Source organism: Tinamus guttatus, unplaced genomic scaffold (assembly GCF_059628265.1).
Source record: "Tinamus guttatus ecotype Peru unplaced genomic scaffold, ASM5962826v1 Tinamus_guttatus_pri_ptg000522l, whole genome shotgun sequence".
Taxonomy (NCBI): domain Eukaryota; kingdom Metazoa; phylum Chordata; class Aves; order Tinamiformes; family Tinamidae; genus Tinamus; species Tinamus guttatus.
The window spans coordinates 2147149-2218046 of NW_028289056.1; the positions used below are offsets into that span (position 1 = coordinate 2147149).

Genomic DNA, 70898 nt, shown 5'->3' on the forward strand with positions numbered 1-70898 from the left:
GATCATCCTCGACGCACATCCTCAACCACCATCCTCGACGCACATCCTCGCTGCGCATCCTCGCCACACGTTCAAGCACTCCTTGATCCACCAGCCACTCTCCTGCCCTGGGGATTGTGCATCCTTGGAAGGGGGAGCGAGGTGCTGCTATACCTAGAAGAAACCATAAATGGACATAAGAAAAGATTTTGTGCATTCAGTTTAAGAGAGACTAAGCTACTTATAAAAGGATCAAACGAATCCTCTGAAGTGTGCAAATATCATTTGATGCACTTGGTGTCTTCAAAACCAGGAGAGAGGTTTAGTTTGAGGTTAGGTCTTTAGTTTGAGGTAAAGATGCTCCAGTTAAACCACAGATGATTGCAGACTGTTGTGTCCTCTTATGTAAGCAGCAAGAATATTATTCTGGCTGCAGGATTTGCTGGCCTTGTATCGCATGTGGGAGCAACCCAAACGAACAAGCGACTCATGAGTCTTAGGATAGCTAATCCTGGAACACCTCTCAGCCTCCAAACTGGGCCAACAGACTGATTTTGGCAGGTTCGGGATTCCCCGCCTTGCTCCCCATCGGCAAGGCCGGGCAGTGCAGCATCCTCATGCTCCGCCACCGGAGAAGAGCAGGAGAACGCGGGGAGTCCAGCCCGGGAGCCGGAGCTGCCCTCTGAGGAGCAGGGCCTGGGCTTCCTAAAGCCAGCACTGTTCAGACCCCTAGCATCGGGATTCAGCACTTCCAAGGAAGAAAAGCGTGCAAAAAGCCCCTGAAAACAGCCAGATGATGCCAGCTAGCCCGAGCGAGCTGCACATACAGAACATCACTCTGTGTACACAGAAGTAAGCACACTAACTTACCTAGAGGCAATTTTTAATTGATACTATCTGTTCTGGACATGGACAGTGGAAAACATAGGAAAAATCATTAGGATTGACCCCCTCACCTACATGCATGGATGAACTGGGTAGCTCCAGGGAATGGAGGAATGGAGCAATTTCAGTTTTGCAGCTGAAGAAGCTGCACTGTGCGTTGCTGAATGAGCCAGCAAAGTACAGGGGAAAGAGAGCAGGAAGAAAGAACCAAGTGGATAAAAAAAGAACAGAAAATGTCTGTCCTGCCGTGGCACAGGGCAGGGCCAGGCCAGGCAGCAGCCTGGGCCACCACGGGCACTTTGGGGACGCCGGGGCCCTGTGCCGGTGAGGCCGCGTGTCCCGGTCTGGCTGGAGCACTCACGGGGCAGCCACGCTCCGTGCGTCCCGGTGCTGCTGCTGGGACGGAGCTCCGTCCACGTTCAGACCTGAAGGTCCCCACTGCGCGGGATGCTGCTGTGCTTCTGCATGGCCCTGCTTTTCTGCAGGCATGTGCAATGCAGCACTCTCTAACTCATGGCTGCACTGGAATGCATGCTTACACGGCAATTCTTTTATTCTGGGGACTCACCAGTTAGAAAGTGATAGTACTTAATGACAAAAAATCCATATTTATAGATATGCACACACGTATGTAATTGCTTAATGGACTTGAGTGCTAAATAATTAAGAAGAAAAAATAATGTAAGTGTTTTAATCAAAATATTCTAAGTCTCTTTGTTTAGCAAATCATTTGTTCCCAGCACAATATTTAACTAGGTAACATCAGCTCAAAGCAAAGCTATTCATTAGGCTCTTGATAGTGCCACATTACCTTGCTTTGTCTCCTGCACTGGCTATTGAACAGCAGCAAAGTGCCACTTGTCTCACGTGAAATGTCTGATTTTGTTTCCACCCCTTCCTTAGAAAGGTCAGGCAGGGGGATATCGTTCCTCCTGCCCTGTTCCAGGTGGGCACTGGTGTCCATCAGGACACATCGTAAGGCAATGGGACGATAATCTGGTGGGAGGCACCAGTGCTTCCCGCTGAAACCAGGGAGCTGGGCCCAGGGGTATTTGTTGCCTGGGGGTGCAATAGCCAAAGGGTAGTTTCACTCACACCATCCTCACGTTCAATTTGCAGCTCAGCCCGCAGCACGAGGCGCCGTGCGGGAGCCAGCAACACCAGGCATCTCTGCAGCGCTGCGAGGGCCATCGAAACAGACCCGGTCCAGGGTCTGGGTCCCCCCGCTGTGGAGCCCGGGCCTGGCCTGCGCTCACCCCGTGGGGAGGTTCGAGGCGGCCGGATCGGGCCGGGCCGACCCGGGTCGGTACCGTCGGGTCGGAGCGGTGGCCGCGGTGCAAAGCTCCCCGCCGGCTGCTGCGCGTCCCTTCGCTCTGGGAGAGGCTGTTTGGGGGCCGGCGCAGCCCCACCGACACGCTGCGTGCAGGAGCCGTGCCCGACATAGGGATGTTTGAGGAATTGCTCTGGCAGCGGGAGAGCTGCGGGACTTGGCCCATGGGCACGGACGTGGAGGCGGCCGTGGCTGTGCCGCTGCGCCATGCGCGTGCCCGGCTGTCCCTGGGGATGCCCATTGGGACGAGGGGACGAGCCCTGCCCTGGGATGGGGACAGGGACCAGCCCTGACGAGGAGCCACCTGCCTGAGCGGCTGCCATGGAGCTTTCCAGCAGGAATTTCAGACCTCTCCCGAGATTCTCCCGGGAAAATTGCTGCGCTGCACCGATATTCCTGTGCCTTCAGTGTGCTGACCGGCACCCTGTCCTGGGTGGAGGGACCCAGCTGTTCCCGTCGCATCCAGACAGATCCTGCCATCCTGCTCCAGAGGTCTCATGCCTACATTAGCAGTGCCTGATGCCAAAGTCCCAACACTCATTTTGATAATAGTTTCATCTGGGCACTTTACCAAGAAAGAAAACCAGACTTTTCTGTATACACAATGTAGTGCAAACGAAAACCTCAGAGCAGGGCTTTTGGGAATCCTCTCCTGAAATGCTTCCATAAAAAGCCAACCCAACGCATTTCCCTGGAAATGCATTCAGGAGGAGACCACGTCCTAAATACAGAGAAACCGAGCTAGAGAGGTTGTGGAGTCTCCTTCTCTGGAGATCTTCAAACCCGCTTGGGCGCAGTCCTGTGCCACGTGGTCTAGGTGACCCTGTGTATGCAGGGGGTTGGACTAGGTGACCTCGAGAGGTCCCTGCCAACCTTAACGATTCTGTGATTCTGTGATTCTTCATGACCACTATGTTGCACATGGGTTATTTTCTTTTCTTTTTTCTTTGTTTAATGGATGATTTGGCATGCTCTCTCTTCCTACCAGTTGGGAGAACACAGAGGTGGAGCCAGCAGGAATGTTAACTCCCCATTTCCTCAATATTATTCTGATATGTACCTAGCAAATGGCCTTAGCACTGAGACACATTGACAGCCTTGCCAAAAGTAGACACTTACCTTTTAAATCACTGTGGCTCATTTTTCTTTATTTCAGATTTTTTTTTAAACTATCCCACTGCTGAAATTAACAAAGTTTTCTCTGAATTATAAATTGATACTCAATTATTTTGCTTGGTCTCGTTTCCCTAATGCCAAGGGATCCTGCAGAGCAATGTCTGCTTCGTGTATCTACATTTTGTTGTAAATGGCTGTGGCCCCCTGCTCCCTACCTGAGTCCGGCTCCAGCACGCGGCGCCCAGAGCAGAAGCCCCGATGTCCCCCCACGAGGGACACTGAGGTTTTCCCAGGGCTCTGCAGCTGCCGCCGCAGTCCCTGTGCAGCCGGCCCATGCACACTGCAGCAGGGCTGCATGCGCACAGGGACGCGGCAGGGCCGCGTTCGATATCTATTGCTATCATTATTACCAGATCCGCTTAGACTGCATCATTTCTAGACGTCCACAGCCAGTCTCGGCTGCTGCCTCTCCGATTTTGGTGCAATTGGCCGCTCTCCAGGCCCCTGCTGGGCCTCGCCTCCCACCAGGCACCTCTGGGGCTGCGACGCCGCTCACTTATTTCACGATGAAAAGGGAAAACAGGATAGGAGAGGTGGAAAGAGTAAAAGCTGTAAAATAGGAGACTTCAGTTGGAGTGAAAACATTTCTTTCAAGAAATTAAACAAGTGTAAAATCTCTGATTATGGGATCTCCTGCAACGCAGCATCCTCTGGGTGAGCTCTAGTTTCTTAAGTAATTAGTTAATTACCCTGTTGCTGAGCAATCTCCCTCCCTAATGCTGACCTGCGGCTGCTCCTCGCAGCCCGCGGATGGTGCAGAATGGGACGAGGATGGTGCAGGACGCGTGCGCGGGGATGGGGATGTGCAGACGCACCAGTACGAGAGACAGGAGCTTCTGCACCTTCTTCCATAACATGAAGATTTTAGACTTTTTGTCATTTTTAAAAACAAACAAACACAGACATTTAAATCAGCAGCAGTTCAGGAAGCCGCTGTTCAGAGAGCGAAGCCATCCTATCTTCCCAGGATTTTACGCCTGAAGCCAGACCTCTTGCATGGCCTGTAGGGAGCAAAATGCACTCGTGTTGGCTCCAGTTGTGTTTGTTAACTCACTTTTCCTAGCACAGATTATGTTTTTCTCCATCTTCCCCTCACATGACGCACGGTGTCGCGGCCTCTTCTCCCAGCAGACTCCAGCTGCATGGATCCATATGCTGAACAGCTCGGTGCAGCTTGGGCACAAGCTCTGCATCGACACGAGTGGAACATTTTAAGGGATTTGCAAAGCTCCAGTCCTGTGACAGTGTCTGCTCCTTGCTTGTTTTCCGCTTTGCATGTTTCCCTAGCAAAAAGCCTCCAACAATGCAAATTGAGTAAAAGCAAAGCTCAAATTTCCTATAAACTTAGTCTTTGCAGAAGTTACCATAAATTAGGTGGTAAGAATGATTATTCAAATCCTTAAAATATTCTGTATTTTAACTTTCTCCACGTAGCTTTCTCTCTCTTTAGCTTTCTCCACTGGAATGCTAACAAGGAAGCCAGAAGGGATTGAGTGAGCCCCATCCTCCAGCGGAAACACGGCTGTCCCGCACTCCATCCACACGCTGTGTTGTGCCACCGCTCTCCATGTGTGTGTATAATCATGTAAACCCAATTGCTTTCATACGTCTGCAGAATAATTGTACTGAATGGGTTGCAAATTACGAGCCAGAGCCGCGACGGATTCCACATAATTGCCGGCAGAAGCGATGCGGCTCCCGCCTTGGCAGAGAGCGGCGGCAGGGCTGGCTCCGCAGCTGGCGCTTTGTGTCCCGGCACTGCTTAACTCCACAGCCCCAAAACATTAATCCAGCAATTAGGAAACAAGGAGTTGCTTTTCCAGCGGGAGCGGCTCAGAGGATGAGCCCCATCCCAGGCAGCAGTAACTGCTGTCTTGGGCTAGCAGAGGAGAAGCAGAGACATGAGGATCGAGCGCGTGGTGCCAGGAAGACGCTCTGGGAGCAATCTTCATCAAAAACAGCCGCTTTCTGGATCTACAAAACAGCCCATTTCAGATGGCAGCAGACAGTTTTCCATGCAGTGAATTCAAGGACAACTAGTTGGAATCGTCCATCAAAACTTTAGATATCTCAGAGGAAATTTTGTGGCTTGCCATAAAATATTTCCGTGTCATTTGTTGCCCACAGAAAGTTGTTATGGGCAGAAGAGAGCACATGCAAGGTGCAGAGCTGGAGATTTGTCCTTGCACTGGTTGTCATTGTACCAGGCTAATCTATATATATATGTATAAGTATGTATGTATGTGTATCTTTAGTCCAGTTGCAATAGCACTAAGATTTATTTTCCAAATTATCTAGTTGCTACAGAAGTGTCCAGTAAATACCACGGCCACTGTGCCGAAGCGGCCCCGCGTGAGGTGGCCTCTCTTCGCAGGTGCAAGCGGGGCAAACACACGGGTGCCCTGCAACACCAGCTCATGGTGGTCCAGTGGGATGGCTCATCCTCCACAGCGCCCAAAGGGAGCTGTGCACATTGTCCTGCTCGGCAGGGTCGTTCCCAGCGGGTTCGGAGCACCTGCCTCTCCCAGCAGTATCAGGGAACACGGAGCATTCCCTGGCAATCTGGGAAGGCAGGGATGACGTTTGCAGAGTATGACCGTGAAAGCTGGATTGCATCAAAAGCAGCACATGGTTATTCTGTAAAATAGAAAGTCCCCCCACAAACACCTGCAACGTTTTTAGAAGGTAACTCACTCCAACACACTCTCTTTGTGTCCTCGCTGGTTAAACAGCAGCTCTGCCTCCCTGCTAGCAATCAGAGAACATCTCGAGGAGCAGAGCAAGGTCCCTCAGCAAGGTCAGGCCTGCAGGCTGGCATGCCCTCAAGAGCAGTGACAGATAACGTGGCTCTATTCCCAAGCACAAGGCATTCAATCACACTTCCAGCTCCCCTGTATCACAGGGATTCCTAAGTTCCTTTTATTGCACCCTGTCAAAAACGCTGTTTGCAATTTGTACCCTCTACATCACTTTGAAGTATCTGCTGCATCTTAAATAACTAGTCTATCTTGTGTGTTGTTTATTCCCTCAGCGTTGTGCAGTGATAGTGAAAGAGGAGCCACTTGTGCATGACATTTATCCATCACATCAGCAAAACACATAAGAATATGTAAGTGCAGCACAGCTCACCGCAGATTGACCATACGCACTTGGTGCCAACAGCAGCTCTTGTTGCTCTTCGTCCTCAAAAGACCTGCTGCTCTAATGCACAACACACCAATAGCCACAAGTGTGCCTGAAAGCCCCAGGGCCAAGCTCCATGCCCCCTTCCTGAGCCACCTCCAGCGCGGGGTTTGCAGCACCCGAAAGTGCCCTCAAAGACGCGGAGCCGCGAGCGGGAACCCGGCTGCAGCGTCTTCCTCCACCCGCATGGCACCGCGAGGAGACGCTTAGGTGCCCCACATGCAAGATGGGACTGAAGCAAGGCATGGTAGGCAAGGGTTGATACACTCAAAAATCCACCATTTTGCAATGGAGGAGAAAGGAAGTGTCTTGTGGGGAAAAAAACGTGCGTTTTTCTCCACAAAAAGATTTGCACCCTGCATTCATCAGTCCCTGTATTTGCCTCCCTTCCACTGCATCCAGACCCTGCTGGCACGGCCGCCCAACACCAGGCCGACCGTGTACCAGGGCACTGCAGCCCAGCCTGAGGGCCACCAGCAACTCTGCTTCCCGGGAGGGTTTTTGCTGTAACCAGTAAGAGCAATTTTCCACCAGCCACAAGAGCAAGTTTCAATGTGGTTGATGTAGACACTGATAAGTCTAGTCTGTTAGGGTGCTGCACCATTCCCATCTCTCCTAAGGAGCATCCATGCTTTAGCAAACTTGCCTTGCTCATCGCTCTCGTGCGGGGACAGACCTATGTCCATCTTCTCTGTTCTCAGAATCTTTTGGCAAAACCTGGGAGGAATCCTCTCCTTCCTTCCTGTCCTGACACAGTGTCCTCCTGCGACGACGCTAGTGTAACCTGTCATCCCACTGGTCTGTGCCAGCCTACAAGGGATATCCCACCTCAGTGAGAGCATTGCTGTTTCCTGGGAACTCAGCGTGGAAAGAAAATGGACAAAAACAGCCTGCTGTTGCCTCTGGTCAATACTCTCGAGATCAGGTGGGCCGGGAGGTCTCTGCTCAGTGGGGAGGATCCGGGCTCAGGACAGGCTGCTGGGGGCTTTATTCCATCGCCTCTCCAAGCCTCCAAGGATGGAGCTGCTGCAGCTCCCACGGCCGCTGCTGGGCTGCCCTCGACGGGAGAACCCCCCATCGCATCCAGCCCGTCCCCTGCTCAGCTCCGCTCCTGCCTGCTGAGGCTGCCTGGTACCAGCCAAGACAGAGGAGACCCATCCAGACACAGATTAGACTCAATGTATTTTAAAATGCAATTGGATTTTGGGGCTTTAAAGGTCAGACAGTTTTTAGGGATGAATATTCCTAAATAATGAAGACAAATATTAGACCACTTAGGAGAGGATGAATATTTAAAAGCTGTGTAATTACATCCATTTAGAAGCTTGAGGACAGATATGGCTGTGTATATTGTAACCTGTAGCAATTCGGAAGGACTGCATTAGTGCTAATACAGCTGGTGAAGAGGTCCCCAGGTCACCCATCTACAGCAAAATGTCCACATCAAGGCAGGCGGCAGGAGAATCTTGATTCCTCTATTTCACACATTTTTGACTGTCTTACCAAGACCCAAGAGGAATCTGCACAGATAACGAGACCACAGCCAGCAAGGCACTTGTATAGGAGTCTGTTCAACCTCCGTCACCCATCAATTTGTGTCACAGATGAAACAATCCACCTGAAAATTGATGCATATGAGATAGTTTATGGAAGATATTATCTTTTTTGTGGAAAGCATGTGGCAATTTATGAAAGTGGACTTCAGAGGTTGATCTTTTTCCCCGTGGTCTGCAGACTTCTGGGACCTCTCAATGTGGTAGCCGGGGGTCCCTGTGTGGTTCATCCGCACACCGGGGCACACCAAGAGCACCTGCTCGGGATCGTGCAGCCCCCGGCAGTGCCGGTGCAGTCGCCACCTCGTACTGTCCTCCTTCGAGCAAAGCACCTTCTCAGGTGTCTACGACTCCCACATGCTCTTCGGAGAGGCTGATGCCACCAAATGTGCCAGCATGGCTGGGCAGGAAGACCCCAGCTGGGGCTGCTCGGTCTCCTGGATCTGCAGCTCTTTTCCTCTGAGAGGAGCTTTGCAGGAGTTTCTGGCACAGTGTTTCCTACATAGCAGGCACTGGTCAAAGGGCTGAAGAGGTGCAGGGTTGAGTTCTCCAAGACCACCTGCTCTGGTAGGATAAAAGCAACAGGAAACCTCTCACATGCTCCTTTATCTCTTTGGCCAGCACTGAGTAACACTATCACCACCACCACTGTCACCGAGTGATGTGATCACCACCACCACCAAGAAACGCTACCACCACCATCACCAGGCCTGGGGAGAGGTGGGAGCGAGGCGTCCACCTGAGGCACACTGAGCTGTGGCAGGGGAGGGCCAGGACCCTCCTACCAGAGGAGACACGTGCTGAGCAACAGGGACACAAAGAGGAAAAAGATAATGTTTCCTCTGGAGATGACCCTTACTAACTTACCTGGCTGCATTTGTCTTACATGAGAAGTGGCAAGACTTGCCTGGGAAAAGTGTTCTGCAGAGAGAGGATGTGGCTGGTATTTGTGACCAGAAGGACAAAGGAAGGACACATGTCTGTGACAGAGTTCTGGTTGATGCCAGCAATGCATCGGAGTGATGCACAGGCATGGAAAACCTGATCCAGACTCTTTAAAACGAACATTCGCTCTCGACCGATCATTAATATTTCATAATTAACACTTGCCTCTGGCGCCGAAACACTGCATGGGGAGACATCATTAATTCATGGCAGGGGCTGCAATGTGAAGCTGTTTTTGCTGCGAGCGCTGTGCCCTGCTGCAGCTGATGCCCGGGATGGCCAAGGGAAGCCAACCGCTCGTGTCCCTGCCTGGCCGGACGCTTTGCTGGACAAGCTGGCAGCGGGACAGCCGCAGCTCCCGGCGCTTGTGCTGAGGAGCGCAGATAGCTGTCCCCGGGGTGTGCGCTGGAGAGCAATGCTGCATGGTATCACCTTTCTAGCTAGCTGCGCATCCCTCCCCTGAGCTATTTTTTTAAACCCTATGCCCTCTCGCCCTCTCTTCTTTTCCTTTTCCTTTTTTTTTTTTTTTTTTTTTTTTTCTTTTCTGAGCATGTAATCCTGAAGTGTGAAGCAGGGGAGAAAACCTTGGCAAACATGCACTGCTGATGGCCATGAGCGATTCCAGTTTACTAAATCAGACAGTTGCAGACCAGGGCTCCACTTTTAGCCAAATTCAATTTTGCAGACCCAGGTGTGAGAATCACCTCTTGGAAAGCTCCTTTTGGAGGGGCTGCAGAGAGGAGAGATCTAACCAGGCCGTGGGCAGAGCCTGGTTCATTCACAAGCAAGAAACACCATGTTTTTCCCTGCAACTGGAAACAGCTGGACTTGAAGTCTCCAGATGCCAACATTGTCTGTGATTCCCAGCGTTGACTTGTTTACGTATTTAAGATCCTGGTTTTAAGCCGGTGGAAGGGAAGCACCTTTGTCCCAAGGCTGTACCTTCAGGTCTGCTGCAGAAGCCCTTGTGTCACTGGCTGCTGTCCAGGCAGTGACTGCCATTCCTGGGGAGGCCACTGCCACATCTCAGGCCACGGGAGGCTCCCTCTGATGTGGTCACCAAATCAAACACATCAATTGACTGGTGTGCCACCAGATACAAAGAAGCGGAATCCTGCTATTGACTGCAGCAGGTAGGCACATGTAGATCCCATCCAGAGAGTGGAAAATGTACTGGCACCTGGCACCCCAGCATTTCCATGTGTTGTCCTTCATGTGGTCCAAGATGATGTGTTTTCTCCTGAGGTCTTCTCAAGGGGATCTCCATGGGCAGGAAGCACCAGGAGTGGCCGTCCCGAGGAACAAAGTGTTCTGCCGACACGTTGTCTTTTCCACTGGCTTTGGTTCATGAGATTTCAAAGTTGACATAGGAGCAGGAAAATGTCACTCATCCTTCACCAAGAAACTCTTACAGGAGGCTCCTGAACCAGTGAGGGACTCTGCAGTAGGATGGGAAGGAAATTGGAGAGATGGAGCTGAGGAATGGACCCAGGAGAATGTTTTCTCATTTAGGCAGAATTCACCCCCAGCCCATGAGCAGAAGTTCCACCTCATGCCGAGAACAAACCCACCTGGAGATGCCTGTCATGCACTTGCTGATGCTGAGTCTCATGGCTCAGGCAGCAGCAGGGCTCCCCTTTCATCAGGCACTGACAGTGCTTCTCATTCCAGTGATCACAGCCGCCTTTGAAGAAAATGTCTTTCAGAATCACTTCGGAGCCAGGAGCACTCCAGCAGCATCAGAGGGGACCTCCCCACTGACACGAAGGCAGACTGCAAGGCAGGCTCAGAAAGCCCCATCAGCATTTTCAGCTGGTTTTGCCAGCTACTCAACTGCCTATGAAATATAGTTTTAGGTCATACTAGAAGAAACAACCACTAGCTGCAAAGGGAGACAACCAGAAATGAACATAAGAAAACACTTTTTCATTGTGAGAGTGTTTGAACACTGGAGCAGGCTCCGGAGAGGTGGTGGAGTCTCCATCGTTGGAGATGTTCAAATTCCAGCCAGACTCAGAGCAGCCCGCTCTAGATGAATCTGATGGAGCAGGGGGCTGGAGAGGAGGGTCTCCAAGGGTCTCTGCCAACCATAACCGCTCTGTGATTCTGTGAGTCTGTAGACTCCTGTTTGAGAAACAGGTCAATGATGATGACCCAGAAAACCCAGTGGTGATAAAACCTCACTGTGCGCAAGCAGCCGGGGCAGACGTGCCCCACAAGCCAGCCTGGCACAAGGGCTTCCCAGTGACATGCTGCATCACACCGTATCTTCATGACGCCTCATGCTGGAGGGATCTCAGGAGGTCACCTATTCCCACCGGGAAGCAGGAGGTGAATGTGGGTATGGTCTTGCAGCCTGATGAACTGTAGATGCAGGTGATTTGCCAAGGTGTGTGCAGAGAATGGTACAAAGAGCTTAGAAAATGAACTTTCTGCTTCAGCAAGGAAAAACAGATATTTGCCAGCATCACAGTAATGATAACCCATTTTCTGGACAGTTTGGAGCCAAGCATCACTGCTACTTGCATTAGACATGGAGAATAAAGGTTCAAATCCCTGCTTGGCCAAAATCAAGTTTCCCACCTCCCACGACCAATCATTTCCCTGTTCTTGTGCAGGTTCTGGTTTGCTCTGGTCTAGTTTGCTTTTTCTTGAATCCAATTCTTCCTCCCACTTTAAAAAAAAGCAAACAGCCAAAACAAAAGAAAACCATGAAAACAGTGTTTAATCAGGAAATTCCTGACTAGCTCTCTCCAGTGCTTCTAGGAGTGCCGGAATGACAGCACAGGTAACAGGCCCTGGCGGGTGCAAGGTCTGGTCCTTCCCGCTGCCAGTGCCCAGAGCAAATCACATCACTGAGACGCGAGTCCTCTGGTCTCCTGCAGTCCTCCCGCCAGCACGCTGGGCTGCTCCACTCTGCAGTTCCCATGGACATTGCTTGGAAAAGGGCTGCTGCTCTGTGTTTCCTGGAGCATCTGTCCCCCACTGGCTCCCATGCATCTTCAGGCATCTTCTCCCAACCTTTCTTCACCCATTAAGACGAGCACTTTCCCATACTAATTTATTCATTTCATAAGCACCAGTGGCAATGTTGACATGTTAGCCACTAACCAGTATCATGCCCATGAAGCCACGAGCACAGAAAGCCATTAAAGCATGACATAGCTTTCTGCTTAGGTAGGCACCCAACCCCACATCACACACGCTGTGGAAAAGGCCATCAGATGTGAGATCAAAAGCCAATGCACGAGTGGAGCCGGCTGCCGCAGGCTGCTTCATGGAAGACCTGTTTCTGCTGGTGGTGCAGCACTCACTGAAGAGCCACGGAAATGTCATTAGCACCTTTAGTTTAAGAACCGACGTGATTTTCAGAGTACCTCAGCAAGTATCCACATTCTTGTTTCCTAACAGGCCACGTTCCTGACTGGCATGATGACATGCCTCTGCACTGTAACCTCTCCACACGCGGTGGAGGACAAGGACTCTCCAGGCTAGGATTCTCCCAAGCAAAGCTTTCCTCCATGGCCAGCTCTTCACGGGATGATTGCCGTGCCCAGTCAGTATGTTTTGCTGCACAGACCTCCCTTTTCCCTCTGCAAAATCTGATCCACAACTTCAGCAAATCTTGTCCCAGTGGAAGCTGGATTTCACGTAACACCAGGCTGACAGGTGAAACTCACACTGACAATTAATTAAAAGGACATAGAAAAGAGTCAGCAAGGGGAAAGCAGCTCTGTTCTGCGCAGGAGAGCTTGAAATTGGAGCCATTGAATGGGGGTAACGACATGATATTAATGCAAAACGAAGTCCGGCGCGCCGATCCGGGCTGTGCAGCCCGGAACCGTGTCGGGCTGATGAGGCTCCTCATCATCGGGCAGCTGCCGAGCCTGGTGCACATCTTCCACTCCTCGCGCTGCCGGTTGCTTTGCAGAGCCAGCTGTCACCTGGGTCCATGGGAGGGTCCATAGGAGGGTCCTGTCACTTCAGCAGGGTCACCGGCTGGGCAGCAAGAGATGGGCCGATTTGGCAAAGTCAATTTCCAATACATATTGCTCTGAAAACTGTTCAATTTAGCCACCTTGTTTTTTCAGATTTCAAGACACAGTCATGCCAGGCTGAAGGAAAGAGCTGGGTGATACAGGTGACCATTATAATCCATGTGAAAACCAGGCTGTGTACAGATCCCAGGTCAAACTTGGTGAGAACAAGGGTGTCGAGTGAAATTCCTGATCAAAACTCAGCATGGCTTTCTTGTGCACTGGCCCAAACATCCATCATCTTGCCCATTTCCAGCAGCTGATTCTGCACATTTTCTGATCCCTTTGGCGACTAACCAGGGCCATGATGTCCCAGCACTGGCTGCAGGCTCGGTACCCACTGGCACATCCTTCTATAATCCAGGGAGACGGCGCTGGGGGAGACCACGGAGCCCAGCAGCTCCGTCCCCTGCCCTTTCCATGGTCAACGCCAACCAGTCCCACTGATGACAAATCTCGTGCTACTTCGAAGAACTTACAACCAAGCTGTCTGATTCAGCACAACTCTTGCTACAGTTATAGCTGTAAGCATATGGCTTTCTTGGCAGGTAAGGGAGAAAGAAAAGAAAAAAACATGTGAAATCCTGTCATCTGAGAAGCAAGCAAAGAGCCGGGGCTGAAGGGATGGCCATGGCCAGCAGAAGTACCAGAATTGCGTCGCAGCTCCCCCCTGCTCTGGTTGTCCCTGGCCAGAGCTGACATTATATGAAGGCCACCAAGGTCCCCAGTGTGCTGCAGAGGTTGCAGTATTCTGCTGTGCCAGGCAGGACTGCAGCAAGACACACAGGGTCATCACTGCTCCCTATCCCAGGAACCACTGCCCGGAGCAGATGGGAACCGGCAACTTGGCTGAGGAAGAAAGGGACATTTGGGAGGCCAAGAGCCCCATTCGGCTCAAGAGAAGGAGCAGGAACCCCACTTGGCCCAAGGGAAGGACCAGAAGCCCCATTGGCCCATGGAAAAGCACTGGGAGCTACATTTGGCCCACGGGAAGGCCTCACCTGCCCTTCCTTAAGCAAACCTTCCTCAAATGAAGGCCAGCAGCGCTGTCCTGGGTGCTGCACAGATCCGTCACCACCAGCACACCATTGGGGACCCAATCGCCAACCAGCCTGGGACCCTCCAGGGTCACAGCATCATTGAACCAAACACACTGCTGCTGCTTGTCAAAACTCTCCAAATCAGCCAACATGTCAACTCCATTGTAGTAAAACATTTATTTGTTATGGTGATACCAGCTACCATGTTTACAGTTTGTGAACTCACCACCGGCAACATCTAACATGACTTATACTGGGGCCGTTGCCACCAAGCTTTTCATCATCGTTGCTTTCAATTTTATAAAACCCCCTAACACCAGGAAAAAAGGGTATGTAGCATGAACGTGGCAGATGGGAGACGATAAATCTGTGACCAGGGAGAGAAAGTCTGTCCGATGCAGCTGGCCTTGGTGGGGTCCTGGCTCGGGCTGCAGCTCCGGGTGAGGGGCGAGCCCGGCCCAGCAGATCACTCCTCCGTGAGCAGGAATCGGATTGACTTTTGCCGTGTCAAACCGTCTGTGCCAGCGTCTCCAGGGAGCGGGAGAGGGCCAGCGTTCCTGGGATCGGCCCCAGCGTCTGCGCAAAGAAACAAGACAGAGACATGAGGGCACGGGGGGGATCCATGCGCGACGCCGGCAGCGCCCAGCCTGGGTTCAGCAGCCTCAGCTCCTCGCGCTGGCCCACACGGCCGCGCTCGGCACAGAGGGCAAGGCGCGAGGACGCGGCCCCTCGCCAGGAGCATCCCCTGCCGCGATGCCGAGCGACCGGCGGCTGCTGCTGCCCTCCCACAGCTGCGGGTGCTGCCACGGCGGCCAAGACCAGCACAACCCAAAACTCACCGCGGGGAAACTCCCCGGTCCTGGACCGGCGGATTTTACAGACTCTGGATTTGCTGTTGACCTCTCCGAGGTCAGGCACTCGCAGCCCTTCCTCTGTGGTGGGGATATCAAGTCTCTATATAGTTTTAGAAGTTTGCATGGAACTGCAAACACCAAAAAACAGCAGCAAAAGTGCACGCGTCTGGCACGTGCCTTCACGAGGCTCACAAATAAGCAGAAAAGTCACATCAGGGAGAACATGCAGGCTCTAAATTGTCTTGACAGACCCCCAGAGGGTTTGCATCGGTGGGCTGGGTGCCTCGTGCACAGCACAGGTGACACAGACACCTCTCGTTAAGAAGCCGAGTCGCAGCCCGTGCAAGGTGGCCCCAGGACAGCTACTTACCTGTGGGAGCGCGTGGCAGCCGCAGCATTAGCGCACACTAGACACCCGTTTAAAGGCCATTCGTGGTCTCGCTCGGAAGGTGACAGGTCTCCCGGCTGCCTACAGACCCGCTGCCGTTCCAGGTGCCCCCGCGGCCGCAGGGCAGCGCTGGCCTCGCACTCCGCTCCCCGTCCCCCATGGGGCAGCAAGCGGGGGCAGAGGGGGCTGCCCACAAGGTGCCCTTGGCTTCCTCCTAACCTCCTGATCCACACAAACATCTCTCCTGCAGACACTGCAAGGCTTGTGCAAAGCCCCCGAGACACCAGGCTGGTCGGCAGGCCACAGCTCCTGCTGAGGTGGCTCATCTCGATGGAGCCCTCCCAGCCCTTGTCTCCTCGTCCAGAGCCTGTCCATGCCTCTCCAGCACCGGAGCGGCCATCCCCAAGGAGGGATCAACACAGCCACCAACCGGGGCCCTGAGGAGGGCAGGGGAATGGCCGGGCGAGGACCAACCTGCGGCCAAGCCTCCGCGAGCAGCGGCCCTGCGCCTCCAAGGAAGCATCTTCCAAGCAAGGCCAGCGGGATGCACCTTCCTGATGCCTCTGAGTGGGTCCTGAGCGGATCAGCACCGGCCGGGACAGCGCGTCCATGCAAACAGCTGCACACCTGCGTTTGTGCGGGGCGCGGGCAGCTCTGCAGGGAGCGGCATGGCGGGCACACGCTGCAGCACGCGGGGGCTGCACCTTGAGCGACCGGGGCGCTCTGCACCGCGCAGCCACAGATCCAGGGAAAACGCCAGATAAACCAGAGCCCCTGTTCCCAGCGCAGACAGCAGGTCGCACGGCACAGCCACTGCTGCCACTCCGCACGGCGCAGCGCGGGCGCCAGCGCAGGGAGCTGCATCCAGGGCACGGCTGAAGCCTCCGGAGAAACCGGCTGCCACCTGCACACGCGGCAGCAGCCCACGAGGAAAACAGCCCCGCGGCAAGCGAGACGCAGCGCCTCGGTCCCCAGTGCCACATTTGCTGGGAAGCAGCACATCCTAAAATGCAGAGGGAGGGCTTGGAAAAGACCTGTGTGACATGGTTTGCTCCAGCCCAACACCAATAGCACAGCTCTTTCTGTTTGATTTCCTGTGAGCAAAACGGGAAATTTGGGGTCTCTCTGCAGCCAGGTATTTGCCACGTTTGGGATTATTTTCCCTTCTCCATTTCCCTCTTTGCAAGCTAAGCTTCCTCCCTTCAGCAGCAGCAGCCTTCACACCTGGCTCTTGGGAGCAAATCGATCGTATTCAAAGCACACCGTTAGCGCAATGCTAGGATTTGCCGTTTGTTGCTCTTGTATTATTAATGCTAAAGCGCATGTTCTTTAACCTGCCCCAATTGATCCCGGTAACTTGCACATCTTAGTTTCCTGGAGGTCTGAACCGTTACGAAAGCAGGATCATGGCCACAGGGAAACAGCACAAGTCAGCAGGTTTATCGGACATTGTCTATCTCAACTTCACCAAGGCTTTTGACACTGTCCCTCACAACATCCTCCTGGGCAAGCTCCGGCAGTGTGGGATAGATGAGTGCACAGTGAGGTGGATTAGGAACTGGCTGGACGGCAGAAGTCAGAGGGTGGTGATCAGCTGACAGGGGACCTGAGCAGTGTCTATAAGCACCTCAAGGGAGGCAGTGAGGAGGATGGGGCCGGCGTCTTTTCACTGGTGGCCACTGACAGAACTAGAGGAAACGGCCCCAAACTGAAGCATCAAAAGTTCCACAGGAACTAAAGGAAAAATTTCTTCCCAGTGAGGGTGCCAGAGCCCTGGAACAAGCTGCCCAGAGAGGTTGTGGAGTCTCCTTCTCTGGAGATCTTCAAACCCGCTTGGACGCAGCCCTGTGCCACGTGCTCTAGGTGACCCTGTGTGTGCAGGGGTTGGACTAGGTGACCTCAAGAGGTCCCTGCCAACCTTGAGCATTCTGTGATTCTGTGATTCTATGATCGTTATCAGCAGAGCTGATTCAACCTGGCACTCCGCAAAGGCCCGGATTCGGCAAGGCGTGCGGCACCGGGCGGGACAGCACCAGGACCCATCCGAGGCCCCGTCCTGAGCGCCCCACGGGACTGTGCACGTGGTGAACCCGCAGTATCGCGCTGAGCGGACACGTCACGCGTCCCACGCAGCACCGGCCCGCGAGGCGCACGCAAAGGGCAACCCGGCTACACGCCGCCGCCAACAGCCGCCCCTACGTACTGTGAATTTGCATGTTGTGTTGGGCTTTTCTAACTTAGGAACTTGATCTGCCTCAAAACCGCTCACTAAGTTCCCCCGTGAAAGAAGCTGTGCCATTCTGCTGTAGCAGTTGCTTCACAGGGCAGTAGAGTATCCGGTGTCATAGGCAGCAGGGCAAAAGGACAGCAACCTCGAGGCAGCGCAGGCTGAAAGCTGCTGCCACTATCCCAGATCCCACAATTTCTCTTAATTAATCAAAAAGGAGCAATAGTAAGTGCTAGTGACCTTAACCTTCTTCCTGCTTGGCGCGTTACTGACTGGGGAAAGCACCCGCTGCCCTCCCCGTGCGGCGCCGCTGACGCTCTCGTCACCCATTCGCCAGGGCACAGCCTTCCTGCAAGGCAAAGCTGCACGAAGAGCCCCCCGTGTCCCCGCACTGAGCACACCGTGTCGGGACAGCACGGGGACGAGCGCAGAAACGCCACCGCGACAGGCCTTGCCCAGGCAAACCCTGCTCCTCCACCCAAACATCGTCAGGACCAACACGCTCGGGCAGAACATCGCGTCCCAGAGAGGGGGTCAGCACCACGCGGCAGGGAGGCGCAGGGCCGCGCACGCTCGGCACGTTCACGGAGCAAGCACGCGTCACGGCAGGAACCCCCTCGGCAGCCCAGCTCCTGGCGGATCTGCTTGCAGGGAGCGCGGCCGGCGCGGGCCGAGCACGGCCCCACAGCGCACGGGCTCTCGCGGATGCATTAAACACCCCTTCTCATTTCTGGAGGATTAGAGCATTTTCCAGTGTTTGAACAAATACGTATAAAGGTCCTGCTCTAGATCAAGGAACATCTCAGCATTTTTTGCGGCTCAGACTGTTGGCAGGCCCTGGTTTTGCAGAAGAGCAAGGACAGAGGAGCTGGCGCATCGCGGGGGTTGCGCGGCGCGGCACGGCGCGGCACGGCACAGCCCCCTGCCCCTCGCCCTCCTCCCGGCTGGAGCCGCGGGACAAGGGCCGCTCTGCCACCCGCGTCCCGCTCCCTCCACAGATCACCACACAACTCAAACCCAGCCACGTACAGTCCTTCCAGGCTGCTTATGTAAGCGAGCTGTGCATGGCAGATGAGCGCTTATGAACCTCATTCTTTTGAATAAAATTTAAAAATAAAGCCCCCTGAACCCAAGAAACTATTAATACTTTATCACTTTCACAAGCCATTAGACACAACAGCCTCCCGATATGAGACACCACACGAAGCACCATCACCTGATGCTTTTCAAACACACATAATTAAAACGACCTCAACAGAAAACCTTCAAAGCTGCTTCCTCAGCTATTGCGTGTTCCCCTCTGTGCCCGTTGGCCTTGCTGGCTCCGGGTGAGGGTGTCTAAGCTTGGGATATATTTATACCAAGCACAAACAGACAGGTGAAAAACTGCAACTCTTCTCTTGCTCTAACAGTTGCAAAGACCACACTAAATTAGCACGTGGCATCTAAGGAGACATCCCAGCTGCTCGGCTGTGCTCTCTGATTTAAACACCACGACCACACGAGTTTCGATTAACCGTAACTTTTTTCAGGAAAGCACAGCAGCAGAGCACTCCTGTCACCCTCGCACAGGGGTCCCTCAGTGGCTGCCACCCTCTGCCTCACGCCAACGCGTTTCGCGGCAGCCGGCAGTCGCGCTATGCCGAGGCTCAGACCCGCACACTTGAGAGCACCAGGCTGGCTCCCCGGCTCTTCCCGACACAGAGGGGTTGGGAGAGGTAGGACAGCTATTGAATCTACGGGAAAGATGCCCAAAAAATGCACCCGAGGTAAAAATCTCGTTGCCATTATGGTCCCTAAAGCTGTGATTCCTGGCTGGACTACACATGTGCCAATGAGACTCCCGCCCTGCACCCGCTCTCCCTTTGGAGACGGGCAAGTCCGTGCTCCGCACGTCCCCTTCGGCACAGCGTGGGATCAATGGGACATGCCGCGATGCCAGGAGCCTGCCAGCCTGTGGGACGGGGACACCGCCGACACCGTGCGCGCCAGGAGCACCCGCAGCACCGCGGCACCCGCCAACACTGTGCATGCCAGGAGCACCCACAGCACCGCAGTGCCCGCAGCACCGCAGCGCCCGCAGCACCGTGCATGCCAGGAGCACTCGCAGCGCCCGCAGCACCGCAGCCCCACGCATGCCAGGAGTGCCCACAGCACCGCAGCACCCGCAGCACCGTGCATGCCAGGAGCGCTGCAGCACCGCAGCACCGCAGCGCCTGGCAGTCACGGCGACACGGGCTCGGTACGGAGTGAATATTTTATTTTACACAACATAACAACACGGCGTTGTTGTTTCTGTACAGCATTTGCCTAAAAACAAAGGCAACACCATTGTCACTGGAAAGAAACGGACAGTCCGGTCGGTTTAAAAACACCGCTCTACTGCTCGATCCAGAAGTGGTTATTTGTTAGCGTGGAGGAAATCTCCCTTCCTTTATAAAAGGCTTTTTTTCTGTGAAAACTCTCTTTTGTTTTCTGCTACTGCAGAGCCAGGAAGCCAGTCCTAGGGCAGGGAAGGCACTGGTGCTCGTTCATGCTTTTTTCACCCCTTAATTTTTTTTTTTTAATCTGTGAACGTCGCCTCCAGTTTTGTTACTAAACCAAACAGAGTGGGAATTAGCTGAATGCCCGCGTGCCCGGGGGGGCTCCGACAGACCCCGTGGGGACAAGCCACTCGTGGTGAGACCGCAGCGGCATCCCGGGTCCCCGTTCCCGGGAAGGGGCATTTGGCACGACGCCGAGTGCTCGGTTTCGCATTAAGACAGAAAATAAATAAAAATAATAACAATTAAAAAAAAATAACGAAACAAAACCAGGCCGGTCACACAGTGCTTTCCAATATCCACTCGGAGCCGGAGGAGGAGGCTGCTGCGCTGCCCAGGCCGGAGCTGTCGGAGCCGGTGAGCATGCCGTTCATGGAGAGGCTCCTCTTGGACCGCAGCGCGCCGGCGCAGCGGCGGCGGCGGCGCTCGGGCAGCTCGGCGCTCAGGGAGAGCCGGCGCTTCGCTCGGCAGCCGGCGGCCGGCACCGTGAGGAACTTACTTGGCCTGGGCGCCGCTGTCCCGCGCGCGGCGGCGGCCGGCGGCGCCGCCGAGTTGTTCCTGTTGGCGTTGTGGGCCTCCACGCTGGCGACGGCTTCGCCCGGCGGCTTCCGCGGCGGCGGCGGGATGGCGGCGGGGCAGGAGTCCGGGCTGCGGCGCGCGTCCGCGGCGGGCGCCGGCGCCTCGGCGGGGGCCCTGCGGCTCGCGGCGCTCTCGTCCAGCCCCAGCGCCAGCTTGGAGGCCGACGGGGGCGGCCCCGCGCCGCAGCCCTGCGCCTGCGCCCCGTTGGTCTGCGAGTAGACGTTGCTCACCTTGGCCGCCTTCTGCTGCCCGTTGCTGCTGCACACCTTGTAGCGGATCATGAGGATGATGATGAACACGAGCACGGAGGCCACGATGATCCCCCCGATGATGATGATCATGGTGCCGCCCAGGAACTGGGACTGCATGAAGTGGCAGCGCACGTAGTCCTGCTCGGTGGTGAACTGCGTGCAGCCCACCACCCGCGTGGCCGTCAGCGAGGTGATCCCGTCGTCGTAGATGGCCAGGACGCACAGGTCGTACGCCGTCCCCGCCGCCAGGTTGTTCACCAGGAAGGTTTTGCTCGTGGGAGGTATCATTCTGGGGGACAAGGACACCAGGGTGAATGACGGCACCTGCCCCAGTGCGATTGCCACACTCAGAGAGAACCACCAAGGCAAAAACTCAAGCAAAACCATTAAAAAGGGCTTTGCACAGTGCAACTGGTAACGAGGCAGAACCATTAAAACACAATGAAACCACTAAAAAGCACTTTGCAAAGTGGCACCACATGCGCAAGGGCCACAGCCGAGGAGTCCGGCGCACGCGCTGCCTCCGCGCTCCCATCACAGCACGGCGGCACCAGCGGACATCCTTCTGCGGCTGCAGAAAACTGCAAGTGTTAGATCCATTTAACCCATCTAACTTGACAATCCTTCTGCTAATCAGATTACTTCGGAGGATTAGAGACCCGCTTGGATTATCTAAAAATAACACTTTTCAAAGTGATTTCCCTATTAAAAAAATTAAAGTTAAAAATGGCATTAGTCTTTCACGAGTCTCGCACCGCCTGCTTCTTGGGACAGGGTTCAACACACGTAGGTGCTACCCAGGGCTCTGCGGCGATGCCCTGAAGGGAACAGCACATTAATAGTGCGAAGCGGCTCAATGGAGCACGAGCACAGGCTTGGTGGGTCCATCTTACCTGTAAACAAGCGAGTCATCGTAAGTACCGTTGTACTGGATTTGGAACATGCGTATTCCAGGTATATTTCTCTGAAAATTAAATTTCAGCAGCACAGTGGACGATGTTGCCTCCGCCACTACTACCTTCTTATCTTGGCTGATTTTAGTATCCCCGTTACTACTGCTCGCGTTGGAGCCTGACTTGGTGGAAGTCGAGATATCTGAGGAGCCAGGGTCAGGCTCGTGGATGTGATTGGTACTATTCAGCAAATGGGGAAGTTTGATTATATGCAGGTCCACTGTTTGTGTGGCCTCCCCAGCTGGATTGGAAGCAATGCAGGTGAAGGAACCTGTATCCTTTACTGTAGTTATAAGGATGTCCAGCGTCCCATTATCGTACACCAAAGACCTCGTTGCATTTGAAATAAGCTTGCCCTCGGGTGAAATCCAGTGAATTGCTGGTTCCGGATCCCCCCGGGCCTTGCACCGCAGCGTGGCCCTTTGGCCCTCCAAGACCCTCAGCTCGTGCGTGTGCCTCGTGATGAGGGGAGGCTCACAGAGGAACTCTTCCTCTGGGATTGACCAGAAGTACCGACCGGACAAGAGCGGAGGAGAAGCACAGGTCTCCAGGTCGTCCTCTCTGGAGAGCCGCCTCAGCCACAAAAGCTCACAGTTGCAATGCAAAGGGTTTCCACCAAAGCTTAATGCAAAAGTAGAGGGGCTGATAATTCCTGAGGTTGCTAGTACCTGAGCTCGCTGAAAGAGAGGATCAGGCGGTAGCTTCTGCAGTTTGTTAGATGTGACATCTAACCTGGTCATCTTGTGGAGGTGGGAGAAGGTCCCTTTAGGAATATGGTCAATCATATTGTGGTCTAGACTGAGAGTGTGCAAACTAACCATCTTCTCCACAGCATCCCAAGGGATGGTTTCTAAATTGTTATAAGACAAATCCAATTCCTCAAGAGCTAAAACATCATCGAAAGCTGTGGAAGAAATCAAAGTCAGCTGGTTGTTGTTAAGTATCAAGTGGTGAAGGTTGGAGAGTCCACTAAACATGTCATTGGTGATCTTAGTCAATCGGTTGCTGTTCAAATGCAAAGCCCGCAAATTGCGCAAGTCAGCAAACGCATGAGGTGTAATAAAACTTATTGTATTCCTGGACAAGGTCAGGTCCACAAGGCTGGTCATATTGGCAAAGTCTTTCCTTTTAATATTTGTAACAAAGTTGTCTGCCAGCCGTAATTCCACAGTCCTCCTGTCAATGTTGGGTGGAACAAATAAGAGCCCTTTCTTGGCACAAAGGGTTGCAAGATTCGGAGACAAAATCTGACAGACACAGCGCTTGGGGCAGATCTGGGCTCTCACTGCTATGCCAATGAACAGCAGAAACAAAAGCAGTTTTTCCATTGTAGATCAGGTTCAAGAGTCTGAAAGAGAACAAACTTCTGTTAATACCTACAAGTTAAGCAAATTTAGCATCGAGAGTAATAAAAAAGCAAACGAAACATCTATGGTTAGGTCATGAAACTGAGGTCCACATAACCATGTCATCTAATGGTCCTCATCTAATTATCTTATGTTTTTATATTTCTTCTATATCCTGCTGTAAAAATTTCCATAGTATCTTCCATAAGAACTATGTATATTGTATCTATACATACACTCACACCGACACACACCTACTTTTACACAAATCGCACAGCAGTTTGTGAGGATTGGGGACCCTGCGTGTTGTATTTTGAAGCCCATCCTGTGTGAATTGAGGCTCGTCTCAGGCTTGCAATACGTCCTCGTTCCATTCACTGAGCTTTCAGATGGAGGCTCTTGACCTGGTGACCTGGAGTTACTCCATGATAATGCCATTTATGCACCGGAGATGCAGGGGATGCTTCGTGTGCGCTTTACTTGCTAAGCTAAACCTCTCAGTGGCCTCCAAAGCACAACAATTCAATTGGTTTATAAGCATTTCCACTGAACACTTGAGCTCTTAACGTTATTTTCAGAATAAACTCAAAAGAGCTTTTTTATGTCATTCAAAAACAAAAATACAAATTAAAAAAAGAACAAGAAAACCCCAACAACAACAGAGATCTAAATAAAAATGGAACACGGGCTAATTTTAGAGTATTTCTGTTTTCCCTACTGCCACAGCCAGCAATGCTGCAGTCTCATCCTGGAAATTCTGACAGTTCAATTAACCTTATCTTTTACATTGCCAGATCCAAAATCCTCACTGCATATGAAAACAAAGACAACGATAACAGTGCCTACACCAGTCAAATGAAATCATCCATTGATGACTATCCTAAAAATCCTGGAAGTGCCACGCTGCCAATTTCTGAACATGGAAGACCAGAATCCTTCATGACAGCAAACATAATTTTTGATAAAAAAGTGGTAAATTCCTACATATTTCCCACTTCCAAAAACACAAGAAACATTGGAAGGAACACAGTCCTTCTGAGGAATATGTATGTATTTAAGGAGAAATCTTGCAAAGTCGTAAAGCAAATTATCTCAATGGGACTCCACATTTGAACAGAAATGCTCCGCTCACCTTGGGACTGATAACATTATATATGTACAGATGGGATTACTCAGACATGTCATCGCCCTAGGAATGAAAAGTCATCCAAAATAAAATGAAAATTCAAGGCTAACTCTAAACGCGAGTCTTGAATCCTCAGGGACCTTTAACAACTCGTGCTCCTCTTGCCTGTCCCTCCGTAACCACCGCTTTGCCACGCACAAGTAGAGGCAGCCGCTGCAGAGAGCATGGGCGGAAATATCCCCTCTAAAGGCTGCTCTTCAGACCTATCGAACGTCTTGTTTGTTCCTGCTGCTCACAGAAACTGTGTCCTTCATGACTACGGACTCCAGCCGCCAAGCCCCCATGACGAAAAGAGAGCCCTCCATCCACCGGGACGGCTCCACCGAAAGCGCAACCGGTCATTATCGCAGTGCTGGGAGCCCCGCAGCTGCCCCCGTGAGCCCCCAGGATGCCCAGGTCGCTGCTGGTCAATATACCCGCGCTCAAGGAGGCACCAGCGTCACGATGAGCTGTGGAGACCCACATGGTCACGCAGGGCAGGGGGCCGCACGCGGGGCCGGCGCCGTCCCAGACGCTACGACGCGCGCGTTCATCCTAGCATCAATCCTGCGGCCTATCGCACTGCAGCAACACTGGCTGAGGAGAATCAGCGCCTATCTGACAGTGGAAAAGGATATAAAAACAAATTTACTCTCTGTAGCCAGCTGAGAGTGTAATTTGTTCGCTAGAGAATCCATTCTTGCACCAATTTATATTGGACTCCCTCCGTGAAAACTGGCCGCTCTGTGGAGGCTTGTTCAAAGACAATAGTACCTTGTTAGCAGATAGTTAACCACAAGGGTGTCAGTCTTTGCAGCAGATGGGGGACAGAGCCGAGAAAGACGAGGACTGAGGAACACCTCCCCCTGCCTTGTGTGCGACGTGTCTTGCCAGAAGAAAAGAAACAAAGCCAGACAACCGCGCAGGTGGCCAGATGCTGATTGGTTGTGCGCTTTGCAACACTTGTGTTAAGAAAGTATAAAAAGAAGTCGGTTTGGAAATAAAGTTGTCTCACTCTGCACCCCAGACTGAGTCCGTTTCTTCACAAGGTGCAACAAATGGCGCCCAACGTGGGGCACGAAGACTAGCTGTCTCTCCGGTTGCACCGCCCAGCTGAACTCCCGGGAATCACGCTGAAAGGAAGCGTAAGGATCAAGCTGAAAGGAAGCTTACTTTGTGTGCACACTAAAAGCCTCTTGAAAGGAAAGAGGTAAGCGGCTGGGAACTATGGGTTCATACCTAATGAAGGAACAAAAGGACGATTTAGAAGCTTCTCCTAAAAACTTGAAACCGCAAAGAAAAAAATTAGGTGAAGAAGAGCTGCAAAAGGTTCTTGCATGGGCTTCTAAAGACGATCCTTCGGTGAATAGTAAGAATGTTTTTAATCTGGAAAGATGGGACCAAATTGGGGTCCGACTGTGGGATAGTGCCACGCGCGGTGATAAGGCTGCTGCTAACCTGTTGCCACAATGGCGAGTTGTACTCGAAATATTGAAATCTCATAGTGGGTTGCAGTCGAACATAAATGACGGGATCGGGGCCCCTGCCATCCCCTCCGCGCCTCCTTTACCTCAATCGTGTCCTGATGAGAATCAGAAAAGAAAACGTGCTGCAAAAGCCTTTGCGGTACTGCCACCTGATGAACAGGACGATGATCCTTTTGGTCCGGGTCCTATTGACCCTGGAAAGGAGCCAGACCTATACCCCCCGGATCCTCACGATAAATGGGCCTCAGTAAAACGAGGAGCAAAACAGGCGGGGGATGTGGGCATGCTGAAAGCCTTTCCCGTTATCTGTGCACCAGACCAGAATCCGCGTTGGGAAGGTTTGTCGTATAATCTTATTAAGGACGTGCGACGTACGGTGACAGATCATGGCCTTGGCGCACCATATACCACCCACCTTATACAATCTCTTTGTGATTCTTCGGTTTTTACTCCCCATGATTTTAAAACTTTGTTTCGCCTCATTATGACTGATATGCAATACACGATGTGGGAATCGAAAATGAGAGAGCTTGCTCGAGCTCAGGGGGAGGAAAACCAGCGGCTGTCGAAAAAAGGTCCTTTACGGGCTGTTACTGTGGACGTGCTAATGGGGGAGGGCGATCACAGTGCTACAACAGCACAAGCAGAAATCCCCCCTGAGGGCTTGCAACAAGTTAAGGCACTTGCTCTCCGCGCCCTTAAGGCCGTTCCGGAGAGTGGTAAACAAAGACAACCTTTTGTTAGCATAAGACAAGATGCGAATGAGCCATATATGAAGTTTTTGGATCGGCTTAATGAGGCTCTGGAGAAACAAATTGATAATGAACAAGCACGAAGCTACATTTTTAAGCAACTAGCAGTTGAGAATGCTAACCCTGATTGCCAGAGAGTTTTGCGGCCACTAAAGGATCCTACTATTGATGACATGCTAAAAGCATGTATTAATGTCGGTACCAAACAGTATGAATATTCACTGATGGCCGAAACATTTGCAACAATGTCTATGAAAAGGCCATGTTTTGCTTGTGGCCAATTTGGGCATATTCGTAAATACTGTCCGAAAACACAAGCAAACAAAGGAGCGCCTGGACTATGTCCGCGCTGCCACAAAGGACAACACTATGCTAATCAGTGTCGATCAAAATTTGATAAGGAAGGTCGACCGCTAGCCCCTTCGGGAAACTTCAAGCGGAGCGCGGCGGGGGGTCGCGCCATGACGGCAAATCACCCCTCGGAGTGGCTCCCACCGGGAAGCAGCCGCCGCTTGTGCGCCAGCACAAGCGGCAGCGCCGGGGTGGACCTGGCCACCACAATAGAAGTGCTAATTACTGATACATCAGTTGTGCTAATTCCAACTGGTGTCCACGGCCCCCTGGGGCGAGGAATGGCAGCACTATTGATTGGGCGATTTTCAACAACGAGACAAGGGCTGTTTGTGTTACCTGCAGTTATCAACGCAGATTTCATAGGAGAAATTAAGATAATGGTATGGACTCCGATACCACCCTGTACTGTGCCAATGGGAAGATATGGACGATATATTGATTGCTGCAGAGCAAAAGGAAACAGCAGAAGAGGCTCTGCATCAGATTACGCGAGCAGCATCAGCTGCAGGATTAAGAATTGCGGAAGATAAAGTACAGGAAAGTCCGCCTTGGCGATATTTAGGATGGAGAATTTCTGATCATCAAATTCGACCACAATCATTGACCTTAAAGACAGACATAAGGACTTTGAATGATCTTCAAAAACTTTTGGGAACTATTAATTGGATCCGTCCCTCCTTAGGAATTTCCACAGAAGAATTACATCCTCTATTTAAGCTCTTAGAAGGAGACACGAGTTTGACATCCTCAAGAAAGCTCACCCCTCCCGCGCGAGCTGCGCTTGGTAAAGTTGTGGACAAATTAACCACTCAGACTGTTCACAGACGAAAGCAGAATTATCCTGTCAGTCTTTTTGTTTTTTATTCTAGCTTCCAACCTTATGGCCTATTAGCACAATGGATACCACAGGACGCATGTCCATTAATAATCTTAGAGTGGGTGTTTCTGCCTCATAATTTTGGCAAAACTGTCACCACCGCTATTGATATGATTGCAATGGTTATTCAAAAAGGAAGAGAGCGTTTGATGTTTCTAGATGGCACAGAGCCTAATATTATTTATTTACCACTTGATACAAAACAATTAACCTTTTTGACTCACCAGTCTTTTGTTTTTCAGTGTGCCTTGGCAGATTATCCAGGACAGATAAGTATTCACTTTCCAGGACATAAAATCATACAGTCTTTCAACTCTCTTTCTCTATTACCTCTTTGCCATTTGACAAATCAGTGGGAAGGGCCTTTTTCTTTAATAACCTGGGGTAGAGGATATGCTTGTGTTTCTACAGGCTCAGGGCCAAGATGGGTACCTGCTCGATGGATTAAGCCTTTTTTAACACAGTCATCACCATCATCCACACCACCGTGACATCATCCACACAGCAGTAGATGCTGTCCCAAGCTAAAACCTACATATGGGTAATTCTGGCCAATCAAATTTGACAGGACATGTTATACTATCTAGTCCAGTAAATCCGTTTGTAACCTGTCTAGTAGGACAGCCTGTTGATGTTTGGCATATTTCGTTTATTGTTAGTGTGCCTGCTTTGTTTCTTGTTATGTGTTTAAGGATAGATCATTTAATTAAGTCATGGCTGTTCAAACAAAAACAAATAAAGAAGGGTGAGATGTGGAGGCTTGTTCAAAGACAATAGTACCTTGTTAGCAGATAGTTAACCACAAGGGTGTCAGTCTTTGCAGCAGATGGGGGACAGAGCCGAGAAAGACGAGGACTGAGGAACACCTCCCCCTGCCTTGTGTGCGACGTGTCTTGCCAGAAGAAAAGAAACAAAGCCAGACAACCGCGCAGGTGGCCAGATGCTGATTGGTTGTGCGCTTTGCAACACTTGTGTTAAGAAAGTATAAAAAGAAGTCGGTTTGGAAATAAAGTTGTCTCACTCTGCACCCCAGACTGAGTCCGTTTCTTCACAAGGTGCAACACCGCTCTATAAACGCACCAATTAAATTTGTTTCCCTTTTCTTTAAAGTCAGGGGAGGCAGGCTGATCTTCTTGGAAACTGGAAAGTTTCGCAATGAAACCTTCTGTACGTCTGTGGAGAATAACTGTTGGCATAAATTCTGCCAGCAAACAAATTTCAGGATGATGTTTAAACACATTGGCTGGATTAAACTCCCTTCCTCCCGTGTCAGTGAGGATTCCTCAGCCGAAAACAGGATTCAAGGACAACTCTGATACGAAGCAGTGCTAAAGCAGCACTGTGGAAATGACCCGTTTCACACACCCTAGGAGGGCAGCGGGTAGGTGCTAGTGAACCTGCTCCCAACGCAGCAGCCGGGAGGCACCGGAGCAAGAGGCTTGTCCGGAGCCGGGGGCTGGCAGCCGCCCTTCCACCCACCATCCGGCTCCTCCTGCTTCGCCCATCCCTGCAGCACCCTCGGAACGGGCTCCTCCAGCTCGGTGCACACACGGCACAGCTGCCAACACCACACACTGTCCTTAGCTAGGTTACATTTGCTAATTCAACGCTGCTAATTTGGATCTGGAGCTGCAGTAAAAGTAACACGCTCAGTGTTTCCTGGATTCAGGCAAGTTCATTTAAAGAACTACACGAGATTAAAATAAAAGCCAAAAGGTTCATTTAAGTAAAGCAGATTGCAGAGCTTTTGACTGCTTGGAAATGCTGCTGCAAAAGCAAAGGATCACATAAGAAAAGGCAGACTTGAAACATGCCCCAAACAAGCCCTTCTCAGGCTTGTAAACTTGAAACACGCCCAACTCAAGCCCTAATACCAGGCACAACCGCCTGGCGCAGGGCAGCTCGGAGACCCTGCTCGGGTGCCGCAGGCCACCACCTCGCTCGCACGCTCAGGCCAGGGCCGAGCTAACTTGCAGTCCTCTCGGTTCCGTTCACGTACCAGTTACCAGGTTATCCGAGTGCAAAGTAAGCGCCAAACAGCCTCTGGGATCCCAACCGCCTTCTGACTAATTGAATTAGGGGAACATATTGTGACTGCAGCACCTCCCAGCTCCAGGTGCACAGGAAAACGCAGAGTGCGGCCTGAGCCCATCTGCAGTCAAAGTGAGCGCGGGCGTTTTCTATATGTTCTTTTTTACTATATGATTTTTTGCCCACGCCTCATCCTCTCATCCCGGAGGCTGGCTGAGCTGCAGGTCACGGGTGTCCCCAAACGCTCCCGATGACGTGTCTGGCACACGGCTGCCGCGTTGCCGCACGAGTCTGCAGGTGAGACGCGTCCATCCCGGCACCGCGCTCGCCCTCCCTGCAGCCGCATGAGCCCGCGGGTGGGACACGTCCGTCCCGGCACCACGTTTGCCCTTCCACCAGCCCCGGCGGCTGCCGGGCCGAGCGCATCCCAAGCTCCTGCACATCTGCAGCACCCGCTTGGCAGCTCCCGCCTCCTTGGGCCCGGGCGCGAGGCGCCTCTTGGCTGAGCCCTGCATGCTTTGCCAAGGCTAAAGGCAATTAGCCTTGCCTTTAATTAACTAATTAGTCCTGGAGCGGGGCCACAGGACTATCCCCCGCTGCCACCCGCGGCAGAGCTGGCTGGGGAAGGGCTGCCGGGCCGCAGAGCGCGCTTTGCTGCTCCCACCAGCGACACACGGGCACCACCGCGACCGCCAGCCCGAGCCGGGTCTCCGGTCTGCGCCCGAAACCTCGGCCAGGGCTCCTCGCGGGTGCACGAGGAGGCCGAGGACCGGCAGAGGTCTGTGAAGGTCCTGCCACGCTCCGGCCAGAGGCAGCTCCGCCGCGGCTCCCGCCGGATCGCCGTTCATTCCCCTGCTTCCCCACCTCTTCGTTTCACTGCATTTGTGCCAACAGTCACGGTTTCTAAAATCTCTCTGTCACGAAAGGAAGTACCAATGTTTGCAGCTGGAGAACACGCCAGGTATCTCAGGTAGCAGCAACAGCCCAAGTACCCACGGCTGGCGCTAACGCACGGAGCCTGAACTCGCGCTGCACTGCTTCCAGCCAAGAGGGCTGTGCCTCTCCGGCTGGGCATCGCTCCTTCCCGCGGAGCAGGGAACACCCTTCCTCCTTTTCCTGGCAGCACCACGGCTAGGAGGGCAGATATTCCAGAAGACGGTTGAAACCACAGGAGGAGCAGGAGACGACACTGCTCTCGGAAGTCACCCAGGGCTGGGAGCGCTTCTGCAGCCAGGGCACGGCCAGCCTGGAGGCCGTGACCAGCCTGTCCCTGCGCCCCTCCGTCCCCACCGCCCTTCTTCTCATGCAAACAAGGCTCGGACAGCAAAGCTGATGCAACTCACGATTCACTGCAGAAAACAGATTATAAACCGAGAAAAGTGGTTTGGCTTAAAAAAATATAAATTAAAGTCATAGCAAATGCATTATTACATTACTACATTAAAACAAACAGTTGGAGACTAGTTTCTCTGGAAGGTACAGACTGCTCTCATTTACCAGCTGGAATCTGCCGACAGGGATGTTCAAACTCCTGTTATGACGTTTGTGGCCCAGGTGAAAAAGGTTCTCAAAACCAAAGCTTTAAATCAATTTTGTTATCGTGTTTGATACTTTGTTCAATCTGTGTACACAGATACTTGCAGACCAGAGACAGCACTTCATAAATCAGCCCTCCCAACAACAAAGGCAGCAGTTACAAAAAGGTGGAACTTGCAGTATTAGCCAACCTAAGGAAGAGACGATCCCATCTTCAGTTCTAAATGGAAACAGGAAAACTCGGAGCTGGGCCCAGGCCAGAAGGAGCCGCCTGGCACAGCCGTCGGCTCCGCGATGCGCCCGGCAGCAGCGGCTCCCGCGCAGCCTCACTCCGAGCCTCTCCATGGACGCGCCGGGTCCCCGCGCGCCGACCGGCCCTGCCACGAAGGAGCAGCCTGGCCGAGGTGACACCGCTGCACTCAGGGGGTGACAGGCAGGGATGGCCACGGCGGGGCTGCGCACGGCCTTCCCTGCATCCTGGGAGTATCCCAGGGGCATTCCAGAGGCATCCCGGTGGCAGGCCGCCTTCACCCCAAGGACTGTGCCAGCAAGACAGAGGGAACGGTAACAACTATTTTGTTAATAATGGCCAAAGGGTTGTGGTAACGGAGCCATAATTACTTCATAGCACGACAAAGTGCCCACCTTGTCAGCAAATTAACTTGCTAATTGCTTTATTAATTACTTTACCATTTGCTGAGTGGGCCCTGCAGGATTCCCGGGCAGGAGCGCAAACTCAGGGCTGGCAGGAGCGCCCGGAGCACCCGCTCCGGCAGCTCCAGAGAGCCGGGCAGGGGCCCGCAGCGCCCGGCGAGCTCCGCGCACCAACGCGGCCAGCGCCGCGCATCCCCTCCTCGCGCTCCCGCAGGGTCCTCGGGCAGCGCGTCCGCACTGCGCAGCGCCCGGCACAGCGGAACCACAGGTGAGGAGCGGTTCCCAACGGCCGGGAACAAGCAGCCGTCTGGGCAGCAGCGCCAAAGTGCTGCCTGTGCCGAAAGCACCGGCACGCGAACCCAAGGCACCGGCACGAGAACCCAAGGCACCGGCACGCGAACCCAAAGCACCGGCACGCGAACCCAAGGCACCGGCACGAGAACCCAAGGCACCGGCACGCGAACCCAAAGCACCGGCACGCGAACCCAAGGCACCGGCACGAGAACCCAAGGCACCGGCACATGCACGGAAAGCACCATCCCCAGTTGGTGCCAGGGCAAGTACTCCGGGTTGCACGTACATCCCGCTTGCCGTGCTGCCCTGCACAGCCAGCCGTGCCTGAGGGAATACTCAAGTTTGCAAACCGCGAGGGACCCCCATGCTCAAGAGAGATGGGAAGGGCAGAAGGGTATCGGCGCCTGCTTCCCAGGACCGGTCGCCCTTGCCGGCTGCTCCAGACACGATGCCCTCAGCGGCTCCACCACGCAGGAACGGCCCCGCACTGCTCTTTGCAGCCATCAAACACTCCTGCTGCAACAGCCGCCCCACAATTTCCACTGCACGGATTTGCTCTAAACATACCCAAGGCCTGCTCATTTTCTGCTGCAACATCATCTTTATTCACTGGGGCAAAATAGGGCTATATCTTGGCTTGCATCAAGAAGATCCTATATTTACTGGTGGCATCACTTCCACATGCTTCTCGGCTGTCATTCCTCCATGCAGGCAGTAATTATGTGTCAAAGAGAAGCCTGGGGTTGCAGCCGCTTGACTTTGCATTCCCCACGGCTCACGTATGTCATCAGCAACTCGGTTTCCTTGAATTGTTTGGAACCTCCAACATAATTTGCAAATTGTTACTTGCACTGACTTTGCCTGCTAATTTTATTCTGACCCATAAGATTAGAGTGTTTGATACAACATTTTTGATACATCAAGAGTGCCAACCACAAACTCCTGCTACCTCAGAGCAGGTGCCCTGTCCCCACTCCCCACGTCCATGGCCACAGTGACAACCGATGCCCCAGGTCCCCTGTCACCTTCCCACCACACAGAGGACCCTTTGGCACAGGGAGGAAGATGAGGGGACGCCTGCTTCCCCCTTAGCTCAGGACACGAGGTCCGGGTTCTCCTCAGGAGATACCCGGGTTCCTGCTGTCTCCGTAGGGGCAGGGCTGGCGCAGACCCTGCAGGACCTCGCGGACACAGAGCGGCTCTGGTGTGCGGGAACGTGACCAGCCCCGTGTCCTGCAGCGGCAGGACGTGCAGCGCACGTGCAGACGGGGCCATTCCCCTTCACTGCCTTGACACGAACACGCACAGAACAAGCCCCCGCATCCTCCTGGGAAAGTTCAGCACAGCTAAACTCTCATATTTTGCTCCACTTTGTTTATCGTTATGGATTTCTTCTAAAGTGATAACCTTGACACGCTTCCGACGCCGCGGTTCACCAGCCTCAGCTGGCTCTGCAGCTGCTTTCCTGCACATCAAGATATTTGCTAGGCCAGATGCACCGAGCCCGCTGCTTGCTAGGTTTTAATATTTGTTTCATACCTAGACATTTTTCCATAAAAGCCATGGCTACTCGCGTGGCCTTCCAGGAGGTTTCTCCACTGCCACACGGTGCTTGATTCCCGGCCCCGTTTAGCCAGCACTGCTAAACACTGCACTGTTGTGCTCCACATCAGTCACGAAAACGCAGCTCCAAACACCCTCCCGCTGCTCCCCAGCGCTGCCCTGCGCTCGCAGGGCTGCACAGGGGACCATCTCTCTGCTTCACTTACAAAGCGCAAGGGAAAGGCCCATGCGCCCACACGGCCCAAGGCAAAACCTTCTGCAATGCGCAGAGTGCCAGCCTGGCCCCCGCGAGCCCGCAGCCCTGCAGCAGGACAACCCGGCCTGGACCGGGGCTGGTGGCGATGGGGATGTCCCAGAGCCACGTCTGGATGGAAACTTCCCATCTCCATAGCTTGCGGCAGCCAAGAGAGCTGAGCTGCGTTCCTTTAAGGAAAATCTTATTATTGCTATGCAAAAAGTCAGATTTTCCATTCAGAAAAGCACAACGAGACATTTGCTCCTGGTTGTTTTGACGTTCTTGGAGTGCTTCACACAGCTGGGTGGCCCCAGCACCTGCCTCGCTGCCCAGCACGGGTGCCCGTGACCCGCGTGGGGCCGGTCCCCCGGCACCAGTGCAGGATGGGGCAGCCCACGCGGCACCCCCTGCCCTGCCACCGCGCACAGACACGTCACGAGTGACAGCCCCAGTGCCCAGCACCCACCGGGCACCGACCCGCTCTCCGCGCATCCCTGCCGCGTTTCTGGTTGCTGTCTTTGAGGGCTCTAATTCAGGACTCCTCTGGGTAGTAACCTCCGCATGCTGCTGGCCTGCACCTTGGAGACATCCGTGGTTTTATGGACGTAAATCATTTCTGTACAAGATCCAGCCCCAGGAAGCATGTCAGCTACCAGGGCGGACGGGCCCGGCACGGCGCAGCCTCCTGCGCGGGAGCCGTAAATCTGGCAGAGGAAACACGGACGGTCTGAAGGAGGCGGACGGAGAGGGCAGCAGCCGCTTCCCATGGGCTGAGCACAGCGACGCAGCCTTCCCGCTGCCACGTCCATTTCTGCTGCTGCAAACACTGAATCCACGCCGGTTTGGAGGGGAACAACACGATGCGTTACCCTACGGCCTGGCCCCCGGTCCATACAACCACAGGCTGTGACGTGGAGCCGGTCACTAAACGTGTGCCTGGTGCCGGGGGACGACGCAGACACCAGCGGGGCCAGGGAGGACAGGGGCAGTGGCAGGATGTCTGCTCCCGGGGACACCCTCAGGGCACAGGACAACAAGAATTTCCTGGAGACTTCCTTGCCTGGCAGGCCATGACTTGATGCCTGTTTTTATCCAATTAATGTTTTTTTATTATTATTCCACAGCCACAGGACGTTGGGCGCAGCCGCTTTTCCACATCCTGACACAAATCCCAGAGGCCGGGGCAGGAGCTGCCTGGGAGGGAGCTGGAGCAGGCACGGAGCGTCTTCAGCCCCATCCTCAGAGGCAACTGAGACAGCAAAAGCAGAACCTCCATTCTGCAAGAAATTCCAGCATCTTACACCTTGCTTTAACCTCAGGTTGGGAACAAAAATAGCAATAAGGCAAGTTCAGGGGAGGAAGATTTACAACTAAGAAGGTCTGAAAAGCTCAGAATAATGAATCCAACAGATTAACTCTGAGAACTTGGAGATTACACATTTCTCCAACTAGGACACAGACAGGCTGATAAAATTCCTTGAATCACCCATATTTGTGTGCAGCCAAATCTACGAGCATCCGGAAAACCCTCTGTGCAGCAGGAGCAGCATCCTCCGGTCAGGGACCTGCTGTGGTCCCCCCGCTGCATCTCCAAGGGACACAACCACCAGCAGCACAGGCAGGAACACCCGACAGCACAGGCAAGAACAGCCAGCAGCACAGGCAGGAACACCCGACAGCACAGGCAGAAATACCCGATGGCACAGACATGAACACCTGGCAGCACTGCCAGGAACACCCGGCAACACGGACATGAACACCTGGCTGCACAGGTAGGAACAGCCGGCAGCACAGGCACAAACACCTGTCTGCACAGGTAGGTAAAACCCCCAGGGCCCGTTTCCTTCCCACGCTCCCACGCCGGCACCCGCACGGCCCTGGGAGAGCAACAGGGAGCTGCCAACCCGTGTCCCCAGCTGCGGACACGGGATGTCCTTCCTGCTGTCCGGCCCTGGCACGAGGACGGCTGCAGCGCACCGGGACCGGAGCGGCGCCACGTCAAACCCGGCCCTCGTCACGGAGCGCATGGACGAGACGACGTCCCACAGCCAAACACACTCCCGTGCTGAGGGCTGGGAATCGCTCGGGAATCCGGTGCGTTTGGGATGGGCCCCCTGCAAGCACCACCTCTGGCTGCCCCTTCCTGCAGGCAAACTCTGCAGCAGCTTCTGCTCCTCCATCCCACGGCCCCAGGGACGAGCGGTGCCCCGGGGCGCGCGGCCCCCGATGCAGGACACCCCGGGGCCTGCAGGGAACAGCCGAAAGCTCCAGCGCCGAAAGCTCCACGGGGAAAAGCGGGAATAAAAGCAGAGCCCAATCAGCAACAGGGCGCGCGCTGCAAGCACACGGTCCTGCTTCACCCCAGCCTCAGTGCTATTCAAATAGGGCAAACTGCAATCAGAAACTGCAGCACTGCCAGAGCGCAAGACCTCCAGCAGGACACGTAAAAATAGAAAAGCGGGGAGTAGGGGTGGGATTCATCCTAATTAGATTTCCAAGTCTAAACAGTGGGGTTTTGTCTAAGTGCTGTAAAAATAACTCATTTTCTCCTCTCGCTCATTTATGCGCAGTCTTCAAAATTAAGTGGAAAACAAAGTCACGATGATTTACTCCAGCTGGACACTCGTTATCCCGGCAAGGGGTCTCACAGGGCTGCTCCGCTCATTCCCGAGCGGCCCCGCAGCGGCTCCATCCTCACGCACTGTGTGGGCCACATCCGCACTCCGGCGGTTCAGCACCAGTCAACACTAGTGAAAACTGCAGGTCTCACTCGTGAGAGAAGGTATTTAGTATTTAAATCAAAACAGATGTGGCCAAGTTAGTCACTGAGATACTTTAGACATTCTAGGATATGACATAAGCTGAAGATGCGTTTCCAGCAGTCTCAGAGCTCCGAACCCGGAGCCAAGGAGTCTTGGAGAGAGAAGCTGTGGTCACCACAACAGGGTGACACGCTCGGGCAGAACAGCATAGCAAGAGGGGGACAGCAAGGGCTGGAGGGGAAATTTGTTTTGCAGAAGCCAAGAATGGTAAATTATTTATATACAGTTGTTTTAATTTATTTTCAGGCTGAGTGCAATTTATCTACAGTCATTCAAAATTTAATAGGCCTCCAAAAAAGAAGTTCTAATAAATGCAAGGGTCTCCCCTCGCTGCTACCCCAGAGGCTCTCTAATTAACACCCCGCGTTATCCGGCCCTTGGCTGGGCCGGGCTGCAGCACCGGGCACTGCACCCACTGCAGCGGGAGCCGCGGAGCCCGCGGCCCCTCCGCAGCGAGCGCGCGAGGCCGGAGCTCCGGCAGCTCCTGCCCGTCCCCTCGGCAAGCGCCAGCTCCACAGCACAAGGAGCTGCAGAGAGGATGCAGGCAGGAGCAGTGGAGGAATGAGCACTGCCTCGGGAACACTGCACAGCCCTGGAAAACGCTTGCGCAAGGATGTGGCATCTCTGCACAAACAGCTGGATTCGGGAGGAAAGCAGAGCCACAAAAGGGAACCGTTTTCCTGCTGGCCCCAGAGCCACTGACTTCCTCATGAAGTGTCCCCAAGGCCGGAGGCCGGAGGAGGGCGAGCATGAAGCTCCTGTCTGCGCGGGCTGCCCGCGGGAGCGGCATGCAGGACCGTGACAGGAGGTCCCATCCCAGAGGAACCGTTCCCTGCGTGGGCTGCAGCAAGCTCCGAAACACCAGGAGCCCGAGACGAGGGCACGCGGTGACTCGGATGTGCCCTGCACCCGCAGAGCCCCACGGCAGCTGCAAAGGGCTGCAAAGGGACAGCAAGGTGGGAGCTTATCCGAGGCAGGGGCCATCCGCAGCAGTGGAAAGGGAGGGAGCTCTCTGCTTCTGCTTGGATCCAAAGCGGGTTGCCAGTAGGCAAATCAAAAGGACTATTCTCCTTTACCTCCCAGGGGTGACAGCTTCACAGAAATAGCAGGACCTGCATTTTTTAAAACTTCAGATACATCTATCAGATTTGGGCAATTTCACCTAAAAGAGAAACTTTCCATGTGCCATAAGGGAGAAACTATTTTTGCAGCTTTCCCTCTGGCTCAGAATCGGCTGCTGGGATTTTTTTCGGGAGCCGGAGCTCCACAGGCCTGAAAAACTGACGTCTCTAAAATACATATTTATGGTTTCCTGATATAGGAAAAAACAACAGAGGAAACTGAGGATACACTGCAGGAAGTATTAGCAGAGCTCGAGAAGCAGGACCCGACTGAACAGGCAGAGATGCAAATTCAGGATGAGAGGCACAGCTGGGGCAAGTAGAGCAGGAGAAGGCACAGCATGGCACAGCATGGCACAGCATGGCACGGCGCGGCACGGCATGGCATGGCACGCCAGGGCACTGCATGGCATGGGGCGGCACGGCGCGGTGCAGCACAGCAGGGCACCGCACGGCACTGCACGGCACCGCACGGCACCGCACGCAGGAGCCACGAACCTCACCCAGCACGGCGGAAAAAGCCAAAGCAGGCACTGCCAGCAGCCTGGTTTCTGGGAACATTCGGTACCTCTGTTCTCCGGGTGACACAGAAAACAACCCAGCGCCCGTCCCCCCAGCTCCAACAACGGAGTCCTCTGGGGCAGCACCGCAGCAGGGCCGGTGCATGGCGGGGCCCGCTTGCACCGCAGCCCGCAGCACCCCGGCCACACAGCACCCCGGCCACACAGCACCCCGGGCACACAGCACAGGCCGGTACAGACGGCCAACTGGCGTAACAGGGCCAAGAGGCAAAGGCCCCACGTGCTGCACAGGATACAGGAGGTCACTGGTACAGGAAAATCTGCAAGGAAAGCAGTGCTGGGCAGGATGAACAAAGAGAGAGAAAAACATGGACAAAAAGAAATTCATCCTGAACCAAGACCTCTGTGCACAGATCAAGACACAAGAGCCAGCTAAAACAGTCCTGGGCATAGTTACACCTGAGGACAAAGGCTTCATTTTTATGATGGATTATTATTATAGTATTGCCCTAGGATTACAATATTGTGCAAAGTCACATCAAAATATGCCACTGCATATATTAAATCTGTATCGACTAGACATGGAATGTCCCAAATTGTTAGGCATGACAACAGACTGAGGCTCTAATGGGCTGCAGCAGGAGCAGAGCCTGCGGGATTAGGGATGGGAACATACAACATACAGAGCTGGTGCCTTCGGCCCAACAGGAGCCCGTCCGCGAGGCGAGGGGCCGAGTCCTGGGCGCAGAGTCTGGCTCTGGAGGGCGGTAGGGCCAGAATGTGGCACGGACGCACGTGCAGGCTGCAACCAGGGCCGTTTCTGCTTGCAGAAACACGTCCTCCCTTGCAGAAACACGACTTGGGCCACCTGCGTTCAACACAGACAACACAACACGGGGCGCACGCGAGCCAAGCCCTGGCCCCAGAGCAGCAGTTCTGCGCGTGGCTCGGGAACCAGCGGGTCGTAACACCCCTGCAACATGCAAACTCCCAAAAGGCAGATTTTGGAGACAAATGTGAGGTAGCTAAAAACACACTTCTGAGCTGGAAAGGAGGGCATGAAATTGTAATCTCAGGGATTACCCCAAGGGGAAGCAGGGAGCTGGAGTTGACCGAGCTCCTCGGCAGCAATCAAGCTCCTTGGTGGCCGCTGAGGCAGCCAGGGACACCAAGAGCCCCCCAGACCACTTCAGAGCAGGGAATGCTGCGGAGCACGGATTGCCACAAAGCACCAAACAGCCTGGGAGCACTTCTAGGTGTAAAGGAGGACCCATGCGAGGAAGATGGGCTTTCCTGTGAAGGGGCAGAGCCAGCCAGGCTGACAGGGAGAGGCCGGGAGGGCCTGGGGAGCCGCCGGACGGAGCTCTCAGACCCACCTCCCGGCACCGCTGCCGGCGGGGCGAGCGCTTCCCGGCACGGAGCTCCTCCGGGGACCCCGCGGCCCAGGCAGGGCAGTCCAGACGCCGTGGGGACGGACGGTGCCCACGGGGAGCGGGGTTTGCGGGGCTGCATTTTATTGCCCTGCCCCGGGGAGCGGGAGCAGCACCAGTGACAGGCGCGCGGCGTGGCCGTGCCGGACACGGCCCTGGAGGGGCACTGGCTGCACAGCCGGGAAGGACAACCGGACCAAGCGCCCGGCAAAGGGGGCACATCCCGAGGGACGGCTCCTCCGGGAGGACGGGAGCGCCCGGCAGCACCCACGCGAGCTGGGCAGCCCTCAGCAGGCGCCCCAGGCCAGCGGCACCGCGGGGAGCACCGGGCGGCGCTGCCACCCCATGAGCAGCGCCGGCTGCGGGCGCCGCGCACGCGGCCCCGGGCCCAGCCACCTGCAGGGTTTCCACCTTGTTCCATCCGCTGCTTCCCATGGCTCCGGAATGTCCTCAGTGCTCCGGGACCCGTTAAAAATAAACCTGCCCTCTCAAGGAGCAGGCCAATTATTTAATACTCATGGGAACCAGTTATCCAGATCTGCTGCTTTTTAAATGTCTTGCTTAAACTGTCACTTTTCAACCCTTTTCTTGGTGCCTGTGGAGGCAGAGGATACCTCGCTGTCCCTCTGAGTGCATTTTCCTGTTTCTTTGCAAATAGAGAGCAGGAATAATTGCACAAAAATTGTCTCCTTTCTGCAGGAGAACTGACAACCCTTGTGCCCTGAGCAAGAGCCTGTCCTAAGATGGACACACATGTCCTGGTGTCCAAACGGAATCTGGGAAGCGTGGGAAGTTTTGTGGGAAGTGCCCCACAAATGCTTAACGTTTCCGCTGCCCCACGGCCAGCCTCAGCAGACACACATCCAGGCAGGCAGGGAAAACGTCCTTGGCACACAAGGATTCTCCCCGGACCAGGACCAAGAGGTAAAAACAGGGTCTTGGAGAAAAAAACTTAGAGAAAATCACTTGAGGCGGCTTCGCCCGACGGCCTCACCCAAGTGTGGGGCTAAGCGAGCGCATCGTTAGCGCACGTGTTAATTGGGGTAGGGATGTGGCTGCTTCCCATCCCTCAGCCAGTGGGGCTGCCTGGGACAGGGGCTGCACAAGGGGCTGGCCACCGAGCACCGCCTTTGCCTGACAGATTCACTGCAACTAGAAGCCAGGCCGCCACTTCCAACAAACCACAGCCAAGAGCTGCGCAGGAACAGGCGCCGCGTCCCTGACGCACGCACCGGCCACGATGCGCAGAAGCAGCCCCAGGACGTTCCACGACCCCGCATCCCGCGGAGCCGCAGCTTCCCAGCGGGAAGGCTGCCGGAGCGGGGCCGGCTCCTGGCTTCCCGCCTGCCCTGCCATGGAGCAAGGAGGGAAACACCCCCAGGCTGCCCTCCTTCCAGCGCACAGATCAGAAACGTCTCACACGGATTTTTGGAAACAGAAAGGAAAAAAGCCTCGCTCTGCTCTCACAGCCTCTAGCCAGGGTAACTCTGCTGAAAAGTCGTTTTCCCTCCTTTTCTGCCCCAAAAGCAGCGCCCTCCCTCCTGCCATCAGAGCTGCGACTGCAGACACTGCAGCGACTCCAGGCGCTTGCTTCACCAGGGTTAGGCTACAGAACCTAATCTGCGGTTTGGGGTATGTTTTAAACTTCTTCATTTTCCATTGAATGCATTTAGATACAATTCCCTCTTATCTTAATTAACATCTGAGAAATTGCATAGTTCCCTTTGCAGAAAAGGAGCAGCATCATGAAGGAAAGTGGCTGCAAAGACAAGAAATGTTAAATTTTCCCTAAGGAGCCTCCAAGCCAAGGAGCCGAGGGCAGGTTACTCTGAAACTCATCCTGGATATCATGGAAAGCCACCAAACCCAAGACATTTTGAGCAGAGCTCGAACACCAGCATTCCGCAGCAGCAAAGTAGCCTCCATAGCCACAAGCGACGGGCGACTGTACCTCCTGCTCCCGGGACCGCAGTCCCAGGGACCTCCCGCTCCCGAGGGCAGAGTGTCTGCACAGCCTTCACCCCTCTCTGCCCTACGCAGCTCTGCTCCTTTGCACTCTGCAGCAAATGCGCAGGGCAGAAAAGCACCCGGTGTATTTGAGCAGCAAGGAGCTGGGATCCCCTGTGTGGAGCTGGAGCAGATCTGGGGAGGGATCAGCACAGGCAACCAAAAGGCACAGACCTAAACAGCTCATTACCTAAACAGCTTGTCTCGTCCACACGCTTATTCCCCAGCACCACACCAGTGAAGTTCACTTTAGAACCTCTGCCTGATTTCTTCCTTTGCAAATTAGCACCGTTTTCCTTGGAGGCCAGCAGAGCAGCTGCTGATCCATCCTGACCTGCTACAGCCTTCTCCTGCTTTCCTTCTGCCAGTGGGGAAGGCCATGGATGCCCTTGGCACACCCAAGGTGTTCGGGTTCAGGCTGCTTCTTAAATAAAACAAGTCAGGAGCCATGGCCTGGCCTGGCAGGAATGGGCAGTACCGAACCCAGCAGGAACATGAGGTGACTCCCAGGGAAACCGCGACCGAGTGGCAGGTCGGGCTGCCGAGCACCACGGCCACTGCCTGGGCGCTGCTCGCTCGCGGGCACGTAGCCTCCCGGGATGGCAGAGAGATCCAAGGGTGTCCCTGCACCGCGCCGTGCCGCCCTGCACTGAGCCACGGTGCCCTGCACCACACTGTGCTGCCCTGCATCATGCCGTGCCACCCTGCACTGCGCTGTACTGCTCTGCACAGCACCACGGCCACTGCCTGGGCACTGCTCGCTCACGGGCACGTGGCCTTCCGGGATAGCAGAGAGATCCAAGGGTGTCCCTGCACCACACTGTGCTGCCCTGCACCACACTGTGCTGCCCTGCACCGTGCCGTGCTGCCCTGCACTGCACTGTACTGCTCTGCACAGCACCATGGTGCCCTGCACCATGCCGTGCCGCCCTACACTGCACGGTGCTGCCCTGCACTGTGCCGTGTTGCCCTGCACTGCACCATGGTGCCCTGCACCGTGCCGTGCCACCTGTAAAGTTGTCCCAAGCCCAAATTTGGCAACACGTGAAATGTCTAGGAGCTCGCAGGCAGCGCCCAGCCCCAGTGCAGCGCCCAGCACCATCTTCACTGTCGTGCACACACACGGCACCCACCATTGCAGCTAACGCTGTCTCACACGGTGGCAGTGACGGGGACCAGGACAGGGAAGCGCTCCAGTGCATGTGTCACCCCCCGGGCTGCAGACAGGTCCCCGCGCCAGCGACGCTGCGAGGAAGGCAGCTCCAGCAGCACACAGATCCTCACGAGGATGCGATGGGACAAGGAAACACACTCAGCTCTTGTCTTGCCGTGTGTTTAAAGTGGTTCCAAGGGAATTGCTCCTTTTTCAAGCAGCTGGAACTAAGAGAACTACACTCAGGGGTGCTAAACTTTTCTGCAGAGATTAAAAACAAACAAGAAGGCAGACCCAAGCACCCCGCTTTGTGCCCCCAGAACAACTCGGATGCTGGTGGCACAGGGTGCCTGTGCGGGCAATGGTTGCACCGCACAACGAGCCCCTTTGCTGTCACTCCCCATGGCCAGGGCGGGAGCCCTGCACGGAGCCGCACGGGACCCTGCTCCGCGGCACCTCCTCTCTGCCCTGCTCCCCGGGGATGAGCCCGGCCCCGTGACCGCTGCGGGGCAGCCCAGCGTGGCAGGAGGCTCCGCGCCGGCCGGCACGCGCGGGGCTCCGTGCAGGGACACGCGGCGCTCCCGGGAAGGTGGCCCCGAAGCGCAGCCCTCGGCACAGGGCAGCCTGCCACGAGCAGCCCGGACACAGCAGGACCGTCGCGTGTCACTGCTGCGACGCCTCCCAGGGCCCCTTACGTCTCGGTCCCCTTGGCCAAGCATGGAGGCTATGTGGTATAAAGAATTATGAAGAAAAACCTAGGGCACATCAGGTATCTGGATACAAAACAATGTGAGGAAATGAAAATCGAGGACCGTTTTTCCTGTATTTACTCCCAAAAGAATAGAACTGCACCTCAACAGAGATGCCCAAGCAAAACTCCTAGGGAAAAAGCAAAGTTATTGATCTTTAGAGCGGAGTTAGCCAACCATGTGCTTCCATGGAAATGTTTGCTGTGAGGCAGCACCAAGTGAGAAACATCACTAGCAGAGTAACCTCTAAGGGCAGGAGTGAGACACGGGGTTCGGGCACCGAGAGCCAGCCTAGCACGTCGGTTCCTGCACGGCTTAGCTGAACGGCGCTCGCTGAGGTCCCAGCAGCCGCTCGGTTGGCCATTGAGCAGATCACGGTCTGCATTATTCAGCCTGCTCAGCACAAATGCTGCCTGTAGGGTGATTAACTGCAGGAACGTCCAATGTGCCCTGCGAGGGCAGACCAGAGGCAAAGCTGGCCCAGGTTTGATCCCAGAGCCAGCATCCACGAGCCACCACCAGCCAGAGAGGGTGGCACCACAGGGACCTTCTGAACTGTGCCCCATCCATGGGACAGCAGGAGACAGGGATGAGCAAAGAGGGCATCTCGACAGCGGCCAGCACCACAGGCACCTCTGAGCAGAGTCCATGGGATGGTAGGAGATGGGGATGAGCAGAGGGCCTGTCTTGACGGTGGCCAGCACTGCAGGACCCTCCTGAGAGGAGCCTGATCCACGGAACGGCAGCAGACAGGGATGAGCAAAGAGGCCATCTCAACAGCGGGCAGCAGGGACCTTCTGAGTGGAGTCCCACCTTGCCCTGCTGCCACCTGACACTGCAGACACTTCCACACACTTCAGATAACATGGTAATTTGGCAGCTAAACCACTCGTCGCTGAGATGTGTCCCTCAGCGCCTGACCCCCTGCCCGCCGGGCTCAGCCCCAGGCTGCTCGCTGCATCCCGGCTCTCTGGCCAAGCACTTGTGGCCTCGCACTGCCTGGGCAGAAGTGGCTGCGGGAAGCAGGGTGCCCATCTTTGCTCTAAGTTAGGGACATCTACAAAACAGGCGTTAGCGTGTCAGGACCCTTTCCGAGAACTCTGCCTTTAGCTTCTCCCATCGTCCCTCCCAGTCCAGGGAACAGGAGCCCCTGCCACCTCCTCTGCAGGCAGCTGCCCTAGGGAAGCAGCCACTGCCATCGCTGGTCCATACGGGCCAGGCAGCCCACGATCCCGCTCGCTCCAGGTGCCGTATCAGAGGTCCCCATCCCTCCTGAGAGCCAGGAGACCTCCACCAGCTCCGGCGGAGCTCGCGCCCCAACACGCGCTGCACCCGCTGCCTCGGCGGCAGCTACACGGGAACTGTGACGATGCGCTGGAGTCAGGGCACCCAGGGCCCATGAAACCACTTCCAAGACAGGCCCTGGCCCACAGCTACTGCCACTTTCCAGCCCGGCACACACCACGCGGCCTTCCCTGCGCGAGCCGTTCCGGGAGCGCGGTGATGCCGGAGCGGTGCTGGAGCGGCTGCGTTCCCGGAGCAGCCACGTTCCTGAAGTGGCTGCGTTCCCGGAGCGGTGAGCCTGGCTCCGGGGCCCGGAGCGGCCGCTCGCCTCGGAGGTGCCCACGCTCCTCTCCTGGGATCGCTCCCCACTGCCTGCGCAGGGGCCCGTTCCCATCCAGAGCTGGTGCGGCACAGCCAGCCCAACTGCGGCCCCCGGACCTGCTCCACGTGCCGGTTGTCATCCTGTCTTCAAGCGATGCTTCAACTTAAGGGCACCAGAGGGTTTATCTGACTAATTCAAAGCACGTGTTTCGATTTAAGTGAAAGTACACAATTATTTGCTATACATGTCTGGAAGGAATGCTTCAGTCTTGCATCTGAAGAGAGGAACGCAGCAAAGCCCCCCTCGGTTGCATCTGCACAGCTCCGGCACTGCCTCTGCTCAGCCACGTTTTCTTCGCTCTCCCTCCACACTGTGACACACTCTTACTTCAAAAGCATCTGAGGTAACTACCTCAAGAGTAATTTTTATTTAAAATACACACACCTTAGCACAAAGCTGATCAAATGGTGTCACCAAGCAAATTATAATAGCGCAATACTGAAAAGTAATTTTACTACTAGCTAGAAAAGTCTGACGACTGCAGAGGATATATTTAGCTGCATATATATAGACAACACTCAGTGGTGTCTGGTCAAAGGAGTGCAAATCTTCCCTAATGCATGGAGCATGCCTGGCCCCAAATGCTTCAATAGCACTTAGAGAAGCCTCTTCTATTTGGCTCAAATTCTACCCGGCCTGTTAATAGCGAAGCTATTAGGATGATTTTCTGGCCTGGCTGCTTGCTCAGAGAATATTCAAAAGGTTGCTCTGTAAAACTGAGTCTGTTACCACATCTGAAAGCAGAGGAAATATCGATCAACAGCGCAGAGCCATTAGCTCTCCAGCATCTCGAATGTCTCCCGTGCCCGCGGATGGACCAGCTCTCCAGGCACCTTGGGTCTCGATGCTCCCAAGCGCCTGCAGCAGCCACACAGGCCGGGACGGCACGCAGGCCAGCGGCTCCCAGCACCCGCATCAGCACGTGCCGAGCGCTGCGGCGGCTGCAGCCGGAGACCCGCTCGGGAAGGGCCACTCTCCTCCTCGCCGCGCTGCCGAGCCCGGCTCTGCCCGCGCTCCCACTGCTCGGACCCCTATCCGCCGCCAGCCCCACTCTTGGGCAGCACAGACAGCCCCTGCTCCTCCTCCTGTTGCAAAGCATCTCAGGGTTCGAACCTACAGAGCCAAATGGGAGCCTCTCTATGTGCCAAGAACTGTATGAAAAATTCAAAGCAAGAACGTAAACAAAAGTCGCAAACAGGGCTGTGCACAGAGCGTGGCTGTTCTCAGCATCACAAACCACACATAAGACTAGGTAGTTCTACAGCCTTCACTGAAAGGATGGTTTGGACTCCACTTCCAAAGCTGCACACGTCTTGGTGAACCATAAAACTGGAAACCAGTTCAGCTTGGAGTTCCTAATAAATGCCTGAAATATGCAGGTTTTGCCTCCACTGACTGCGCTGCCATGATAAAACTCGTAATTGCTATTTCTGAAGGAAGAAGAAAGGAGAGCTAACATGCCTGGGGAAGCTCCTTAGCAAGGTTTGTCACTCCAGGCCCAAATGCAAAGCTCCAGTATGCATTTTTATATAGTCTTTATGCATTTAAATGCATTTATTATGCATTTAAACAAATGCATAATCCCTGGAGTACAGTATATATTTAGAAGTGCAGAACAGAAAGGTGTTGGGCACTAAGCACACCTGGGCCTGGCGTGCGGCCTCTTCCACAGCTGAACCCCCGACCCACACTGGGAGATCACCGGGCCCTCACTCAACACTCATCTGTACACAGGACAGGCCACGAGCAGCACCGCAGCGCGGTGAAGGAGAGCAGGGACACCAGCTAGAGCCCAGGGGCACAGCAAGGAGCAGCCCGGAAAGCCCTGGTGCACCGCGGCACGGGGAGCGCCCAGGCCGCGTCCCTGCGCGAGGCGACGGTTCCTCATGCGCTGGGCACGGCGCGGCGGGCAGCCCGGGGCACTGTCCTGCTGCTGCTCCCGGTGCCGGTGCGTGGGCGCGCGGGGGAGGCCCCGCTGCCCTGCCTGCCGGCCGCCCGCACCCACACTGCTCAGCCCTGAGGGCTCCCGGCCCCCTGCCCAGCGTGGGGGTCGTCGCAGCGCGGCCTGCGGCCCTGCGGGTTGCCCCTGCCCGGGCCGCGCTGGGACACGGGCTCTGCGCGCGCTGCTGACGCGAACATGGCTGCAAGGCTCTGCCGGCTCCTCCACAGCGGCTCCCTACCGGGAACCTTCCAGCACCAGGAGAGCTTCGTCGTGTCCTACATTCCCTGCCCGCAGCCAAGAAGTGCTCGCTGCGCACGAGCCCCGAGCAGGGGAAGCCGCGCGGGCAGGGGGCGGCGGGACACGGGGCGGCAGGACAGGGTCCCGCTGGGCGAGGACGGGACCGGGGGCTGCAAGGCCCGGGGGGCGCGACCCGCAGAGCAGCCCCGCCGTGCGCTGCCCCCCGGCCGCTCCGCCCGCGCACACGGAGGAGCCCAGCAAGGCGCGAGACCCTCCGCGCCCGCCCCGCCGCAGCAGCGCGGAGCCAGCGCGGCCCGCGGAGCCGCCGCGTCCCGCGGGGCCGGGCCTGGCACCGCCGCCCCCCCGGCACGGCACAGCCCGGCACGGCACGGCCCGGCACGGCCCGGCCCGGCCCGGCCCGGCGCGGGGCGGCGGCGCCGGCGGTGCCCGCGCTCCCCAGGCGGCGGCAGCACCGCGCCGCGCCGCGGAGGGGGCGGCGGCCGCCGCCGCGGCATAAATGGCCCTGCAGCACCCCCAGCCGCGGGCGCCGTCCCCCGGGCAGCGGCGGCAGCGCGGCCCCCCCGCCCCGCTGCGCGCCCCCCGCCGCGGCTGGAGCCCCCGCGCACATGAATAAGTAACGCGGCTGCAATGCGGAGTGGAGCCGGCCGGGCGGCCGCGCCGTTACCTGGTGCCTCCCGGCAAAGACGGTGTCCGGAGCGCTCCCCCCGCGGCGGCGGCTCCGGCGGCGCCTCACGCTCTCGCGGCGGGCGGGCGGGCCGCCCCTCTGCCCTTTGCCAGCGCTCGCCAGGCGCATCCTAGGGCAGCTGCGCGGCGGCCCGCGGCCGCGGCGGGCAGGGCTCGCCCCATGCAGCGCGGCGGCTCCGCCGGCGGCGCGGCCAGAGCGGGGCACGGCGGCGCGCCGGACACCCGCGCGCGTGCACAGCCGCGCACCCGCACACTCGCACGCACACCCGCACACGCACCCGCACAGCCGCACGCACAGCCGCACGCTCGCACACGCACCCGCACGGTAGCGCAGCCCGCCGAGCCGCCGCGCATCGCCCCGGCGCCGCCGCGCCGCGCAGCCCCGCCGGGCGCCGCGCGGGCCGTGACCTTGCCGTGTACCTGCGCCAGGTTAATCCGAGCCGCGCTGCCGATCCGCCGCCCTGCGCGCTAATCCTGCGCGGCGGCCGCTAGCGCGGGGCGGCGGGCGGCGGGGCCGTGCGGCGGGCGCTGCGGCGGGGCAGGGCTGGCTGCGCCGCGCCCGCCGCTCGGCCCCGCGCTGCGCCCATGCTCCGCGCCGCCCGCTGCCGCCCGGCCCCGGCTCCGGCCCCGGCGCCGGCCCCGGGCAGCCGCGCCGCGCGCTGCAGCATGAGGAGCCGCCGCCGCCCCCGCGCCGGGGCGGGCTGCACGAGCCGCCGCCTCCCGCCCGCCGCAGCCGCGCAGACGTGTCGCGATCTGCGCTGCGGGCCGGGAGCGCCCGCGCGGGCTCCGCCACCGCCACCGGCGGGCGCCCCCCGCCTGCCCCGGCGGGCGCTGCGCGGAGCGGGGCTGCAGCCCGCGGGGAGGAGCGGAGCGGCGCGGAGCGGAGAGGAGCGGAGCCGCTCGGGCCCGGCGGCCGGTGCTGCGGGCGGGGGACCGGCTGCCCTCGGGGCTTCGGCCGGGCCGCGCAGCCGGCGCGGGAACTGCAGGGATGCACAGACAGCGATGGAGCTCGGTCCGACCCGCACGGTGCGGTGGCTCCCGCAGCCTGACCCTGCCACATGGGCCCAGGGCACGGGCTCGCAGTGCCTGGCTGGCTGGAAGGGATGATCTTGGCTCCTTAGCGCTGGGGTCACCAGGTGTGGGCGCTTTCAGGGATTTAATGGTTGTTATGCATCTCCAGGGATCTCTAACCGGGAGGAGAAAGCACGTCATGCTATGAAACACCAAAGCGTTTGGCTCATTCTGCTTTGCGAGAAAATATCTGTGTTGTTACAGCACCGTGAGCAGAAGGGCAAGAGGAGGCTGCCTGAGGCCCTTGGGCAGGAATCCACTGTCCTCGTCGCTTGCTGCTGTCCGGAGGAGGGTGCAGGCAGTCCCCAGCACACGTGCCACTCCGGGATGCTCCCCCAGGCTCTGGGGCACCTGGGTTGCCTGACTCCTCTCACCAAGGATGCCGTGTGCAGCTGGCTCAGGACGGAGGCAGTTGCTGCGGGAGGCTCAGCCTCTGCCCTGTGCACCAGAGCAATGCAACGCTGCGCTGCGAGACACAGCACCTTCTGCAGCGGATGCATCAGGGTGCAGCCATCCCAGGGCCTGTCCTTGCACCTTGCGGCTGACACTGTGCCAGAGATGCCTTTGCCTTGGAATGTGACGTCCAGTGTCCATGTGGACAGAAAGAGGAAGCTTTGTGATACTCCAAGGCCCAAACCCATTAGTTCAGCCTGAGCGGTGCTCTCCTTGGAAGCTCGGCAGGGAGCTTGTCCTGGTGGTCTCCTCGGCAGCTGCTGATCCAGGTCCCCAGAGGATGCATCTGCTTGAGCAGCCGCCACCACTGCCGTCTGCCGGCCCGGCGGCCTCTGCCACTACGCAGTGCTTGGCAGCAGGAGCCAGCGCTTGTGGCAGGATGCGCCATCGTTATCTCCAAGCTCCAGCTGCGCTTTTATGGAGCCAGTTCAAGATCTCAGAGGGACAGAGAGGTCCAAATGCTGGGGGGAAGGACTGGCTGCACCCCCTGCTCCCTTACAGAAGGTCGTGGTGGTGCCTGGCCTTGCTGGGGAGGTGCAGGGGGTTGTTCTCCCCAATGCTCGGTGTTATTGCGGTGGGCCCTGGGCAGCCACAGCAGTCCACAGCAGGGAGGAGAGAGGATGCTCCTGGGTCCTGAGCCGGCTACCCCGGCCTGTCTCTGCCAGATCCGACTCTCCTTGACCACCACGTCCTGCAATTGCAGCTGTGTCCATTCCTGCTGCCCCAGGAGTGCAGTGGATGACAGGTGGCCAAGAGCAGCTGTGTGGATGGTACTGGGGACAGAGGCAAGTGTTGGCCAGCACCCTCCATGGTGAAAGGGGCATGGAAAATCCCAGAGTACCTGAGCAGGCAGACGCTCACATGCTCTGCCCCTTGCAGGCTGCCCTGGCTGCTCGCGTCCGCAGAGCGCGTGAGGGCCAGTTCAGGGCCACGCTCTACAACAGCCTCGTCGCAACGCAGCCCCAACCACCGCAGCCCCACAGAGCCCTGTGCTTGTGTCCTGCCCCTCACCCTGCTGCGCAGGGGACAGCACTCCGAGTTGCAGAGGAGGCTGCTGCAGCTTCTTTGCTTGCCTGAAGTCCCTGTCGGACATGGAGCTTTAATAATTCGTTAGAAGACCCTGCTCCTCCTGCGTACCGAGGTGCTGGGGACAACTTTGGGCCAGCTCGTCCTGCAAGGTTTCCAGGTGCCTGGGTGCTGAATCCCCCTACACCTGCCACATCTCCCTCACAGCAGTTCCCTGTAGTGCTGTCCTGCTCGGCCTCACATGCGCTGCTGCTGCCGCCACTGCGCTTGCTGCAGCCCTCAGCCGCCCACGGGGCAGAGCGCGAGGACAGGGCAGGGCGCAGCACCGGGCAGCCCAGCAGCAGGGCCGCTCCTGCCCCGAGCCGCCCCACGCTGCCTCATGTTGGTGCACGGGGTGCACGGCACAGTGTGAGCGTGCACAGCACATCGTGAGCATACGTGGCACAGTGTGAGCGCGCATAACACAGCAGGAGCGTGCACAGCATGTCGTGAGCACGCGCAGCACGTTGTGAGCACGTGTGGCACACCGTGAGCGTGCACGGCAGGGTGTGAGTGTGCACGGCACATCGTGAGCATGCATGGCAGGGTGTGAGCGTGCAGGGCACAGCGTGAGCACGCGTGGCACAGCGTGAGCATGCACAGCACAGTGTGAGTGTGCAAGGCACAGTGTGAGTGTGCACGGCACAGCGTGAGCACGCGTGGCACAGCGTGAGCGTGCACGGCACATCATGAGCACGCTGCAGGGGGGCACCCACAGAATCACCTGGGATCTTCAGACGAGAGGGAGGAAGCGTTACTTTCTCTATGATAATAATGTTGTTACTCATCAAAAAGTGTTTGGAAGCTGCAGCATTTGCTCATCTTTAGAAGCAGGAAATTTGGCGCTCCAATCACTGAAATGTCAAGAGCAGTGTATTGCAGAGAGGCGCTTCCCTCTCCAGAGCCCTGGGGCGCTGGAAGCGCTGCCAGCACCGAGTGGCTGCCATGGGCAGCTGCCACCAAGGAGGCTGTGTTACCCAAACACTCTTTCCCAGGATTTTTTTCCACCTCAAGTTCTTTAGTCTGTAAGATGGGGGAGCTGTTGCATTGTGCAAAGCACCCGTGCAGGCAGATGCTGCTCGTTATTCGCTCGTTCCCATCCACATCTGCGTGGGGCGGGCAGGAGCTGCCGGCCCTGGCCCTGCTGCGGGCGAGCGCGGGCTCTGGGCAAGCGGCGCCTCTTCCCATTGGCGCCTTCTCAGCCCGCGGGCGCTGCGAGAGCCACGGGGCCTCACCCGACAAGCGCGTTTGGACCGGCCTCGGCCTCGTGAGTCGCTATGACTCTGTTTTGGGGCCCTTTTTTGCCCGCACTCGTCCGTTCCCGGGGGTGCATTGTCACACACTGACCCGTGCCCATTCCCCGTGGCCCTGGCAGGGCACCCAGGGTGCCCGTGGCCCATGGGCCTGTGCCAAGCTCACCTGAACCCCAGCGGAGCCCAGAGACGCTTCCCTGCCCAAGGGCATCCGCCTTTCACTGTTCTCCCAACTATTAGGGAAACTGTTCAGCTTAGATTCACATTTCTGATTAAGGTAATTGCATTGTCTATTTGCTTGATCTTTGAGTTGATTTGCTTTTGGTAAGAAAATAAAGCGTGGGTAAATCTCTGCGTTTTTACATCTTCTGCATAGCTATATTACAATATCTACCAGTCGGCACCTGGCTTTCCAAACAGTGGTTCGTGTTTTTGGGAGCTTTCCAGTCCGCAGGCGTAGGCTGGCACAGCAGCACCAACGCGCGGCAGTTCAGGAGCGCCCCAGCGCCGCCGCAGCTCAGTCCCATCACGTCTGAGCACCAGATCTGGCCCTTGAGCACTCTTCTTGTTCTTCCTTGCTCTTTCGATTTATTTCTTATGCAATATATTCATTCCTTGATGGGCTGATGACTCAACAGGAAACAGCAAAATCACCCCACCAGGCTGGCCGCTTCCGAAGAGCTGTGTGGATAGCGTGGCTCCGTTATGCCCTGGAAAACTGTTTGCTCTTCCACCAGTTGCTGATTTAAATGTTTTCCTTATGCCAAGCCTTGCCTGGCAAAGGATATCCCATAATTCAGGCTGTTTGCACTGTCTCCCTTCTTCTGCATGCCCCATCTATTCTCTTAAATCCAAGTAACAAGCTGGGGACTTGTGTTCAACTGACTGAGACGGGAGAATAAAGGACTACTCGGACTCTCATTTATGCACACAAGCAGAAAAAAAAAACCTTTAAGATTTTACAGTCACAGTTTAAAGCCCACAGAGGTTCCACACAGGTGTAAGCACTTTAAAATGAAAAAGCTGCACCAAGAATGATGGGATTTTCACTGGCAAGTTGTTCTCCTGGGTGTAGGCAAGGTCTAATTTTGTCTACTGTTTTGCTCACTGGGCAGGAATGCAATATTCCATCGAAAAAGGCAAAGAAAAGAAGCTTGATGTTCATTATGATAAACATCCCAAATGAACAAAACTGAAAAATAATAAAGTAACTAATATTTTGGGAAGTTGCTAATTGGGAAAAAAAATACAGAGACACACAGGCAAAAGAAGCCTGGTAATAACCCTTCAAAAGAGAATGAGCTGAAATCTGGCATGGATCCGCACAGCTTCTGAGCTTGTTCAATTAAAATCAACACTGAATGGGTTTTCTTTCACTTCCATTCCTCAAGCTGCATTCTTCAAAGGGAAAGCAAATGAGCGATATGCATATGAAAGGGCCATGCAGTATGAAATTACAAAATGATACAGGGTTTGGGTATTTGCACTCTGAGATATTAAATCTTCTGAAGGAAAATATTTGAGCAAACTCTGAATAAAGAGCCCTGCAGAGGAGGAAGGAAGAGCTGCGAGGTAAATCTAATAAGGAGCAGGCGGAGCGGTCCTGGCGCGGCTGCCTCCTTGCTCTGCCCATGGCGCAACGTTCCCAGGCTCAGGATCTCTCCTCCGTCCGGTCGTGGCAGCGAGGACGTGTCCAGCTCCGCAGCCATCGCACCTGGCTCTGCCCTTGTGCCCTCGCTCGGCCCCAGCCGAGGGGACGCGCGTGGAGCGGAGCGGAGCCCGCCCGGGGCTCCTCGGCCCTCTCCGTGGCTCCTGCAGCTTTGCTCACAGCCGAGAACTCGCTCAGGAATTCCTGCTTTCCTCTCTCACTTCAGCCCCCACTTTCTTAAAATGCAGGAACCAGCGCGGCTTTCTTCCAGCCTGATCATATCGTTCTCAGTTTGAGAGTTATTAAAATCCTTGGTCCGAGTCTGTCAAGAGAGTATTCTGTGTGAGGTCTGGTTTCTGCAGGAGCGGAGCCTTCGGGCCCGGCTGCTCCTCATCCTCACCCGCAGCCACTTCTCTCTCCAGAAAATCATCTGCTTTCAGCATCACGTTCCTGACACCATGTTCAGCATCACAGGTTTTACCAAAACCTAAGGGGGTTTGGTCACTCCGTTTGTGTGTTTTTCCTAGAGCACCTTCCATCTTTGCTCCAGCAAAAAGGCAGAGCAGCCTCTTCCTTTATTTTTTATCATTCCTTATGTTGCTGGAGAACTTTTGCATACTATGCTAATGCTTGCCAACATCTTTTCTTACTTTGCTTCTGGAAATACTCACTTTCCACAAGCTTTTTGCCATCCCCAAAATATAGTTCCCTTCGGTGGATGATTTTTTATTCACTCTTTTTAAGTTTTCTCACTCCTTTTTTTTTTTTTTAATAGTTCATCCATTGGGGGTAACTGCACTCAAATGTTCCCTTTTGTAGAGAACCCTAAATAAAGCATCATGCAGCGAGATTTCAGAGATTTCTTGTTATTCTTGGTTATTCCGGTAGGGCTTCTTCTACCAGTTTTAATCCCTGTTAGAAGATCCTAAGTGCAGTAAGGGTTGCATGAGCTGACTTTCTCCAAAGGGGGGAGCAAAAAGAAGAAAACACCTTCAAAGTTGCTCATTTGACTGAAAAAAATACATTTCTAGGTAAGTTACACCATTTCATATTAGCTTTTAAAAGCAAATTTATGATTGGACCTCAGTAACCTGTGTATGCTTCAGAAGGGAGTTTTGTCAATCCTATTTTTATCTCCCAACAGGAGAAACTAAACTAACTGCAAGAGAGCTCACATGTGAGATGGGAAGCTCCCTTCCTGCAGGATTCCCGTATTTACGTAGGTTTAATGAGAACGGGGCAGCAGACGGGGCAGCGGCGCGTGCAGAGCTGCGTGTCCCCCGTCCCTGGCACAGGGCTGCTCCCTCCTCAGCGCTCCCAATGCAAGGGCAGGACTGGGGAGGATTTTCCTCCCAAGCCTCCAGCCGAGGGACATGGGGCTTGGGGTTGTGGTGCAGAGGAAACCCCAGCACAAGCATGAGCAAAGTCGAGGTGCTGAGTTAGATCTGCATAGACCCAAATGGGAATACAGAGAAAGTGACTCTGGAAGGGACCTTTGGAGGTTTCCATCCCATCCTCCTGCTCAAAGTGAGAGCAAAAATAAATCTTTGACAGTCCAGTTCTGAAAAACCTTCAAGGATGGAGAAATGACACAGAAAACCCTGTGGGACCAAGGCAGTATTCCCGGTGCAGTGGTATTGAGAAGGCAGTTACAGCTCGGCCTCCCGCTCTTCCCAAAGCTGCAGCCTGGAACAAGCCGCACGCTCCCGCCGCACCGCTGAGCAGGGGCCCCGGCACCCGTCATTCCCGGATTTCCCACTAGCTCTGCAGGGTAGGCTTTGTGCAGACTGTGTCTTTTGTGGTTTATTGCAATAACCCACCAGCATTATTACAGCTCTCTGGTGGCGACAAGGCTGACATTGAATAAACTTCAATTAAGCTTTTTAAATTACGTTTCTACTCTTCCAAGAACCAAAAAGTAGAAGAAATCCAGCAGAGCAGTCAAGTTTCTCTTTTCCTCTCTCCTCCTTGCTCTCCTGAATTCACTGTACCACACACAAAATGTTAAGTTCTTCCTTAAAAAAAAATGCTTGTTGCCATCACTCAGTACCACATTTGAGAACAACAGGAAACCTCAGCACTTTCATGGGGTTTTCCAGGTCGAAGGTTACTGGTACAAGCTGTGTTTCCCTTTGCCCACAAGAAAGACTTTAAGCAGAACAGCCTCTGTCCGTCAATTTCTTGCGCGATCCCGAGCCCAAGAGGAACTGAATTCATCTGATGCCAACAGGGATTTAAGCAGTAAGCGAAAAACTGCATTTAGAAGCTTGCAAATGTCATCCTTGAGTCTGGGAGGGAAAATCACTTAATCCTTGTGGTTCGTTAGTATTTATCAGTTTAACTAACAACTCCGTTGGCAATGTAAGCAGCTACCCAATAATCCCATTTCCACCCCAAGGGACAGTCTGTCTTTCTTCTGCAATAACGACTGATAATGGCTTGAAATTCAAATTGGGCTGTGGTTTTGACAGGACATTGAACTGCTACGTTTCTTGTAAGGCTAATTCAAGATAAGTTACCAGTAATGTGTGGATGGTGATTTGTCCAACAGCAAAAAACTCCTGCATGATAGTTTGGGACCATCCTCATCGTACTTTCTAGCAGTCCAGGTCAAGCAGAAGAAACATCTCCTTTCGGTTTTGGTCAGGGCAATCAAGGAGTGACGGGGACACAAGTGCTGCTTTAGATCGGTCCCTCATTTTCACCCTGAGAAGAGCAGAAATGTTGAAAATGGCAGTTATGGCTGCCTTTTCCATGGCCCATTTTCCAGGAGAGAAAGTTGGAGAAGAACTGGGAGCAGCAGGCGGGATCCCGAGAACGGCATGGGTGGAGAATGATGGGAGCAAGAGCAGCTACTGAAAAACAGAAATCAAAGATCTTCCCAAATGCTTGATTCCTGCTTAAAAATCACACACACACAAAAAGTTTAAATGTATCTTTATGCTATATTAATGCTTTATCCTTATTTGTAATTAAAAAGAGCTCAAAGTGTGTAGTTAGCCACAGTAATCCCTAACACATGTAGGGATCGTGCGCTGCCACCCGCTCGGCGCAGCAGCAGCTGTGCAGGGGGGTTTCCTACTTGATAAGTTGCTGTGCAAATGTAAAGCGAGTGAATGCAGGCACGTGTGTCCTGTGGGACCTTTCTGTCAAATGAACATTTTCCTAATGAGCAGCTTGTGAGCTGGTTGTTAAAGCCATTGATGGGGCCCCTGGACCTGCAGTCCTTTCCCTGGAGGGGACAGCGATGACACTGCTGTAATGTGGCACCGCAGCCCCGGTGCCCGGAGGGGACGGGACACGGGGGTCCTTATGTGACCCCAGTATGGCTGGAGGAAACAGGCAATGATCCAGGAACAGAAGCTCTGCAGATCTGAGATTTCACCTACCATTCAGCAGCTCTATTTAAAGCCGCTATCACTCTCTTCAGATTTTGCCTTATTCATATATTTGGACTATCAGGGCTGTAATCCTATCAGTTCTGCCACACGGAAGGAGCAGAAGGCCAGCGCGTTGCAGCCCACGCAGGAGCAGCAGCCCGGAGAAATCCCGGTGCTCCCAATGCCCAGGCCGTAACGATCCGTGCACATCAGTACACTGCACTGGGAAAGGAGCTGGAATTTAATGCTGGGAACAGCAGGGCAAGGGTGTGGAAAGCCTGTGCTGATGTTGCAGATGAAGCTCTGGAGGCAGAACTGCTGGCACTCCGACTTGCATCAGAACCAATTGCAAAATATCAAGGATGCAAAAGGAGGAAAAGTTGAAAGCGAGGGTGGCAGACTGAGCAGAGAAGAGATGACTAGAGAGGAACCTGGGCGCAGACCTCACCACTCCAGAACGTTCTTCCCCTTTCCAGGGATCTGTGGCTCAAATGGTTCTGTATGAAAAAAAAAAAAAAAAAAAAAAAGATGGATTTTTTTTCTCCCAGTGTCAATACCGAGCAAATGGAAGGAAATTGCAGTCCAGAACAAAACAAGCAATCTCATAATGAAATAATACATATTATGGAAAAGCCATTGGAGGATTTTGGTGTGTTTGTAGTTTTTCTTTTATGAGTAGACCAGGGACAGCCCTATACTGAGTGTTCCAAAAAAAACCAACAAACTCATTAATAAGGATGATCTGGTTACTACAGTGTGTGTGGATTTCAGTAAATTTTGAGAAGCTTTCTCACAAAAAGCTCTAGAAAAATAGAAGTGCTGTGGGCTGTGTGCAATTTACATGAATTAACTAAGCAAGAGATGGAAAAATAGAGCAAAAAAAAGCAGCAAATGTACTTTTCAATATAGTCATAGAAAACCTGCAAAATGTTTTTAATAGCAGGGAAACAAAGTCTGCAGATGATACAGAATTATTCAGAACTACTTCTAGTGTTATTGCATTTCATTCATGACGTTATCGTTCAGTTAGTTTTGTGAGATCCTTCTTCAGGTCTTTGCAGCCAGCCCTTGATTGAATCAGCTGGGCAATAAATAAGCAAAGGAATTCAATAGTGACAGAAGGGACAGTGAGCGGAGGGGGATCCATAGCTGGAGACATCCATAGTAGAGAGTTTCTGTTGCTGCATAGGAGCACAAGGATGGAGTCGCCAAGCACGTCGGCATCAGCAGAGGCACAGGGGGTGTTGGGCATCTCCCATATCTCTCATATCATCCCAACATTGTCTTATTTATTTATTTATTTATCTATCTATCTATCTATTTATTTATTTATTTAGGTCTCCCGTATTTCTCAGTGTCCTGCTATAAATATACGATTTTGCCCTGGAACTTAGTATTTTCCTTAAAATTGCACACCTGCATTATGACAGGTGGGAATGTCCAACCCCTGAGTCAGCTTTCCGGGTCCTCGTTGCCTCCAGCTGTGTCTCCACCAGGCCCCACGTAGCCTTCCATGTTTCCTACCTGTTTCCCCAGCTCCAACTGTATTTTCCCTAGAGAGTTTGCAGCTATTCCAGGGTCCCTCTGGGTAGTTTTCCATTTCAGAGATGTTATAAAGATGATTGGAGACATCTGTAACACACAAGATAAGGAAGATGAAAAGAATATTGCTCACAGATGAAAATAGGAAAAGACAAATTGAAAAGGCTTGAGATTTTGGAGTGATTGGTAGAAAATACTTTGAAAATTATGTGAATAAAGTCCAGGGCCAGGAACATTTTATTTAGTAACCATATTCAGCTTTTCTAAAAAGAGCACTGACAGGACTGCGCGGAGATGCCCAGTGCATCTGCACCATCCCTGGCTGTGCAGGGACACCCGGTTCGTCTGCATCATCCCCAGCTGTGCAGGGACACCCGGCGCGTCTGCATTGCCCGGGACTGCGCAGGGACACCCGGTGCATCCACACTGACAGTGCTGTGCACGGCGGCCTGGTTACACCTGCATGTCTGGGACTTCTCCAGGCACCTCTCAAGGGTTTCCCACAGCCTAGCCAATATTGCCACTTTAGGGGTTGTGGCAACACTGAGCTTTCCATTCTCTTCACTTTTTTTAAGGAGTTTGGTGTACAGGGGATTCTTGTTTCCAGTGCTTTCAATTTAGGTATTCTCCCCAAAGGCTGGGCAAGGCCCTTTGTGTCTAACTCTCACACCCAATTAACACATCTCTAGCTGGGCTGCCGGCGGCGGGGCGGGGGGAGCGGCTGCACAAGTGAGCTGAGCGCTTCCCGATCCGCTCCTTCCTGCTCCAGGGAGCACGCATGGATCGCTCTATCATCCTGCCTGCACTGCAAAGGTTATTAGCTTATTTGGACTCACAAGGTCACCTACACAGAGCACACTTGGTTTTCATAAATACCATTCATTATGCAAATTCATTATTTACAGGTGCCATTAAGGCTCAAGAGGATGTGAGGACCAAAGCAAGAGGATCTGTGCTTTTGAGGTGCTGAAAAACATGTGAGAGAAGCGGCTGCGGGGCTTAGGAGAGGACGAAAAGGTGCCGCCTGCAGCCCGGGCTGGGGCTGGCAAACAGCCGGGCTGCTCCTCCGGGGTGGAAAATCTGCACGAATCCCACCTGGAGGCAGGGCAGCAGACAGGCCAGCAGCCGCTGCCGTCCGCAGCTCCGGCAGGATTGCCCGTTTTTGCGAACGGCAACGGTTTCAGTGGCCCTCTGCCCTGTTTGCTCTTTAATGGGCCATTAAGGGAACAATTCCTGGTTTTCCACTCCTGATACTAGGATAAGAGCCAACCCTGCAGCCACGGGGCGATAGACACAACTTGCTATCGGTGATTTGCTTTGGGCAGTGCCCAAACCAAGCACATCAGCACAGGGCAGCCAAGGAGCGCTCCCGGCACCGGCAGAACAGCGCATAAGGATCCCTTCCTGACCCGCAGCAAGGGTGAGGGAATTTCTGATAACTGCTTGTCAGTAAATCCATAACTAACACCAGGAAATTTTTGTCTTGCCAGGTGTTAATGGAAAGACCAGAAGCAGTCCCTTTATTTGCACTAGCAGTGCCCAGAGCCTAGTTAACAGCCAGCTTTCAGTCTCAAAAGGACAACAAAAAGTTCACATGTGGATAAACATCAATGTTATTTTTTAAAAAAGCTAAAAAGCAAACAAAAAAAACCCCAATCTTTTCCCAGAAAATCCTCAGCTTCCCTCGGAAGTGTTGAAAAGAACAGGTTTATCTGCAGTGTATGCTCAAAATGTTATTAAAATCTCTTCTTATAGATTCAATGAAAAAAAAGCATGAGTTCTTGTGTATGCATGTGCATGCATGTGCACATGTGTGTCCGTGCATGTACAGGGATATGTGTGCATGTGTGTGCAGGTTGGTGCATACATGTGCATACATATATGCATGCGTGTTCATGTGTATGTGCATGGATGTATGCATGCACCTGTGTGCATATGCACGTGTGTGTGCATGGATGTGCACATGTGTGTGTGTGCACTGATGTGCACGTTTGTGTGTGCATGCGTACATATATGTGCATGCACGTGTGTATATTCATGTGCACATGTGTCTGTACACTCAGCTGAAGCCCCTAGGTGACTTTCCACTTGTTCACCAGAAAGCAGGAGCTCTTGGTTCCAGGGTAGCAGATGGTTGATGCAGAGAAGCAGGAAGCTCCACAGCTTGTGGTGGTTACGAGGCTCCGTTCTAGCACAGAGAGCATAGGGATTTCCCAGAGAAGCCGAGCGATTCACCGGGAGGGCAGCATAAACGTTGGTGCTTTTGCTTCCAGAGGAACGTGCCCTTCCCTGGCAGAGTGCAGTGCAGGGTCCCAGCGCGCGGGTGCAAGGAGGGCACGCACAGGACGGGGGCCGTTCGCAAGGCACCGGCGCCTTTGCAGGATGGATGAGAGCTGTGTCCCCGGCCCTCGCTGCCTCTGACACCGCCACCAGCACCTGGGAAGTCACCGCAACGAGGCCACCACGGGGCTCTGCACACAGGGTGTAGGGACCCGGCTGGGGTCCCTCCTGCAGGCAGCTCTGACAGATTCGCTGCAAGAACCGGCAAATTCTTCCCCTCCTTCAGCTGCATGATCCCAAGTTAAGCTCCAGCTCTCCTAGCACATCGGCCTTGCTGCCAATTCAATTAATTTTGCCTTAGCTTCCAGCCAGGTTCTTCTCAAGCTTTTCCAACTAGGATTACAAACTTTCCTAGTATCTGGCAATGCCTCGCTAAACGCCTTAGCTCAGGTCAGCTCTTGGTTGTATTTCGGGGGGGAGACACATGGACCTCTTGAGTTCTTGCAGGATAAGGGTGTTTTCCCCACCCCCCTCAAGTGGACTTAGTGATTCCTTTTTAATATTTTTCCTTGAAATGCACCCAACAGGATGCTATGCGGTAGCTCAGCATTAATGTTACAAGATAAAAAACACCCACCTGCTCCCATTGGCTTCCCCACTCACCCTCACACAGGTCCCATGGGCTCCCACAGCCCCCGCGGCACCAGGAGCTGCTGCCATCCAGACCCGGCCCCGCTCCGACCCGCCGCCCTCGCCGGGAGGAGGAGGAGGAGGAGGAGGAGGCGCCGCACTCACTAAAACACTTCTCATGTAGCCGGGTGCAGCTGCCCTTAGAGCCACATCATTCTTCGTGACCACCAAGTGTGAAGTGCTATTTGCCACTCCGTGCATATCTGTTTGCATGGGTGCCGGTTTTCTATTAACATTCAAGTTATTTATGAAAATACTGAATAGCTGGTTCTTTTTTTTTTTTCATTCTGTGCATGGTACAATGAATATTTGATTGCTTCTAAGGAGTGGAGCAGCTCAAACCAGAGAAGCAGAAGCGGCCAGTCTGAAGCATCAAGTAACCCAGCTGTGTGGAACAATAACCTGAGAAGTGCGGTGTTCAAGTTAATCACTGCCAAAAGGATGGGAAACAAATTGCAGGAGAAAATAGGCAGTGATGAGAGAGAGGATGAACAGAGAGGTGAATTTATTTTTTGTAGGTAATACAGAGTTTCCCTGCGTTCTTAAATCCAGAACTTAATTTCTAATATTGGAGCTATAAGAAGAGCCAGGTTTGAAGGAGAGGCAAAAACAGAAAGAGAAAAAAGTAAAATAAAGCTGACTGTGAAACTGCTGCAAAACTGTTTCAGAAGTAAAATTACAGATTAAATTAGATGTCTTTTAGTATAAGGTAATGTAACATGCAAATCCATCCTCAGATAACACCATCCATGTCTACAATAGCGACAGGCTATCAAGGACAAGATCATAGAGTCACTGTGGGTAGGGGATATCAACACGAGAACAACCAGGAAGGCAAATAGGAAATTGGAAGGGTTAAAGAGAAAATAGAAAGCATCAACCTGCTCTCGATAAATCCATAATACATTTTTATTGAAAATGTCATTAAGTTTTTGTCGATTCACCATAGACATCAAAAGAACTGGAGAAGTTTCTGGAAGGGTGATGGGTAGCAATCAACGATACAGAATGGCACCCTCTGTAAGAGACATCAGGCACATGCACATAACTCTGCTGGAAAGAGAATGGTGAGGCCTTGCTCGGGGGATATACCCGACATTCCTGAGATCCTGGACACACGGAGAGTGTGCTCTGACAGCCAGGACTCCCTATAGCTCAGAACACAAAGCTGGTGTGATGGTTCCTGCATAACACACCTCGATCAAATCCCCAGATCAGGCAAATGGAGCCCCAAGAGCTCGTGTTGCACAAGGGCATGGGAGCTGCAATGGCTCTAGGGCTCTCTCCTCCTCTCCATGACAGCTCCCTGCTCCGGTGCTCTCACAACAAGAAGGACAACGTGTCCTGGCGGCTTTCAGAGACTTTTCCCTCCGTGTTCCCCAGGACCACACTGTATTCATGACAGTGGATCTCTCCCAGGTTTCTATGGCTGTGTTCACCAGACTTTTCCTCCAGATTGCAGAGGTGACCCCCGAAGCACCAACGGGCAGCAAATGGACATCAGGGTGCAGCCACCCAGGACATGTGGTGACCCTGCCATTGCCTTTGCCTTGCCCTCCTCCGGAGGTGACAACCGCCCTGTGCGCCATGCTGGAGGTGACCCTAGGTGGTCTCCGTCCCCAGCCCACCTGCCCTGCTGTGGTTCTGTGATAACAGCTACCAATAAATCTCACTAACATTTGAAGTTGTGCTGCGCGATGGCCTCAAAATCTCCGTGGCCTCAGAGGACCCTCGCTGAGTTTTAAAGTAACATGAAAATCTACTTTCCATATTTGCACAGTTTTCACCTGTAATTATAACTTCAGGCTTGACAGATAAATTGCTTTTTATCCCTGGGGCAGAAAGTGTGTCTTGTTCATTTTGATGTATTATAAGTGCAGGAAGGGCATGTGCAAGTTACAAAATGAAATTTTATCTATGAAGTTTGAAACTGTAGTGGCACCACAGGGTTTTGTTTAGTAACACTGAAGTCAGAGCAAGCGTGCAGATTATGAGGGTACCTCCCTTTGAACTGTGCTTAATTTTCTTTTAGGGACCCAAAAATACCAAGCCAGAAATGCAATTTGATAAGATGTCAATCTGCAGACAGAGGATTATTCCCTGCCTGGTTACAGGCCATATTTCTTAGTGAGCGGTGAGCATGGCTGTTGCTGGAGAGGCATCGCTCATCACTGCCCTGCGGATATTGGAAATGGCAGCGTAGGAGCTCACGTGTCCTTGCTCTGCCTTTGAAAATGACTCGAGGGGTTTGCTCTTAATGCAGCTGCTGGAAGAGGAAACCATACCAGAAGCCGTGCGGCTTCGCCTGGGGTTGCTCCTTGCACTGCCTTGCTCTGCTCCCAGCGGGGACCGGCCGTCCTGTGGGACGGGAACCGCCTGCATTCCAGCGCCCTGGCAGCGCGCAGGCCACGGAGGAGCATCCCGGGTGCTGCAGCGCTGCGCGCGGGCCGTGGGGCTCAGCACGGCCTCGTGCCGCCCCGGGAGGCCCCGTGGTGCAGAAGGCACCTGCCCATCGCGCTGACCTGCCGCAGAGCCGCCAGCCTGGGGTGCAGGGAAAACCTCTGCTCTCCTGGAGGCTGGGTGCAAAATCCTGCTGTAACAAAACAGCCAAAGAACAGAGTATGCCAGCTGCAAAACTCTAAAAATAATTCAGCAGTAATGCTGCTGCTTTCTGCAGATCTTAAAAAAAACTGAATTTTCAAATCTATAATTTACTGTAGGATGGCAGAGATGGCAGAGACCCATCTCGTGGAGTGGAGGCTGCTGTTTTCTCCATACACTAAGTGCAGAGGCACATCACAGGGAGCGGAGCCACGCGGGAGGCCAACCTGCTGAGCCGAAAGTCACCTGCTCAGCCAGAGTTTTACAGAAGTTTCCTTGATAAGGCAGGAACAAGCGCGTTTTACCTCCGTTTCCCCCCGGAGCACCGAGCAAGTCGCGGGCGCTGACGCTGCCCCGTCTGGCGCTGCTGCTCACCGGCACGCGCGGGACCACGGCCAGCACCCGTCGCTCCAACGGCATCCCCGGAGCAGCCGGGGCCGGGGCTGGCAGCACCAGGGCGGCCCCTCTCGTCACCGTCCCGGCTCACAGCCATGTGGCTGCCACTGCTGCGGCCGTGCAGGACCACGGTCCATGTGCAGCGGGACACGGAGCAGCAGGCGCGAGCACCCCGCTGCTGGGACACGGTGCTTGGGCAGCTCCGCTCCTCGGGCAGGAAGGGACCGTGTGCTCGCTGTGGCACTGCCTTGGATCACGCTCTGAGCCAACTGCTCTTGGAAAGCCGCAAAGTTATAAATATGCCCACATTGTGTTTTGGGTGCATTAAGTATATGGAACCACAGCAGGTGCAAACCATAACCTAAACTGCATCTGCTCTCTGCAAAGCAACCCTCCTGGCATGAGCAAATCAGCCTTCTGCACCCAATATTTTTGCAGAGCAATTGCAACAGTGCCCACCTCTGCCTGGTTTGCTGTCATAATGGTTTCTCCAGCATTTCTGTTGAAACTTCATAGTTGTCCTACAGCCTCCTTTCCAGATTCCTTGTTTTACCTCATCCACACATGAGTCAACATTATCCTGCCACTTGGATCCACAGAACAATTACAATATTGCAGCATAATTATTTCCCTCACTGCTTTTTATATTTTTGAACAGCTGATAGCAACAAATATGCTGTGCCGGAAGATCCTATTCCCTGTTCCATAGCATATTGCATACGTATATATTCCTGGGCGAGCGCACGTGCTGTGAGCACCACTGGCACACTCATGCCCTGTGTGTACCTGCGTGCGCATGTGCATGACCCTGCACTTCAGCGCATAGAGAGAATCTTTGCAGTCATAGCAGAGTTACTCTCGGGTGCCGTCCGTGCGTTTCTAGTGGCTAAACACAGAGCACCACGAGCTCTTCCCAGGAGCACTCGGCTCAGTGCGTTGCGGCAGCCAGAAGAGCCGAGCACACATTAAACAAGACGGGGCAGCGGCGGGGGGCGTTTCGCTGCCTCAGGGTGCCCGCGCGCTGGGCTCATCCCGTGCTGCAGGTACCTCGTGGGCATCTGCTCGCAGGAGCAGGCACCAGCAGGTACCGTCCCCAGCCCTGCTCACGTTCCCACGGGAAGGTTCCTCTCCTGAACCAGGCCTGGGAGCCGGCAGCCCAGCAGATGGGCAGCGCACCCAGGCCATAATCCACCAGATGGGTGGCTTTGGTGGAACAATATGTTAAAGTCTGAAAGTCATTTAAAACGTTAGTGGTTGAAATAACTGATCTTGAGGGCCTCCGCACGGAGGGAGCCGGTGAGGCTGGAGGCGACGGTGCATCAGGGCCGCTGCGGGCGCCCTCAGCGCTGTGCGGACGGTGCGGCGGCGAGCGGGACAGCGAGGGGGTCTGCGGGTGGCGCGAGAGCGGTGGGACCGTGTGGGCAGCTGCAGCAAGGGCAGCTCCAGCCCCAGCCGTCCTGGGAGCGCTGCCGACACCGAGACGTTTCGCATCTCGTGTGTCCTGCTTGCACAGTGTGCTCAGGACTGATGTGTGAACAGCTCAACTGCTCAGCGCCTCCGGCCAAGATGAGTCGCCTTGTGCTGTGGCGCCCAGGCTTTGCACCCTGCCCAGCATCGGTGCTGACAGCACCGGGTCAGATCAAATATGAAGAACCATCAAAAGCAGGGGGAAAAGTGGGGAAACGAGCCGCAAACATCCCTCTACTGCTCCTGCTTCGACCTGTGGCCTGGCCAGCTCTGCCCGGGCTCTCCCCATCAAGGACATCGGACGGGGTGTCCCTGCGTGCCCACTGCACCCATGAGAACAGAGCCCAGTGCCGGCGCTGGGACCCACTCAGCCCACAGCCGAGCACACACAGCAACCCGCGCCATCACTCAAAATAGTCAATATATCTCCCATAGACTGACACGGCCAACGCTTGCATAACCAGTAGGATGAAAAGCAAGAGGGAGAAGCAAATTACTCAAAGGTCACAGGGCAGCAGAGCTGATTCCATGAGCAGCACAAGGTGAGGACAGACCCACAGCTCTAAGGCTAATGACTGGGAAAGAGAGCAGCCTCGTGGTGAGGAGTTTTGCCAAAAAACTTCCTAATCGAGGAGCAAGATATTGGAAAGCAGTGTAAAATCCTGACACTAAAGTGTGCATTATATATATAAAAACAAGAAGATTTAAGAAACAGAGCCTCACCTGTGGCCAGAGAGCAGGCGCTCGCACGGATGCCCAGCTCCCCGCCACAGCGTTGGCTGCTGCCGGGATGGATGTGCTCTGGAGCACACCGGCCTCCTACCCAAGCCAATATTTCATGTAAAGACTGAGAAAGTGTTAGACGGGTATGGGACAGCTGCCACCTGCCAGGAAGGGACTTCCTTGCACACGTATCACTGCACTGCTGAGCGGCACGGGTGCGATTGCTGCCGCACTCATAGCCAGCATCGGAGTGCTGCTGCCTTGCAAGAAACAGTGGGACGGGATCTCACACCGGGATGGGGAGGGTATTCCACCACCTGACTGTGTTTGCCAGGGAATTCAGTCTCAAAATCTGCCACTGTCACTTTTCCAGCACCAGCTGAGAAAGACTGGGACTTCCTCAGATCTGCAAGTGGAGTCTGACCACTCACAGTGAGTTAATTAAAACCATCTCACATGAGAAAGAATAAATGCTGGTGGAGATTAATTGATTTCCTGTTCCTGTGCAGTGCACTAAACACTGCACTGGAGACACTCCAGCTACAGCCACTTCATCTAAGTCAAGGGCAACCTTTAGTGTGCAATTAATCCCACTTCTTCATTAGTAACTAATATTAGCACACAGTTAAATACCATAACTGCCCAAGCTCTGCTCTCTGTTTTTCCTCAGTTAGCTGTGCAGTCTCCAGTTAATAGTTTCTCTTATACCGAACTTTACTCATATAAAAGAAGGAAAAAAAAAAAGTGGTAACTACTGATGATTTATTCACCTTTCTCTGGCCCTTCATCTTTGCCAATTACACTTCATAAATGCTCTGCATCCAGGCTCTGCTTGTTGCTGTTTGTGATCCCAGGTGACTCCTGGCGCCGGAGGACCAGGGAGGCTTTGACAGCGCCCAGGGGTTTGCTCTCGGATCTGCTCTCCTGGAGGCTGCTGCAGCGCACGGCTGAGCAAGGAGAGTCCCCGGCAGACGGGTAACGGGAGACCGCAGCGCCTGCCTGTGGGCAGGAATGTATGGAGCTGCCCTGGTAACACGCACTGCACGGGTAACGCTCACACTGCACGGGTAATTCACTGCACGGGTAACATGCACTGCACAGGTGACTCACTGCACGGGTAACACACACTGCACGGGTAACTCTCACACTGCACGGGTAACTCACTGCACGGATAACACGCACTGCACAGGTAACTCACTGCACAGGTGACTCACTGCACAGGTAACACGCACTGCACGGGTAACACACACTGCACAGGTAACACTGCACGGGTAACACTGCACGGGTAACTCACGCACTGCACAGGTAACATACTGCAGGGGTAACTCACTGCATGGGTAACACACACTGCACAGATAACTTGTGCACTGGCAGGTGTAACTTGCGCACTGCACAGATAACACACTGCGCAGATAACTCGCGCACTGCACATGTAACACACTGCATGGGTAGCTCGTGCATTGCACGGATAACTCACTGCACAGATACACACTGCAGGGGTAACTCACGCACTGCATAGGTAACTCATGCGCACTGCAGGGGTAACTGCATGGGTAACTTCCTGCACAAATAATGCACACTGCACGGGTAACACACTGCAGGGCTAACTCACTGCACGGGTAACTCACTGCACAGATAACACACACTGCACAGGTAACTTACATACTGTGGGGGTAACTCACTGCATGGGTAACTCACACACTGCACGGGTAACTCGTGCGCCTGCTCCCTGACCCCAGCCCGCTCCAGCCCCACGCTGCCGTGCACACAGAGCCTGTGGGAATCGTCCCTGCTGCCCACCACCCGGCTGCACCGGAGCCAGCGGAGCCAGGCCCCAGGAGCACACGAGTGACTGACACAGCGTCCCCCATCACGCGGTGAGGCGACACGTGGTGCTGGCGAACGGCTCCTCCGGCGCCTCCGCCAGGACCGGGCTCTGTGCTGGGCAAGGAGCAAACCCAGTGCAGCCGCGTCCTGCAGTGCTGGAGCCAGCGAGTTTAGGGGAGCGACATCCCCTGCGGCTGCGCGCAGCGAGGGCAGCCCTGGGCACGGGGCCGTCGCCTGCACCGCGCGGGCAGCACTGCCAGGGCTCCGTGTGCGCCCGCCCAGCCGCAGCTGCACACCAGCATCGCGTAGAAAGCTGGTCCAGTTAAAATCACATAGCTAAGTTTAATAAGCAGTATAGGGAGAGAGCTCCTGGGCTTGCTTCCTGTCACTTAGCAGCTACAAAGCGCCGTGGTGGCCCCTGCATCCCTCCAGAGCATGGGGACCGTGCCATTAAATTAACCAAAACACCCCATGCTTGTGCACTAGGATATTGCTAGGCAGGGAAAGTAATCCTCTTTTCTAAAGACAGCGATCGCCTGGTATGTTTTTCAAAGGCTGCCTAGGTATAAAAGGATGCTTAAGGCTGCAGCAGGTAATTTTTAGGTTCCCTGCAGAGCACGAGGATGCTTCCCGAAGCCGCATCCTGCATCCCGCGCTCACTGCTCCGGAGGCTCCCGCGCAGCCGCGGCCCCGCTGCGAGTGAGGGGACTGCAGCTCCCCGAGGACCGCTCTGTCCCCGGCCCCCCATGCATCCCCCGTGTCCCCAAACACCATCCCAAGGGCTTTGCCTCCACGCAGGCCAGCACAGCAACCCAGAGCTTCTAGCATTTTGCTGGCGTTTCTGATTTAGCTAAAACTAGTTAAATGAAACTGCCCTCAGAAACTTCGGTGTTATTCACTGCCTCTTTCATTCTCTTAAAAGCCGGAAAATCTCTCTATGCTTCACTTCAAACCTCTCTTTGACCCAGAATGAGCACAGCCAGACGTCGTGTGCACTGGAGTAGTCACAGGAAGTGGAAGGGAAACTACATAAGGAAATTGCCCAAGAGTTGTTTAATTAAACAATTTGCAAAATCCATGAATACGATTACCTGAGAGCAGCTTGGGCTGGTGCAAGTACTTTGCACAAAAGGCGAAGGAACAAAGCTAATTTGCTCGAAGCTTCTGGGTTTATTAGCAATTTCTATTAAATAACATAAAAAGAAAAAGGGATGCCAAATTCCCAGGCACTCAAAAGCATATTGACATCATATATACATATATATATGCTTCTATGGCCCATCCGTAATGGCACAGACCTGCCAGCTCCAGAAAGGGGCTCCCACCACAGTAGCAGCTTCCAGGGCAAATCTGCAGAAAATTGCTTTTGAATAGATGGTCACAAATCTGGGAAGAAAACTGGTTCCCAGCTTCAGGAATGGTGCAGCAAGGACACAGTGTTGGGCAGACAAGGCCTAGAGAGTCAAAAAATTCCTCTTTATTTTCCTGCATGCTTTCTCTACAAGGATGTTTTGTAATTAATTTGCACTTGGCACACGTTGGGGATTTTTCAGGTGACTGGCATCTGTAGAAATGAGATTTCTCCACCAAACTTCCTTTACTGAAATGGCAATAAGCAGGGGACTGTTTTACTGCACCACTCTGCACCGCGGCTTCCGGCAGAGCGGGCAGCACCAGCCCTGCACGGCAGAGCTCAACTGCACAGGTAGCGCCCAGTATCTACCAATTAATTAATACTCCAGGCAATGTGTTTCTTTTAATTACAGCTCATGTGACAGCTGTTGCCAGCAGATCAAGGATTTTGGGATATCCAGCACTCTTATCACTTGCCTCTGTTCGGCCGCATTCTGAGTTGGGGAACTTGGGAACATCCGTGTGGGTGGATGCGGAGGATCGCACAGTGCAGGGAAGGTGTGGGCTAGTTTGCACAGT

The 70898-nt window shown here is 54.4% G+C and overlaps 1 protein-coding gene across 2 annotated transcripts; it reads right to left on the reverse strand.

The window, feature by feature from the left end:
• Positions 1 to 14290: 14290 nt before the first annotated feature.
• On the reverse strand, positions 14291 to 49094 carry LRFN5 (leucine rich repeat and fibronectin type III domain containing 5). 2 transcript variants are annotated; one of them, XM_088533805.1, is made up of 4 exons: positions 48991 to 49094; positions 21864 to 23271; positions 20640 to 21259; positions 14291 to 14704 (listed from the first exon to the last, which is right to left on the reverse strand). In XM_088533805.1, the coding sequence occupies exons 2-4, from the start codon at positions 23249 to 23251 to the stop codon at positions 14595 to 14597; spliced, it is 2118 nt and encodes a 705-aa protein (XP_088389931.1). In that variant the 5' UTR covers positions 23252 to 23271; positions 48991 to 49094; the 3' UTR covers positions 14291 to 14594. The 2 variants fall into 2 exon arrangements, with proteins under 2 accessions (XP_088389931.1, XP_088389930.1); XM_088533804.1 differs by lacking the exon at positions 14291 to 14704 and having other exon boundaries at positions 20268 to 21259.
• Between the last annotated feature and the right edge of the window lie 21804 nt (positions 49095 to 70898).

What these genes read in the sequence shown, in the direction of transcription:
- LRFN5 (XM_088533804.1), bottom strand. Translation starts at nt 23,251, where the DNA reads ATGGAAAAACTGCTTTTGTTTCTGCTGTTCATTGGCATAGCAGTGAGA. An exon ending in GATGACTCGCTTGTTTACAG is followed by an intron (nt 21,260 to 21,863) that starts GTAAGATGGACC and finishes CTTGTCCCCCAG; the next exon opens with AATGATACCTCCCACGAGCA.